Source organism: Misgurnus anguillicaudatus, chromosome 17 (assembly GCF_027580225.2).
Source record: "Misgurnus anguillicaudatus chromosome 17, ASM2758022v2, whole genome shotgun sequence".
Lineage (NCBI taxonomy): Eukaryota > Metazoa > Chordata > Actinopteri > Cypriniformes > Cobitidae > Misgurnus > Misgurnus anguillicaudatus.
This window is the reverse complement of record NC_073353.2, coordinates 4,676,013-4,748,101: the sequence shown is the minus strand read 5'-3', so window position 1 is coordinate 4,748,101 and position 72,089 is coordinate 4,676,013. Positions and strand designations below refer to the sequence as shown.

At 36.9% G+C, this 72,089-nt stretch overlaps 3 long non-coding RNA genes across 3 annotated transcripts; all 3 read left to right on the top strand.

The window, feature by feature from the left end:
- The first annotated feature begins 42,612 nt into the window (after window positions 1-42,612).
- On the top strand, window positions 42,613-44,028 carry LOC141350185 (uncharacterized). The gene is made up of 3 exons (XR_012358165.1): window positions 42,613-43,127; window positions 43,423-43,514; window positions 43,861-44,028. It is a non-coding gene; the product is annotated as an uncharacterized lncRNA (long non-coding RNA).
- A 419-nt stretch (window positions 44,029-44,447) lies between these two features.
- LOC129452412 (uncharacterized) lies at window positions 44,448-46,736 on the top strand. The gene is made up of 6 exons (XR_012358164.1): window positions 44,448-44,945; window positions 45,029-45,207; window positions 45,563-45,688; window positions 45,917-46,030; window positions 46,110-46,195; window positions 46,320-46,736. It is a non-coding gene; the product is annotated as an uncharacterized lncRNA (long non-coding RNA).
- A 272-nt stretch (window positions 46,737-47,008) lies between these two features.
- LOC129451376 (uncharacterized) lies at window positions 47,009-50,213 on the top strand. Its single transcript, XR_008646742.2, has 3 exons — window positions 47,009-47,156; window positions 48,592-48,782; window positions 49,559-50,213. It is a non-coding gene; the product is annotated as an uncharacterized lncRNA (long non-coding RNA).
- Window positions 50,214-72,089: the final 21,876 nt, after the last annotated feature.

Genomic DNA, 72,089 nt, shown 5'->3' with positions numbered 1-72,089 from the left:
CATGTGAAAAATGTGAAAACCAAATCTTTGATTTAGTGTCCAGTAAGTTTGAACGCTGACTGATGGCACATAGTATGCGTCGTACGAGAGGAGGAAAAGATCTGGGAGTAATTAAATGGATAGAGAGGTACTGAGAGCTCCTAAAAGGCCCGTGTGCCGAGGCAGGTGCGGAAGACAGTTTGTCGATGGAGCCTTTTATAATGCAAAGGCTTATAATTATACCGCAGCCCCTCTCTCTTTTCTCTCTTTCTCCCCTCTTCGCTTTGACATATCGCTTTCCTAAATGTCAGGAGGAGTGGTCCGGCACGGCCGAGCCCGTAACGTTCCTCTTTCTCTCTCTCGAGCCGATGATAGCTCAGCTTTAGCCCAGAGATCTCCGCCGGCTCCTCTCCCATCAGGGAATAGCCATTCAGGCCTCAGTGAACGTTGACCTGGCTATTGTTGTTTGTGATACTTACTGGTAAACTTTTGCAATCAATACAACATCAGGCAGAAGAACCCGGGGGAGCGGAGAGCCGAAGCAGTGCACTTAATCTTCCCCGCGGTCGCTGCTCTCTGCTCTGCCGCTAAACTGGGTAGTTGGCCTAGTTGATGCGGTATTATTGCAGCAGAGGTCAGATGAGAGCTGTCTGCGCCGGCTCCTGATGAATGGCTGTTTTTGATAAAGCGCCTCTCCCATCTAACAAGAGACATTTAATAATGATGAACCATAACAGCACACAAAAAAATCCTTGTAGGCTGCAGCAGTGGAAAAAAATCTTCTTCTTATCTCATCTTCTGCTCGTCTCTCCTTCACACTATTTTCCATCTCTCCAGTTCCCTGAACAGATACATGCTATTTTTGTTGGCTTGTGCCTTTAGAAAGACCTTGAAGTGTGGAAAAAACACTACGAGGTTCAAATAAAAATTGAATAGTGTTGGAAGTGTATGTTTTTTTTAATTATTCAGTGTTTTGTCATATACAGTATAATATTAAAAACTATTTTGCATTTCTTTCTTTGTTTGATAAAATTTTTGTACAAAATATTTTCTCATGCTTTGAAAATTATATATATAAAAGTTTAACACATTACAGTAACAGAGAAAACTTGCAGACTGAGGGTACAAATCTTGTGGTACACTGTAAAAAAACCCCGTAGAAATTACATACTTGCAGCTGGTTGCCGGTAACTTACCGTAGATTTAAATGTTTGTTATTTACTGGCAACATTTTGTTCAAAGTTAAATGAACATTAAACATTTACAAGTCTTTGTCTTTACAGAGTAAAACTAAAATAACAGCATCATTGTTAAATAAAGGTCTTCTGAGGGTAATCCGTGCGGTGTTGTTGTAGAAATATCCATATTTAAAACTTTATAAATGAAAATAACTACCTTCCGGAAGTTCCGCCATCTTAGATTTCTCTGTATTTAGGAGAGAGTATTAGCGTAGTGTACGCACTTTTCTTAGTGACGTATGACAAATTCGGAGGGCGGGGGTACAGAGCACCAGCACAGAAACCTTCGTAAACTGCATACGCTCTCATCCTGAATGCGGACGCGACTAAGATGGCGGCATTACCGGAAGCGAGTTATTTTCGTTTATAAAGTTTTAAGTGTGGATATGCGGATTACCCTCAGAAGGACTTTGTTTATCATCGCGGAGCCATTTGGATTTATTTTGTGAAGGATAGATGCAAATTTTTTGCACTTGAAGGTCGTGGACCCCATAACTTCACATTTCATTTCCTGAAAGATCTAAAACATTTTCTAAAACAACTGAAAATGTGTTCGTCTGAAAAATTATGGACATGTGCATCTCGGACGGCTTCGGGGTGAGTAAATCATGGGTTTAATATAATTTTTGGCCAAACTATCCCTTTAATCTTGGTCTCAGGCCATTTGATGGCAGATTCCGCTAAACGGCAACCCGATTTTTCAGTTCAAAGTGCAGGAAAGATGAATGTGACAACCAGGGATTACATTCAAACTTGCGTCCCTTGTGATTACTTAGACTTGAATACAACCCGAATGTGGCAGCCACATGCATCACAGCGCCCACTAATGTGTGTTTAAGTTTCATCATCTTTATATTTTTAACTTTGACTTTCATCATTTGCGATGTTTCTAGCATCTTTAGTGATTTGAAACGGTTTACTATGATTTTTTGTGTTTTTTGCCCAAAAAGCTTGCATACACTTAGAGGGTTTTGCTGCAAAAGACAGTTAAATTTGTTACATATCAATGAAATGAATAAAGTGACATTTGTGAAAATAAGGCATTTAAATAACTGACTAATGCCGTTACAGTAAAATGCTAATTTATAAGAAAACATGTCAGACGCACTTAGAGGGTTTTGAATCTGAACTTTTCATATATTTATTATCCAGTATGACGTTTTTGAATTGACAGATTTCAAAACAGAAAAATAAAACAAGTCAAAATGCACAGTATGTCCACAAGGTCTGTTTAGCAATGTTAATAGTTAAGTGTGATGAATGCACATACAACTGACCTGAGTTCAGATGTGTAATACTTCCCAGATGTCAAGTTTTCACCATTATAGGCCTTCAGTTCTCTCTTTGATAAACTCTACAGTCCTCTCTGTATTTAATATGTGCATTCAGCACTAATCTTTGAGCAATGCAAAGCAAATATTCACATTTCACATTCAGCTAAATGGTCAAATTATGCGTTCATGATGAGCATCAAAACGCATGCTGCACTAAGTGCATTTTAAAGGATATATGATCTCTGAGCCGAGCATTTCATATACATCACACTGATGAGCAATCAAAGCACTGTTTATTTAAGCTGAAAATGCCCTCAGTAAGAAGTAAGAGTTACAGTAGCTACTCTACAGAGAGATGACAGCTTTGACGCATGCGCTGACAGCAAGTACACGTTAATTGGGACAATAACACATCCTCTTCAAAAGGTGAAGTAAACACAGAACACTGTATATTTTTCAAGATCAGTAAAACCTCAATTGGATCTAAAAATAAAGGCGAGGCATTTTAATGGATTTTGACGTGTAAGTATTTTACTGTCACATTGGTATAAATGAATCATAACTTGGTTCTGCATCAACAAATTACCGGCGTTTTGAGAAAATACATCACGCGACAGGCTGTGAATTATGAAGGCGGATGAGAATAAATGTGTGATGACTTTGGAGAAGCTGTAAATAATGTATCGGCAGGACATGCTTCTCACAATGAATAAGAGTGGCGTCAATTCTTACTCTTTGGTGGGGTTACACGGCTTTCCAAATGTCAAACTAACTCCCCTTTTGATCACTGAAGCTCAGAGAATGAAGCTTCTGTAAACATTGCTCAATTTAATCACAGCCGCTCGTGTCAGAATCTTCAGACATCAGAGGAGTTTCACCCATCTGAAGAGGAAACATTACTTTGTCAAGCTGACCCATACGGCAAAAAATATATATTTTAAAATATATTTCATAATATACAAAAAAAATGCCAAAAATATATTTACTAAAATGCATTTTAATCAATATACTTTTGGCCATTTTTTAAAAATATTTTGAAATATATTTTATATTTTTAAAATATATTAATTTAAAATAAAAAATTCAACTGCAAAAATATATATATATATATATATTTTGGGGTTATAATGTATTATTTGTTGCCCACTTGACCATAAAATATATATTTGAACATTGATGTATGAAGGTTAATAGTAAATATATTTTCAAATATATTGCAAATATTCAGCTTTACTTTCGAGATAAAGTATTAAACATATATTTAAAACATATTTTTGGGCAGAGAAATGTTTTTGCCGTATGGGAAAGTTGTTTAAGATCTGTCATAAAATAAGGATTAATAAGGATCATACGTTTTCTGAACATTGTATTCAGAATAAAAAAATACCAATTAGTGTCAAAACTGATTTAGTTTTTTACCAAAATGCTTTTATCATTTTCTATGAATTGTGATTTAAATAAACATTACGTAAAATCAACAGTCCCCTACTGGATTATCCTGAATAAAAAAAATCTCTTACTGTACACGAGCTCACTGTGTACTATATCTTCATTTAACTATGAGAAAATAAATATGCATCAAAGCTTAATTCTAGCTATATTAACTAATGCAGTTACCATAACTATATTAACTATTTTACATGAAATATGTAAAAAAATAACATTTACATATATAAACCTTTATGTTTTATATTTCACACTCCCAGATGCTGATGAAATCAAATCACTTTAAAAGCTTTAAGGTAAAAGTAATTGACTTCATCATTCACTAGTGTTATTTCACTCATCTATTCATGTACCTATATTGTGATAGCAGCATAAAGGTCATCGGTTTGAATTCATTTAAACACACATACTGATAGAAGTGTCTGTCAAGTGTCAAATGCATAAATGTAAATATGACTTTTATTCTGTTAAAGATAAAATGAGATGTTTGGCAAGTTATTGTTGATTAAAAACTCACCATAATCCCATTTCACTTTTTTATTCTTTGGAAATGTTTTCTAGAAAGTGAATGATATAAGGGTTATAGAAATGATGACAGAATTTGTATTTAAGGTGAACTAACCCTAAAGCATCACACTGAAAGCACTGCCAACATCAACACCATCTTAGTAATAGATTAATTGCGTGTAATTGCCCTGGCCAGACATATTTGTCATAAAGAAGCAGATAACATCTGTTCAACATTAATTACTAGATACACACACAACCTTCCATTAACACAACAACATTATCCCACAGCTCATTCTGTGTCCAACATCACCTCTCTTCATTCCCTTGACTCTATACATGACAGAATATAGATAGTGTCATTGTCTTAATGGAGCTTCCCAGCCAGCTTGAATGAGTCTTCGGTGTGATAAAGAATGATGTCATTTATATTTATTCATTTAGCAGACGCTTTTATACAATAATCAGTCCACAAAGCTAAAAGTGCATAGAGGCTAAATTACAATTTCTACTAAATATGCAAAATATACTGCGATGGTAATAAGAAAGCATGTTTTTTAAGGCATATGTAGTAGAATAGTAACACTAGAGGCGGTTTCCCAGACAGGATTTAGATTGATCCAAGACTAGGCCTTAGTTATATTAAGACATTTAGGTAGTTTTTACAAACAGACCTTACAAAAAAAACAGTCCTGATGTGCATCTTGAGACAAAACAATGGCACTGATATATCACTGAAAAAATGTTATGTTGAATTTACTTAATTTTATTATGGCAAGAAGATGCACACAATTAATTTATCTAACTCCATATTTTTAAGTTGAGTGTAGTTATAATTTATCATTTGAGTGTACTTATATTTTACTAATTTCAGATTAATTATATTCATAATTATTTTGAGTAGAATTTACTCAATTTTTTATGTTCAGTACACTAAAATTAATCAATTTAATGGTTTGATTTCTACATACTAAAATGAAGTTTAATCCAATCATTTTTTAATCTCTTATTCTATCTTAACTTTCCACATTTAACTGCCACATTATGTTGAGCAAGTAAACAGAGACTCGATAGGTCTCAGTACTGGCATAAGCACAGTTACTGCTTACATCATGATTTTCATCGTGTCACCTATTGTCTATACACAAGCACCACTCTTTTGAATGATGGTAACCACAAAACTCAAAACAGAAACTCTTCTAAATCTCAAAGATAATTTAACCTGACACTAACAAGTCTTTCATTTTTGTTAAAAACATAAAAAATAGCACAAATGTTACTCTCCAAATGCAGTCCCATGCAAAGCATGCTGGGAAGTACAAGACCACTGCCTAGATAGTTATATTAACTAACATAATTCAAGTAGTTTCAACACAAAATTTCCTTATTACAAATTTGGGGGGATTTTACATGATAAAATTAAGTGAAATTTACTCAATAATTTGTTAATTTATAATTACTTACATTTTTTGTGTTATTTTTACTTCTTACATTTTTTTAATAGAATTTAATAATTTCTTTAAAGGAACAGTATGTAGGATTGTGGCTAAAACTGGTATTGCAATCACACAACTGGTGGCCAATACACAACATAACAACATAAACATCAGTTGAGTGCTGGAACTCCACTTCTTAAATGACAATATCCTGGCCGGGGCACTGTTGTCAGTGATATAAGTATTTGAAATGAAAATCATTTCTTAATGTCTAGTGACATATCAGGGCTATTTTATGATTAATTGATATACATTTCTTACATACTGTTCCTTTAAGTTAAATTTACTAAGGCACAGACTCATTTTTTTTTGTGTGTGTTAAGATAAGCTAGATGTTTTTAAATTAAGGCAGCTCAAACACGCATTTAAGTATGGAACTAGGATAAACCCTGTCCGGGAAACTGACCCTTGTGTAATTACTAGTTACCATTCCCTAACTTAACCAGCCTGGTGTCATGGGAATTAATTAGTACTTTAAAAGTTGACTAATTTGTATGATTTTGTACAAAGTAAATCGTACAAAAACAAGATTATTTAAAAATATACAATAACGAAACCCCAACCCCAACGTCACAGGGGCGAAAATAAATCATACAAAGAATGTGTTCATACGAATTAGTAAAATTCTGTACATATGAATTTCCATGAGATTGTGTAGACCTAACCAGCTATTTTGTAACTAAAATAAAGTGCTACCAAGAGAACTGTACATTAACATTTAGACACATTACCACATCATAAAATCGCATCTTAATATGATTAATCTCTTCATAACAAGTTTATTATAACCAAAAAAAATCATGTATGGATGTGTGCTTAAAAATCCTCCAGAAATACTTCATCATCTGAAAATGTTTGTCGTATTCTACTATGATTTTTAATGCACTAATCTTGACCTGGCATTTTATATAAGATGAATAATATGCGAATTCAGCCAAAGGCTGTCCAAAGTTAAAATCAATTTAATTAACTGTCCTCATTCACTGTATTTTCATTAAATAAGTAACAAAAGTGAATCGAAAATAAGGGTAAGTATGTGTAAAATATACGGCACGTATGGATGATGACCTGGGAACCAACACTGTTCAGGTAAAGCCTTTGTTCTCGCTCTCTCTGCTTTCTGTTTCTGTAAATATTATTCACCCCAACAGCCTCTGGAGAATCAAGCCGCTTTGAATATTTAACACATGCTATTGTCCTCATTCACCCGATATCAAACCCGTCCTTAACCAGGCCGCTGGCACCCGCGCACACGCTGCTCTTTAGCGGCACAGAAGTTAATCCCCAGGCCAGGCGAGCCGCTCTGTTGTTTGGTGCTTGTTTTCAGTGTAGTTCATAAATTATAGATGGGCCATGTTGAGGGCTGTCACTGTTCTGAGGCCTGTCGGCTCTGACAGCTGTATGATATCCACTCAGTGCTGCAGATTGGGAGCTCAGAGTTTCATCAATAAATATCAGGCCCAGCCTTTCCTCCCAGCGCATGTCAGCGGTCAAGGTAATGGCTTTTTATTATGGTGAAGGGCAGCACAGCATGGGGTAGGCTTAAGGTTCGCTCGCCCATCGCTGCATTTCAGACAGGGAGGGAGACGAATGAGACGAGAAAGTGAAAGAGAGAGAGAGAGAGAGAGAGAATAGTGAATGGTGCTCAGAGAAAAGGAAAAGAGGGAAAAGTTTAAAAGGAGGAAGCTTCCACTAAGTGAAGTCTGGGGAAATGTCTGGACATATGTGTATGTGGGAAAGATGATGTATTTTCTGTAATTTTCAAGAAATAAAATGTAGTGTTACATTTTTGCTAGCGCAGACTGGAGATTACTTTGATTACTAAGAATTTATTTATAACCCCCACCTGTTATATAAAGATAACTTTCCATAATCAAATCAATAATGTATGAAGTCCCACCCTACATTAATACCATCCACCGAATATAAGCTGTCATGCAGAAATGTGTCACTTTCAGCATGATCTTACGAGAATTATTTTACAAGTTGGCTAATTCGTATTGTGATTCTTACAAAAACGAAAGATTAGCATGAAAAACAATAACGAAACCTCACCGTTAACTTCTAATGTGGTCGTACGAATTAATACGAATAAGCCACCTCTTAGCATTGTCACTTTACAGAAGTGCCGTATCACGTTAAACGCGTGCGTGTATGTGCGTCTTTTCGCCGGTTCATCTGCAGAATTACAGTTTTTATCTCGAGCGCTCCAGAACAGAACAACATTTTGTGTAAAGTTCATTCATCAGAGAGCGGCATATTTTGAAAAGGGTAAAAGCACTATACAGGTCTGTCAGCGTAGCTCAAAGGCTAGCTGCTATAGATTACACCCATCCCCCTGCCACATCTAAAACGGATAATTACATATTTGTGGCGAAGGCTGACTGCTGAGAAAAATCAATACAGCTTTTTTCTTCTTCTTGGCGATGACACTTCATTAGGGAAGAGAAATCCAGAGCTGAGAGAAACGTTCTGCAATTAAACGCTCCTCCACTGCAGTGACGCTTTATCCAGACACAGGCTGCTGTGCTGGAGCGGTGAACACCAGGCATTGATTATCTTCTTTAATGTGCACACTGTTGCAAATCATTACAGAGAGAAGCGATAGTTAGTTAGCCTTTCTAATGAAGCGCTAATTGCACTAAGTAGGTTAAGATGTTCATCAAACAGCACAGAGTTGAGATCACAGTAAAAACACACTTCAACAAGCTTTAGCTAAATACACACGCACACACAATTATACACACTGTGTCAAAAAGAAAAAAATATATTTATGATTGCACAGATAAAAGAAAGTAAGATTACACTTTAATCTAAGCTATTACTGCTACAGTGAAACAATACGTGTAAGTAGAGAGTAATTATCATGTTTTCTGTAGGGTTAGCTGAATGTACACTTTAAAAATGCTTGATTATTTTAAGTTAGTGTAATAATATTACTTTCCTAGTAAATAGTGTAACTAATTACATTTATTTTGTAATAATTTTATAGTATGTAACTAGTAATGTAACTAGTAGTGTAACTAATTACTTTTGGCTGGGGATAATGAGTAAAGAAATAATATTATTTTTGAAATGAGTAACTAGTAATAAGTAATACTGTATATAACTTTTTTGAGTAACTAGCCCAGCACTGGTTATTTTCAACTAGCGTTGGGTCAAAAATGAACAAATTCAATCTATGCTGGGTTGTTTCAGGCCATTGTTGGGTAAAATATAAACATTTTCTGGGTTAATTTAATCCAATGACTGGGCTCGTCTCTTTTTGACCCAACAATGCACCCGAGTGCATTATGCATTATTCACTGTAATTACTAAGTAGTTACATGTGACAAAAAAGTGCCAGATTATTTTTAACCCATGGCTGGGTCAAAAATGGATCAACCCAACTGTTGGGTTCAAATAACCCAGATAATATGGTAGCACTTTACAGCAAGGTTTTATGTATTTGTTGCCATTAGTAAATGCATTAGCTATATGGACCAATAAGGATGAGTAATGTAGTTTGCCAGCTTTAATTCATCTTTGTTAATGTTAATACATTTAATTGTTCATGTTAGTTCATTGCACATTAACTTACGTTAACAGTTACAGCTTTTAATGTTTGAAAATATATGAGTAAATGTTGAAATGAACATGAACTAATAATAATAAATGCTGTGGAAGTGTTGTTAGTTTAGTTTATGTTAGCTAATGCATTAACTAATGTTAACAAATGCAACCTTATTTGTGCAACCTAAGTGTTACTGAAAAGGTTTACATTTTACCCAACCCTGAAACAACCCAGCAATTTGGGTTTAAACAATTCACCATAGCTTAACTCATTCCCCGCCAGCCATTTTTTTAAAACCTGCCCGCCAGCATTTTTTTGTGGTTTTCACAAAAGTTTCACAAAATGCCTTGCAGGATTTTTTTTTCTAAAAATATATAAACATACATATATATCAAATGAAAGAACAGACCTCTGCTTTCAAACAAACAATAAACAAACAAACAAAAAAAAAAACGTTTGATTTTTTTCTCTACTTATAAACTCTTAAATATGGGTATTTTTCTTTAAAAATACAAATTTATTTACAAAAAGCTGAAATAATTGCATTTTTTGTGAAGGTAATTTGTTAGAGTTCAGATTCAGAACGATTATCAAAACATACACAGAGTTTAAAATTAGTAAATAACGTTTTGGCTTCAGTTTTTTCTTAAATTGGGTAAGTGGATACCATCTACTGGATAATCGCCATATTACAGATTAAGAGAAAAATTCATCAGGAACATTAATTGACGAGATAACTCGCCAATGGCAGGAAAAGAGTTAATTTATAACCCAAGGGTTGGGTTTGTCCCTTTTTGACCCAACCATGGGTTTAAAATAGGCCAGCATTTTTAGAGTGTATATTTTAAGGAATGAATGACTTGAATCTACCTAAATTATGCTAGATCAGAATTGCTATAATTTAGTGACTTTTTTCTCCAGTGAGTGGCTAAATTAATTTACAAATAAAGATACAAGAAAAGTCTAAGAGAAACTAAATTGTATTATCAATGTAGGTGTGAGAGCTGTGCAGTAAGTAAATCTCACTCCCTGATCTTGAGAGGTGCTTTAGCGACAGACACGTCTTTTTTAACCGTCTGTCGGAGTGCCGACTCCCATGCCGGACTGATCGCCGGTCTCATTCCCGCTCTGGGTGGGTTTGAGTAGGGCCGGCTGAAATCTCGGAAATCTCCAAACTATGGTGCTTTTGTTATTGAGGGTGGTTGCTAAGGTGTTGCTATGCATCTGCTTCTTTAGCATGTTGCTCTGTGATTGGTAAGATTTTCTGAGTGGTTGCTATAGGCTGTTTTTGGGTGTTGCTACGTTAAATCCACCCCAGATTCAAAGCTATGTATGTTTTTACATAGTCACCCCATATGCACACCTGTGCAAATTAATTAATAGATTATTCAAATGTATATTCATATATCAATGTGATCATTAAGAGTAAACTATCTACAGTATTGTCCATTATTGGTATATTTTATTATATTGCTTTGGTTTTACACACCTTGCAGTAACAAAACCATAAATTGTCTACTCCATTTATCGTTTTTGATTGTTTTTCCACAAAAGTTAAAGCTCATCAGCTTCTCTTTCCCTGTGACCTCTGCAGTTATTTGACCCCACGACTAGAAATCATTATTACAGTGCGTCTACATTTATCTTCTCAAGCATGTGTGAGTGTAAAGCGTGCTCTCCTGCATTTGGGCAGGTCCTCCATCAGCCGTTAACAGTAATAGACTCGTGTCAGGAAATCTCCTGGCTTTACACAAGCGTCAGGGGAGAAAGCCGAGCCCTGTTAGCTGTCATTGTACATAAAAGGATTAATGTCATCTTCTAAGAGCAGAAAGAAGCCGCCTCAATCTTATTTATTCTGCTCTGTTCTCATTCCTCGAGCTCGCTGGAAGAAGAAGACTAATGTCGGGTCTAATTTGTAGCCTTTTAAATTCCTGCCTGAGAATCTTTACATATCTCTGGAGCTCAGAGTTCCTCTGCTTTCCTCGCCGATCCTTTGCTCCTACTGGGAATCCCTTAAACCCGCCAATTTAAGATGTGTAGCAGACTGAAGATTTACATGAGTTTGTACTTGAATGGCTCCAAGAGCAGAGACTGAATTTTTGTCCACTAAACACTCGCACTATAATTACCAGATCCAGATTTGGGGCTGAAACCTGGCCCATCCACTTACATACAATCAAATCAAAGGGGGGTGTGTGAGAGAGAGAGAGAATACTTATTCCTCGACTCTGATATGGAGCAGTCCTCGTACAGAATGTGTAATTGGCCGGGTGTTTTCCTTCGCCTGCTAATAAGGAGCTTACTTTGGCTCCCACTAGACTTGACCTACCACAATTTTTGTTTTATGAATTTTACAAGGGGATTTTAATAGACGCTTTAGGCTATGCAAAGTGTGGGGCGAGATTGGAGCATAATGCAGCAGGGCTCAATGCGAGAGTGAGAAGCTTCTTATCTTTGTGGACGGGTCTCATAACTTTCATTAAGACTGGCACTGGACGCAAGCAGCGATCTGCTAGGGATGCAAGAGATTGTTTACCCGTGTTCTCTAACTTACGCTGATTGTTAAGCAATGTGCAGGGTTGGCCTTCATTATCTGTACAGGTTTATCATGGGCCTGCTGATACTTGACCTGATGCTTGTTAATGACCCCTGAAGAGATGCTGGATCAGAGCACAGGGTCAGGACATCCTGGACTGTTCTAGTGAGGTTAACCAGCAACTCTGATTTTATGCGAGACACATAACATTGCTTGCTTAGACGTCATTGAAAAGGCTACTTTGTAAAATAATGGCCAGCTACCTTCTAAAGCATTATCACTTTCCTTAGGAACTCTACACAACTTATTCTTTATGTAAAGCCATAAATATGTACACTATGTCGCCTTAGGGGTTCTAAGTATGCGTCAAAACCGCCACCATCTTGAAACAGGGGTCTTGTCATAGGAAGTATCTAGGTAAAGTGTCACGTCCCCGGAACAGGTAGGAGGATGCAAGTGCAAAGTTAGAAATAAATAACATTTATTAACTGAAATAACAAAACAGGCAGGAACAGGGACCAAGACATACACTGTAATACTGACACAAACTGAGGCAACGATCCAGCAACTGAACATACAGATGACCGGGATATATATACACAGACTAATTGGTAACAGGTGTGATGATTGGTAATCAGTGAAAAGTCCAGATGACAACAATCAGAACAGAGACAACAGAAACACGGTTGAAACCGTGACATAAAGCTGCTATCTCCGTCTGTACTTCGAATTCATGGACAATGCCGGACTTTTGTGCTGGCGTGTGGATGTTAGGCCTACTAGCACTATGCATTATAGTTAGAAAAAGTAGATTTTCATAAAATCAAAACTTTTATTTTTTTCTGCACTCAATGCTAAATACATGTTTGACTGTTGAAACGAACCAAAAGAAAACCAAGAAAATCACATTCATGACGATTTATGGTAATTTTATTTCCGTTACACCATTGCCTGCAATGACGCTGATGCGGGCTCCCCTGTTTCAAGATGGCGGCTCTATTTGACGCATTCGGTCCAATGAACTGCCGTAGCCAAGGCAACATCTAGTGTACCTATCTATGATGTAAAGCATGGGAAAGCATGTTAGCATGTTGTTATGCTAACAAAGAGATTATAGACGGTTTCAGCAGCTTTTGTGGACTAAACGCAATTAACAATCAATAACAACAGAGTCCTTTTACAGTTGTTTACAGACAAGTAATTACCTTCATTCATATGCAACGCGTATCAACAATAGGCTAATGTTACTGTGTAAAATTAAACGTGCCATAGAATGTAAAACTGTATTTATCTGGGCATAGATGAATAATAAGAGTTCTGTACATGGTAATGACATATCGGGAGCCTCAAATACAAATATTTCCAATTTCTTTTGTAAACCTCGTTCATGCAAAAGACCGCTGGAAAACAGACCAATCTCAACATAACACCAACTGTGACGTTACAGTCGAGATGAACTTCTTAACATTAAATTACACATTAAATTAAGTACAATGTTGTAACAATACTAAAAACAAAGTTACTGTCGAGTTAGTGCTATATGCTAGTTAATGCTATATGCTAGCGTTTAGGCTGAAGTTCTACTATTGACATTACAGTTTTTCAGGTCCATACTGAAAAAAACACAAACTTACCACTCAGAAACTTTCATTAACAATCTCTAAACAATTCATTATTCCTCAAATTCTGTATCTTCGTCTGATACAGACTTAAACATAATGTTTGTTTACATACACACAGAGCTTCTGAAGGAGCTGTTCTGAGAAACAGCCAATCAGAGCAGAGCTCAGCATTATTATTCATGACCCTTTCAAATAAGGTAATAATAGACCATTTCATTTAAAGTGCATATCCTAGAGTTGTAAATTGACATGTTAAACTATGGATCATTTTTGCACTTAATAAATCCACAAACTTTCTATGTAGATATCAAAAGACAATTTAACAGATGATTTCAATGCATTCTTTGGCACCTTTAATGTATATAAATTCTTGCCTGGGTGCCGAACCTTGTGATCCATGCTAAAGGTATTTGTTTAGAGATCACTTTAGTCACTAACCAGCACATAGCGCACGCATCTATCGGACTCAATAGTACATTTTTATTAGGCAATATTTTCATAGACCTTTAAGTATGAATTAATAATTAAAACATATGTAGAATGTAAACATTTTGATAACAGTATTTTCAATGGATTGCTTTAAGTGTTTGGTGACAAGCCCCATTTAGCCCCATTTATAATTAAATAACATAATGAAATTATAGGACACCACAAAACACATGCACGCACGCACACATACTACATTCATATATACGGCAGTATAAAAAACGTTGTCTCTCTAAATCACATTTCTGTCCCTTACCTTCAGTCTCTAATTGGGAGGTTCCAGTACACTAGACTATCATATGTAAATTTCAATGTCCACTCTCTCTCTTATCTCTCTCTATCTCTTTCCCTCCCTCTCTCTCTCTATTCTCCACCCTTGAGCTCATTTGAAGTGTCGAATGACAGAGTCTCTTATACAGGGTCACTCGGATGAGACGAATGAAAAATTTAAACACGTCCATTGACCCGTGTCCGGCCCACTCTGTCTATTCAATCATTAAAATATTTCCAGTTACTACTTCTCATTCTGCTCAGCATTATGGGAAATCTTCGTCGTGATTTTAGCTGTGACACACTCTTATGGCCCTTTCACCATCAGACCCATTTTCCCCATAATTTCTTACAAAAGAGGAAGTGGAACTCATTTGCTCGCTGGATTTTCTATAGGCTAAGAGCAGTCGCGGTACATGGCGATCACTCCGATCTTGGTCGACCTGAGCTCATTTAATGAGGATTTTAGGCTAAGACCCTAATACACCTCCTAGCTACGAAACAGAACAAACACATCTATAGCAGAATAAAAGTTTTTGTTTACATCATATATGTGTGTGTGTGTGTGTGTTAACTGTGTATAATAATTATGTATATATAAATATGCACAGATGCATGTATAATCTTAAGAAAAAACATATATTTATCGATTAAGTATTTATATATAAAATATAAATTATACAAAAATATAAAAATGTATATACGCATGTAAACATTTCTTAAATATATACATGCATGTGTTATGGTGTGGTGTGAAATGGTTGGACAGAACCCAAATGCAGACAGCAAGTACTAACGAAAAGACTTTTATTATGTAATGAAAACAGAAAACAAAACCCACGAGGGGGAAAAACAACATAAACATGATAACTTTAACAGAAAGTGTGAACACTGAACTGGACAAGATACAAGACTACACAATTTAACACTAAACAGGATGACACTAAACTGAACACTAAATATACAAAAAACTCGACTAGACTAGACTCAACTTGATAGTGTACTCACGGGTATGTATGGAAACAAACAAACAAGCACAGAGTAACAAACACAAGGACCTTAAATAGGGGAGAACTAATGAGGACAACAGGTGACATGGGTTAAACAATAAAGAGGATGACAAGGGAGCGAGGTAAAAGTGACAAGACAGAATATTTGATGTAAACAAAAACTTTTATTCTGGTATAGATTAATCGCGATTAATTGTTATGCATCCCTAATCTAATGCAATGCCTGTACATTATCCCGTTGGTTACGCGGCTATTTACCTCATAAGTAAGGTAAGGAACATTAAATATTGATTTGAAATATTTTATTTGCTAATTTTTAACTAATAAATACCTTTCGTGAGTAAAACATGTTTACTTTCGGTTTTAGACTTTCAAATTTGATTTAATAATTTGTAAATATAATGTCGTATATGTTATTAAAAGACATATTTATATTTAATATAATTTGCAGCATCCGGGTTACTGTGTGTTATTAGTTTTGAGCGGAAGTTATCTGAAAAGAACGAACCTTGTAATGTCATGGCTGGCCAATCAGAATCAAGCATTTTAGAGCGCCGTGTAATAAAAATGTAATTATTTATTTATTTCCTAATGAGACTGGTATAAGACAACACTTAAATATCCTGAGAATATATTGAGAAAATAAAACATTTCTTTAATAAATTTCTTTAAAACATCTCTTTAACATCTCAATCATTTCTCCCTCTTCAGATATAATATTTAGTAAGATAATATTTAATATTTGTTGTAAACATGTGCAATGAAAATTCAGTGATTTCAAAAACATAATATCCGAGCTTTGCTATTCATTGCACTAAACTCAATTATACAATTGTTTTCTATTCCTCCTCAGGAATTTTATGAGAAACATCAGAGCCAAAATTGATACTTAAATAAAAACCATATAACAAATTCTTTTAAAGAGCAATAACACATCGCTCTGTGCATCTCAGTCTCTCTTACACTGAACTACAGCACGAGTTACAGTAGTTCATCACGAAGCTAACACAGCATGCAACTCATCACATTTGTTGTCTCTTCTTCGTTCTGATCTTTTGTATCCATCCCTCCTTCACTTTTTACCGCTCGGAAATTCTCTTATCTGCCGAAGAGAAACAAAGCAACCCTTAAAGGGGTGCAGTGCGCGAGGGCGTCCGGTTGTCAGTAATCTGACAGCTATGGTAACTACCCTGTAATCCGGCCGCCTGAAGCTCGGCTCTCGTCTTGACACTCGGCTCGATGAGTGACAGCTGAGGGGGCCATGCTGCCCGCCCGCTCCAGTGACATCCGATCTATTAAAGCAGACAAGTCCACGGCCCCGAGCCCGTGCCCGAGAGCAGCCTGCCCCTATCGCCCGGCCTTCCTCCCTCTCAACCAGAACCTCGCGCCTGAGCCCGGCTACGCCAGACGGGGTCACAACTCTGCTATCATATCATAACCAGATAGTGATGATGCTGCTGGTCTGTGAAGGTCCATGATTGCTCTGCCTGACAGATGGAGAGAGATGACGTCTGTATATTTTACATTCTCTCTCCATCCATCCTTCACTCTCTCTCTTTTATTCATTCTCTCTATCTGAAAGTCTCTCGGTCCCAGATGCCAGTCAAACCTGGATCCACAGCACCCGTCCATTTCAACACACACTCGTCCAGAATGGACTGAGCCGTAGCAAAGACAGACAGAGAGTTATGGGCCAGGAAAGAGCAAAAAAGTTTTTCTCAACACACTATTGGACCCTCTCATACAGCGGACATGTATGCGTCACAGTCCTATAAGTCAAAGATGGCATTAATGTGTCCTGAATACACAATCATACCGAAGTATAAAGGAGGCCATGCTCATTCATGAAGACGTTACAGTTTAAAATAGTGCTCATCTGTAAAGGACTAATATAAAATCGTGTCATCTGCTTTGCTACATAGTTTAGCACATTCAGATATACATGGTTGATTTCGGAGGTCTTTCGGCGGCTATTAGAGAGCCTCTTTGTTTTGTTTTGACTTTGGGGTAATAATTTGCCCTGGCAGGCCGTGTTGTTGTTAGGGGCTTCATTAGAATACACATCTAGCGCACGGAGCAAATGAGCAGGCGAACTGCTGTTTGTGTAGAGTAAAGGCCCAAAGCCAGCCAGAGCAGTAATGACACTCTCAGCAGACTACATAATGGAACAAGTTTACATAAATTAGCTTCCAGTGCTGCTACGCTAATAGACGGATACTGAATGTGTGTGTGTCTGTGTGTGAATGAGCCTAATTAAAAGCACTGGAGACCATTATTTGTGTAAATCTCCTTTCTTTTTCTTTGAGTTTTACCCTCTGGTTACACAACAGTGCCGCTTATGAGCTGACCTGCTTGCAGCTTTTCCTAAATTAACGGCAAGGCGAACTTTTCTGCACACGTTGATGCTTTCAGACATCTCAGGTTTTGTTGTGGGTGTATGATGTTATTTATTTATTTCGGGAGGGGATTATAATGGCGTGTGACGGAGAAAAGCAGATTTCCTCTTGAGCGCACGGTAAATCCTTTCAGTGAGTTTAGAGGCGACGTCTTACTGCATGAATGATAAAATCATCTCCTCTCGTCTCTTTACCAGGGCTGACAATGGGATTGATGGGGTGTTAAAGGTTGCACTGGCCTTTATTCACAGTTACTTTACTCAATGCAGAGATCGCTGAGGACACCTGGATTGCAAGTTCTTGATTAAACTTGAATGTAAAGTCCACACTAGAGGTTTAGTAACTACTAGATTGTAACTAATTCTGTACTTAATTCAGTTGCACCACCTCTTAAGGCAGAACGCAGCTACTCTCCGTAAAGTAATGCAGTTGCAGTAACACTGAAACCAAGAAAAATGCCCTTAAAGTTTTTAACACCAGCCAGTCAAACATGTTACTGCAATTTTGACACACACATTTCTCTGAAATGCGACAAAATTGAACCAGGAGACTTTGTCACGAGACACAACAGATCTCACAAAGCCCCTTTCAACCATTTTCCACTCAATTTTGACCAAATGCGTAGTTACTGTGCTTTGGCTTTGTAGGGCAGCATAGTAGCATATGACATTTACCTTCAATTATCCAATAGCAGCATTTAAAGCGATACTCCAGCCAAATATTAAAATTACCCCATGATCTGAGATGCATATGCCCATTACCTTTCATCATTATCTTTTATAAAAAAAAATCCATATTTAAACTCCCAAAAAGTGCATTCATCTTTCACAGAGGTATTCCACATGGCTCCAATGGGTTAATAAAGGTCCTTTGCTGGTTACCGATGTGGTTCTGTAAGAAAAATATCCATATTTCAAACTTTATAAACTATAAAAACTAGCTTCCAGTAATGACGGCATCTTGGACTCACGAGAGTCACTGTGCAACGTACCCATGGCCATGAAAGCTCACTACGCTAAACTCCAAGATGGCGTTATTACTGTACCAAAAAAGCTAGATATTATAGTTTATAAAGTTAGAAATATGGATATTATTTTTTCTTGCTCAACCACATCGATTATCTGCAAAAGCCCTTTAGAAACCCACTGGAGCTGTGTGGATTACCTCTGTGAAGGATGAATGCACTTTTTGGGGTTTAAAGTCAGAAGTTGTTCCCTGATCCCTGTTTTCAACTATTATGAAGCTTGGAAGACGAAGGACATTTACTAAAATATCTCTAAATGTGTTTGTCTTGCTTAAATGGGTAATTTGATATTTTGAAATAAGTCACACTAAAATTGAAATGAAAAACTATATATTTTTTAGTATTGTGGTATTTTTTTTTTTTTAATTTCTTATCTGTGAGCTTCATTGTTTAAAAAAAGTGCCCTCATAATCTTAAATCAAAAACACAAATCTTCTCTCCCTCTTGAAAAGATCTCTCTTTACTTCTGGTAATAAGGTATGGTAGGGGGGCGGGGCCTCAGGAAAAGATCGAAGCGATAAGCAAATAGCAACACGACCCAATTTTCAACAAACCAATCGATTCTAAATGGACAAATTCAAGTCCCACCATACCTTTTATTCATTTCAGAAGCCATTTGCACTTGGATATACGTCACCATGGGGAATATAAGACAAATTTATTAAATTACACACCGTAAAAAGTGTTTCTGTCCTTAGTAGATTTAACAAAGATAAAATAAGTAAACTGTATTAAAAAATGTAATTCTCATTTTTTTAATCAAAATATGAGTTAAAATAGCATAAAAACTAAAATAATTTGAGTAATTCTAAATGAACACAATATTAAGTAAATTCAGCTTCATTTTACCATGAATACGCCACTTAAACTTGTAATAAGGAAATTAACTTAATAATTTTGTGTTGAAACTACATGAATGAGTTCCCAGCATGCTTTGCATGGGACTGCATTTGGAGAGTAAAATTGTAATTTAAATGCTTTGTTATGTGTTTTTAACTAAAAAGAAAGATTTGTTAGTGTTTAATGTTCATTTATCTCCAAGATTTAGAAGAGTTTCTGTTTCATCTTTGCGTTTTGTAGTTACCATTGTTCAGAAGACTGGTGCTTGTGCATAGACTGCATACAGAAGTATGTTGTGCTTTACAGCTGCCCAAAACATTAATTGAATAAATAATTCGTGCCCTCATCTCACAGAAAGATGAAGTCTAAATGAATGTTTATGGAAACAACAACAAACCATAAAAAAGTTACCTGTACCTAGAAAATTAAATAAAGCTGAGTAATACTAGAACTATTAGTTAACACAACTTATTTTTGTTGCGTTTGTATTAAGTAATATTACAGTGTTTATTATACTTAAAAAAGGCTGCAAGTTGACTCGTCTTAAAACATGTAATGCAGCCACTTGCCTCAATTTTTATAATATATTAGATTTCGGTATTACTTTTACATTGCAGTTTATCTTTGAGTCAAACTTATTTTCTTTATGCAGCAACTGTTAAAATACATTTACATTTAATGCTACTCTACTTTGTCATAAATATATATTTAGATATAAATATATAGAGTTAAATGGCTGTATGATAAAGAATGCTTTATTCTGATTGGCTGAGAAATGTTCCATGGGATGATTATTATTCTTTAAACCGCACACCTAACTTGTCAAAAGTCTTAAAAATAGAGCAAAGTTTGTGGTAACCGTGGTATAAGAGGAATAATTGACTCTGGTCCTTTGAATTATTTGAAAATATTTTCTTATAATTTAACGGCCCGTCGTTAATTATTCCTTACTAAAACAAGAGCTTATTGATTTAGTTCAGTCGGTCTGCCATTTTATTTCCTAAACATTTAGTTTGTTACACTCTAAGTAAGTTTAATTGCATACGTTGTAACTTGGTGTCTCTTTACGTCGCAACTTGGCTAAGATGTAATTTAGGCACAGCTGGTGCAACATCATCATGACGTGAGAGAGATTGAACCTACAGAGAAACATTTACTATATGGATTCTGTTGATGAGGTTTCCTCCGTGACCTTCTGATGTTTTTTAAAGGTTGTGATAGAGGCATCATGATGAAGTATTGTGAGATTTCAGTGACTTTACAGTTTCTCTGTTCGACAATATAAGGATTTCGAGTGACTTTAATCAGTTGAATAGCCATTTAGATGTCTTTAAAAGCCACACGCTCTGTTCTGTTTCCTCTCAAGCACACACACACACACACACACATGAGCCGATACAGCAGTAATGAGACTGATAATTAGGGATGTTTTTTATTCAATGGCCAGTTAATTGGTTGCCACCAGTGTCTCAGAAAAGGTTAAACTTAAAGTTGCGTGTCACCAATTACAATCTCAGCCGGATCAGTTCATCTGAAAACATTCCCGGCAAAAAGTCAATGCTGGAGGACATATGACGGCGGCAGACGTGAATGCTGTGCAGATTTATGCTTAATATTTCACACTTGTCTTTTTTTTGCTTTTTGTGCATAATCCTTTTATGGAAAAGCAGAATCGATGCGAGCATAATCAAACATATCGACAACGTTCATATTCTCTCTTCTTTGTGGCAGGAAAAAAGAGAAAAATTATAAAGAAAAAAGAGAGGGAGGGAGAGGATCAGAGAACAGACAGTGAAGAGATGAATGAATTACCATGTGCTCAGTCTGTCTGACACATAACAAAAATCAAAGTGTGTGTGTGTTTGTGTGTGTGTGTGTGTGTGTTAACAGTGAAGATTAGGTCAACTTTTTACGTCCTCTGAGCTCTCTGCCTGTAAATGACGAGTTTTGATGTGAAACAAGCAACATGTCAGAATGAGTTGAGGGCTGTAGGCATCCTGCACCTCGTCCGTGTGACAGGGCTGCGAATATCTGGCCCATTAGGGGCTTATTAGCGAGTAAATGGCCAGATGGTTCAGCCATGCGCGAGAGATGGACAGAACTGCCTGCTACTAATCAGCACTGCCCGTACACTCGCTGTCAAACCTCAGCACGCTGTAACCCATAGCAACCGAATAAAAGTTAACATTAGCAAGTCAATTTGAGCTGAGGAGCCCGTAAACAGGCATGTGAAAGAGAGAGAGAGAAGTGATAAAGAGAGTTATACAACAACGTTTCTGTCTAAGTAAACCTTTTTAAGTTACTTTGACAAAAAGCCTAAAAAAAACGTGTCTGCCTGCCTGTCTGTCTGTCTGTTAATATTTATGTTAAATTTAGTGAGGTACAAATAAATAATTTCTCAGTCTGTTTATTACATCAGCAGGTTCATTGGGCTTCATATTGCAAACTATATTTAAAAAAAAATGAGTGATGCTTGCCAGTGTAAAACTTGCCATTAGGTGTTGTGTGGGTTATTGTCAAGGTATTGCTACATAGTTAGTTACAGTGTGGTTACCCTGATCTGTGTTCTGGGTGGTTTGTGCCTTAGGATAACATACTACAACCTCATGATTTGAGTAATGAAGCTGTATGCACCCCGACAAGCAATGGTGGATCGATGCAATCTTATTCATTTTAATGGAAGCTTGGCAATTTCCGGCGACACAAGTGTCAGCGACAGGAAGTTGGCGTGTCCAGCTACACTACAAAGTTGAGAACAGAGGCACGTTCAAGTTCAAAACAGTCCACAACGTTTTGCTACAGTTTCCGGGTTGAGATTCGTTTTCTCTTGTTTGGTGGGTGTGTCAGAACTGCAGTCCAATCAGCAGCAACATGTAAATAAACACGCGGTACTAAAGAGACAGCTCACACAATAGGTTTAAGTTGGAATGTAGTCTTTCATTCTGGACTGCAAGGTCAGTGACTGTAATATCGAGGGTATTTTATAGTATTAAACACGTATTTATAACGATTTCATCAAGCTCTGGAAATATTTAAAAAGAACACAAAAAATGACCTTCTCAGCTGCCGTAGTTGCAACTCTTGCGTCATTAGAACAGTGTGTTCAACGCATCACCGTTTCCAGGGGCGGAGTGGGACCAAAAAAATCTACCGGGAAATTTCGTATACCACCGGCCCTCCGTGGTAAAAAAAAGTCTTGTTTTATTTATAAAACTACGGTAATACAAATCGTAATCTATCTGAAAAAAAACATTTTCATAATAATAATTCCTAAATGAGTAACTATACAAAATGATACCTGTTTGAAAGACGGAGATGCGCACCTGTCAATCAGCTATTACATAACAGAGCGAGACCAGAGATGAACGTGCTCATAAATGGGAGTAATATGGAATACTTTCTTTACATCTTTGAAAAACTGTAAGAATTTTTCCTTTAAATATCATTTTTGTCATATAAAGTTTTGAGAGATAATAATGTTTTTTTCCACTGCTATTGCTCATTTATTTTAACGTGTTTGGCGCATTTACCTCAAAGTTTATTTCAGTTATTTTGCTGTTTTTCTGGTAATAGTAATACAATTTACATGCCAATCCTACCTCCTTGTCTTTTTATTCATTTCATTATACTGTTATATGTAATATGAAAATCACATAGTAGGAAATATATAATGTGATACTGCAAAGTTACCCTTCTTATTTTTATTTATTATATAGCCATATGGAGACAAACATTTGCAAATGTGCTGATTTGATCCATTCATGTACTGACCACCAAGCTAGATATTTTAAACATCTTTAATCCACACTTACTATAAAAAGTCTATCTGCTTGATGGATCAATCCGACCGCATATGTACTCCAATAAACAGTCATTCAGCGGAGTGGCTTTTTACATCAAATGCCGACAGGCTATGCCATTTGGGGAGAGCCGTTCAATGATCCCCCTATATTTTTAAGAATCCTAAACATGGTTGGACCTGCATGCACAGTTATTCATGCAAAAAATGGTACATGGGTGAGTTTGGCACTTGAGTTTACAATGCAGGTTTAGTTGTTTGTTGCATTGTTGTAGGTGACATAAAACTTAAGTATAGACAAGGGGTGTCCAATCCTGCTCCTGGAGGGCTGGTAATCCTGCAAAGTCTTATTCCAAACCCCCTTATCAAACACACCTGATCCAGCTAATCAAAGTCTTACTAGGCAGACTAGGGCTGCGTCCGAAACCGCATACTGTTCGGTAGGTACTGTATAGTATGAATCCTAGTAGTATGAATGCGATTCGGACATACTACATCCGCCATGATGACATACGTCGTCTTCAAGTCCTGTCATACCAGATCGAAAACGGCCGCATCGCTGCTTTCCATATCTATGGCTGTCTTCTTCGCTGCATAACTCCGCTCCTGGGCCATCATGGGATAGTGAAGTGTCCATCGTATGCATGCTTCGGAAATCTAACCAGAAGTAGTATGTCATCCGGGTACTTTTCGCATACTGTTTTTGGAATACTACGTATTCGGACATGCTATCAATCTTTCCAAAACATAATGCACTTTTCATCTTCCTAAAAAATTGTTCTCTTCAGAAATGGATTTCTAAATGTGCATTTATTCATCTGTGTATTTATTTTCATTGCCCCATATATCAGCACAGCTTACAGTGAGCTATTTCAATTTCAACATAAAGAAGTTTGTGTGTTTCTGAGGTTGCATCTGTTTTGATGGAAATGTAGTTTAGAGGTGTTCGTGTCTAACACAACTGCATATAAATATAAGAAAAATACACCGGTGTTGTCTATAATTGTGTGCCTTAGCTGTCAGCAGCGCTCAGATCTCTTTGCTGTGATTGGACAGCCCACTGTTCGCTAACTGATCATTTCTCTGCAGTTTTGATCAAATAAACAGCACCGTTAGCTTGTTACAATGTTTTGTGAATGCCAACTTCTATTTTGATTTACAATTATGAATAATTCAGAGGAGAAATGCACAGGACATGCTTAATTAGCGTAGCCCATTTCCATTATTATTATAATCTTGTGATTCATTGATTAAATTAACCCTCCATAAGTTACAGTGACTTATGGATGCCATTGTACTGTCTTACACGTAACATAACATTTGAATAATTTATGAATGTAGATGCTCTTTAGCTTTTCCCCTCTCGCAGCGGCATATTTAGAGGCAGACTTATAGTATCTGTTGTGTAGTGTGTGTGTGTGCGTGTGTGTGTGTGTTTGTGTGTGTGTGTGTGTGTGTGTGTGTGTTTGAGGGGGGTTTGGCTGGGTGGTGGGTAACAGTAGGATACCATGTTATTTCTGCAGTCTCCATTACACCTAATACTGCTCACTCCTATTATTTGTCATCATATGCTAATTATGCATCATTAATGTGAGGCCTTAATGGCCCCAAGAGTGGGTAATAGGCTGAGCGTGTGTGTGTGTGTGTGTGTGTGTGTGTGTGTGTGTGTAGAGAGAGAGAGAGAGAGAGAGGGATGGACTCTGCAGGGAGATGCAGAAACACATGCTAATGAAGCAGGCCTCTTTAATCTTCTAGATTAAAAGCAGAAAAGATCATAACCCGCACTATTCACCCTGTGACATCACTTACTGCACAAACTACACACTTCTGGGCACTGCAGGTGACAATGTGGCGTTGTTACCTTAAGGAGCTGTTTCTGCCTGATCTCACCATTAAAATTACTGTCACAGTGTTACCTAATAAAGTTTGCTTGATTTAGTCATATTTAATAATGTTCTGATTTCAGGATAATCAGGCCATTTAGATGTCACCACCTGAGGCCGATTGTTTAGTTACCTGACAAAACAGTACAGTATAGTATAGTAAAGTATACTGTAGGGATGCTCCGATCGATCAGCCAATAGTGCTTGCTATGTTTCTCAATGAATTTATGGTGAAATGCCGCTATATCCAAAAACCAGAAGAGGGCGCTCTCGTGCAGAAACTCAATATGCGCTGCAGACGAAGAACCATACACACGCAGCTATGACATGCAGCTCCAAGAAATGGCTTAAGGATATATTTATATTGCTGTTCTTCAAGCTTTTTCAGGTATTTTCATGATAATAAAGAATATGTGTAATAATTATGCTTGACGAGTGGTGCTTTTCAAATGCATGTTATAATCGATTTAAAATAACAGCAATTAAGGACTTACTGATCAAAAACCATAGTACATGAAATAGCTGTGAATAAGATTGGCCGTCCGATTCAGAAAAGTGATTGGTCACGTATTTTTAGTGGAGATCGGCATTGATCGGAGCACTCCTAGTATACTGTTATTGGTTAAATGACAGCTTATTGCCCATAAACATTCACGGACCACAATGCATATTATGCACAACCAGTGTTGGGAAAAGTTACTTTTAAAAGTAATGCATTGCAATATAAAGTTACTTCCAAAAATAGTAACTAATTGCGTTTCTTAGTTACTTTTCAGAGAAAGTAATGCTTACGTTACTTTTTAGTTACTTTTGCATTACTTTTTCTTGGCTGAGGCTTGATCTCTTTCAGGCCTTGCAGGTGTTTTTATGACTGAGATGTTCTGCATTCAGAAATTGCATATTTCATCACAAAAATGTCGAGCTCTGACCTGCCATCTCAGTTTCTGACTGTTATTATTTTTTTTAATCGAATTAATTAAACTGAAAAAGTAACTTGCATTACTTTTTTAAAAAAGTAACTCAAATGTGAATATGTACATTTAAAAAGTAATGCATTACTTTACGTGTTACTTCAGAAAAGTAATATTATTACGTAATGCATGTTACGCGTTAATGCGTTACCCCCAACACTGTGGACAACGATAACAAAAGCGTTTTTAAAGTAGTGAGCTTCGTACTGACTGACTCTCTCTTAATCTGTGCATGTTTTTATCATTCTGCCATGTATATAAGACACAGGGGCGGAGTGGGACCAAAAAATCTACCGGGAAATTTCGTATACCACCGGCCCTCAGTGGTAAAAAAAAATGTCTCGTAGCCTATTTGTAGTAAAACTAGGGTAATACAAATCGTAATCAATTTGCCCAAAAAAAAAAAACATTTTCATAATATTAATAAAATCATTAAATCATCATGGCTAATTTCCATAAACGAGTAACTATACAAAATGATACCTGGTTGAAAGTCGGAGATGCGCACCGCAAACAACTATTACATAACAGAGCGAGACCAGAGATGAATGTGCTCATAAACGGAGTAATATGGAATAATTTGTGCATCTTTGAATAACTGTAAGAATATTTCCTTTAAATATAATTTTTGTCATAAAGTTTTGAGAGATAATAATGTTTTTCCACGGTTATTGCTTATTTGTTTTAACGTGTTTGGGGCGCATTACCTCAGAGTTTATTTCAATAATATTGTTTTTTTCCGCTAATAATAATACAATTTACATGCCAATCCTGCTTCCTTGTCTTTTTAATAATTTCATTATGCTGTAATGTTAATTTATATGTGGATATTTAATGGCATATGAGACGTTCATTGCCGTTATATAATCTCGTCTAATATTCAAATCATATCCGGAATAATGTGTGCATCTTTGAATAACTGTAAGAATACAGTTCATTTGAAAATTATTTTTGTCAAAGTTTTGAGAAATAATAATGTTGTGAGGATATTTATATATTTCAGTTGAATACTCTCGTCTATTAATATGAAAAACTAATAGAAATCTAATAGTAGGAAATATAAAATGTGATACTGCAAACTTACCCTTCTAAATTTTATTTATTATATTGCCATATGGAGATAAACCTTTGCAAATGTGCTGATTTTATCCATTCAAGTACTGACCATCAGGCTAGAAATTTTAAACATCCTTAAATCCACACTTTTTATCAAATAGTCTCCGCTTGATGGATCAATCCGACCGCATATGTACTGAAATAAACAGGCATTCGGCGATGCGGCTTTTCACATCAAAGGCCGACAGGCTATGCAATTTTGAGAGGGGCCGTTCAATAATCCCCCTATATTTTTTAAAAATCCTAAATATGGTTGGACCTGCTGAACAGGTTGAGCACTTTTATATAGCCTACTGTGTTGAGCAAAGAGGCTGCACAGTTTGACCAGCGGGAAGCGGCCGCACATCAGGGTTGCTATATAACTTGCAATGTACACTGTCAAAAATAAAGGTACGAAGCTGTCACTGGGGCAGTACCCTTTAAAAAAGGTCCTAATATGTACCATTTAGGTACAAATATGTACATTTAAAGGTACATTTTGGCAGTTCAAAGTACTAATATGCCCTCTTTGGGTACAAAGGTGTACCTTTTTAAAAGGGTTCTGTCCCAGTGACAACTTTTGTACCTTTCTTTCTGAGAGTGTATAACTATTATCCATTATCAGACCGGCCCTCGCAGCCTCAAAACACTACCGGCCCACCGGGAAATGTCCCGACTCTCCCGATGGCCACTCCGCTACTGATAAGACACCAGGCTCTTTAAATAAGTACTGCCAAAACTAAACTAGTCTAAAGTTTGTAAAATTTCACAGCAATAAATGTTTTTAATAGGCCTATATTTAAGATTTGTGTTTGACATGTTTACTGGCCCGTACAGAGCATACATGAACATCCTGCTTTTTCTCCGAATTTAATCAATTGTAAGGGTATTGCTTTGCAGTTCTGGTCTGATATTGATCAATTATAGTCCCAAAAATTTGTCAGACACATTTACTTGTATGTATTATGTATCATCTAGCATTTGGTAAGTGTATTTAAGCTTGGTGTTGCTCAGTGGACATTTTTTTCCTTGCATAGACATTTTGTTTGCAGGGGTGGACCCTAAAATGCCCTTTTTATTGAATTCCCATATTGTTGTGACAGTCTTTATTGTGTGTATTTGGCTTAGAGAGAGAGAGAGAGAGAGAGAGAGAGAGAGAGAGCATCTGTCCTGTTGAAAGGGTTCTGGTCTCCAAGCCTTGAGGAACAGTAAGATGCCAGCTGGTCCGGCACACCTCTGTGTTTGACCCGTGGCTGTGTAAGTGTGTGTGTCTCCCTAGCGGTTGAAGGTACAATAGAGCCTGGAAGACACACTTTCAACTCACTACACCTGGCAGACCTCACACACATACACAACATAAGCATTTGCAACACACACACACACAGTGTGTTGCTACACTAATCCTAGCCACAGGGGATCAAAGTGAGCTGTCCGGGGTCACCCTGGTTTGCGAGCACTTTAGCAGACCACCTAGACAGAGGCTATACTCCAGACACATCTAGAGCCTTGATCTAAGATCTCAGAACCAAACATCTGTTGTAGGATCATACAGACACTTACCTGGACTAAATGACAGAAGGTACTTTTACTTAGAAAAGTTTGGTGTTATGAATTAGAAAGATGTTATGAATTATGAATTACACTGAGAAAAGTACAGACGGTTATTCTTTTAAAACATGTGAATACAGGCCACACCCCCTACTGTACTTAAAGCGTAACTAAACCCCTGGTCAGAGCCTGACTCCACCCACTGGCAATATTTGAAACATGCAAGAAAAGTGGGCAGATCCCAACGGAGATAGAGGGGAGAAGGAGAAGTGTGTGGTGAGATCGTAACAAGGGCGTGGTGAGCTTGAACCTGCTTACCTCACGAGTCATTTTTTGGACCCAACATCCAATAGGAAAATTCAACTGCAGTAGCCACCGTTCAACCTGAAGAGGGCAGCACTCAGACGTTTTTACACCATATATTGTTGTATTGAAACACTTTTGTCAAAAAACTTACTAAAATCAATGAACAGCACTAATAATGCCCCATTCTTACAGATCATTAAATAAAAAAAGTTGGTTTAGGGTTTAGTTACGCATTAAGGACCACATGAGAAGCAATAGCAATATACAGCAATATGCAGTGGTGTGCAAAAGTGTTGCCCCCCTTCAGATTTCTTATGTTTTTGCACACTTTAATGTTTCAGATCACCAAACAAATTGAAATATTAGTCAAAGATAACACAAGGGGCAAACACTTTTTCACACAAGGCCATGTAGTTTTGGATTTTGTTTTCCCTTAATAATAAAAAACCTTTAAAAACTGCATGTTGTCTTCACTTGTATTATCTTTAAAATAAATATAAAAATTAGTTTGGTGATCTGAAACATTAAAGGGGACATATCATGAAAATCTGACCATGTTTTAGTGTTATAATTGGGTCCCCAGTGCTTCTATCAACCTAAAAAATATAAAAAAAAGATCAACCTTGGTAAACCATTCTCTGCAAGCATGTGAAAAAATAGCTCATTGAAATTTGGCTCCCCTTGTGATGTCAGAAGGGGATAATACCGCCCCTTAATCTGCACTTTCCAACCACGGCACTGTTATTTAGTGCAGAGATCAGCTTATTTGCATGTTAAAAGACACACCCCACAGCACATTTTTGCACACACCTATAAAGTGTCAATTTTAACATGCTATAATAAATTATCTATAAGGTATTTTGAGCTAGAGCTTCACATGCGTACTCTGGGGACACCAAAGATTTATCTTGAAAAAGTCTTGTCCCCTTTAAATTGTGAAAAATATGCAAAAACATACAAATCAGAAGAGCGGCCACTTTTATATTCAAACCAAGATATATAATTATTAACTATAATTACTTATAAATAATAAATGTGTCCAAAATATTTTACTATAAAATAACAATGAAAGAAAACATGATTTTTGTTTGATATAATTTATGCTTTTTAAATATTAAATATTAATATTAATAATATTTTTAAATATTTTTAAATATTTTTCCATGGAAAGACTAGAAAAGGTCTATAAGTTTATTTCATTATATTTCATACACTTGCCTATATTTACTGAGTTAAAAACTACACCACTTTTCATCACTTAGATTAATTTTGAGGTATGGCAAATCATATAGTAATCTACTAGCAAAAAATGCAGATCTACATTACACATAGGCTACAATAATACAGTATATCCATCTTAAAGAAATCTTGTTAAACTTCTTAATTTGAAATGAAAACTGAAAACTAAGAAAACTAAAACTAAGAAAACAATCTAGACTTTTTGGAAAGTAGCAAAAATAAATTCAAAAGGCATTGCACAGTTTTAACAATTTGACTGTTCAAAAAGAAATCAATATTTCAATATTTTACTACACATCAAATAAAAATCCTGAGATCTTATAGCACCTGTAGTTGAAAATCGTCACAGGCCGTATATCATCACACACGAGAACATTAATGTTAAAGCGAGAAGGACACGGAGCTCACGGCGATCTCCGGCGGTCGGCATGTTTAATTACAGCCGCTTATCATGTTTAGCTCCTCCTGGACTCAAACACGTATGTAATAAGCGCGGTGGTACAAGTGCAGGAGAAGTGTGAAAGGTCAGCCGTCACTTTCGGTACGAGTCCTGCACTTCTAATGAAATGCTGGTTGCAATATGTGTTGAATATGAATGCATTAATTCCTTAAATGCCTCTCAGATTTATGTGCCTCTGCCTCTTATAAGAGGGATAATTTGACAGCGGCCCCCGGCCCGGCTTTGACAGCTCGGAGCAGAGCGGACCAACACCTGCGTCCAGCCAAGCATCACCGGCCCATCCTCCACTTCTCCTCCCCTCGCCTCCTCTCTTCCTCATACACGCTCACAAATGAACTGTCACCTCATTACTGTGCCTGATGCAAAATAATCAGCTTCCAAATTAGCATGGGCCACTCCGCTCAGCCTCTCTCTCTCTCTCTCTTCCTTTCTCTCTCTCTCTGCCTCCCTCTTCACTGTCTGCATGCGGCTCGCTCCAGCGATGGTGCTGTTTGAATATGCATCTCAAATCATTTCCATGCGGCGTTCCGCAGGGACGGCACACGGCGGGCGAGCGGCTTGCTGCATTAGCATGGTTGGGAGTGTGGAATGGGGTCCTGGTGGGTTTGGGGTCCCTGTGCAGATGCTCCAGCCCACTTGTTCATTACAACTGCATTTCATCAGCTTGATGATGTCCACATGTCAATTGAGTGAAAGGATTTTACACACAAAAGAGCCGGTGGGAGAAGGACTACAGCAACTAATCAGCTGATTATCATAACTCAGTCTCCTACTGAGACAAGGGAGGGAGAGACACAGAGACAGAGAGAGAGAGAGAGAGAGAGAGAGAGCGATGGAGAATAGAGAGAGGACAGTCAGATGGATCCCCCCGCCTTCCACTTATTTGTGAGAGGCAAAGCATGAACTGAGATTCAGAACTCATGAACTAAAAGCAAAGGTTTTTAAACTCCAGATTGGTCAGTGATAAAGTTCAGTCCATTCTTTTTGTCTGCAACAGCCACATCTTGCCAACGGATGTGGGATGATTGTTTTAATTGTGTCACTTAAAAACCTGTGAAATTTCTTGGCAGTGTTACTTATATGATATATTTCCAAAAATAGGTAGTTGAGGCAGGACATGTCAGGACATTTTTAACAGCCAATAGCATTACTGTATGTTTACACAATTTGCTTTTGTTAGTCTGACATTCACTTACAGAGCAAGTTACTGGTCGAAAATATTTAAGGGGCCATGTCACAAGAATTTTTTAAGGTGTCCTCGGAGTACACATGTGAAGTTGTAGCTCAAAATACACTGTTAGACTTAACTGTAATTTCTACAGTTACTTACCACAAAATGCCCAGTAAAATACCATTATTTTATTTTCCAGTTCATTACTGTAATATGCATTATGGGTATTAACATTTAATTTTGAGTGATTTGCTGTATGTTTTGAATTTGCGGTGCTGTAAAACAACAGCAGTAGTGCTACTGTAGTTGAATAAAATAGTGTTATAAAAGCATATAAAATGGAAAAATAAAATATATAGCAGACCAGTCTCACGAAATTTCGTTATATAGTCATGTTTTTTTTTATTCTTTTTTCGTGCTATTATCACAAAATTTCGTGTTTTTTCGCGATCGTATATCGAATTCCTGTTTTCGTGTGATTATCACATATTGGTTTCTCGACTGTTTTGTAATATTTTCTTACCATTGTCGCTTCGGTTTAGGGTTAGATTTACATAAAATGACATCCCTTACCAAGCCCAACTCTAACCCTAACGCCAGGCGACATATAAAAAAATAAATCAGAAAAATAGTATCGATTAATACATAAAGTGACATTCTAATGCAAGCACCAAATCTAACCCTAAACCGAAGCGACAATGGTTTAAAAATAAGAAAAAACAGTCGAGTAACCAATACGTGATTATCACACGAAAACAGGAATTCGTTATACGATCACGAAAAAAACACAAAATTTCGCACGAAAAAAGAATAAAAAAAATAAGTGACTATATCACGAAACTTTGTGAGACTGGGTAGAATATATCTATGAAATGAAATACATTTTATTGTTATGCTTTTAGAAGTGAAGCAAATTTCAAAATGTGAATTGTTTTTCAGCAGTAGAAAATAATTTATTGAGAATTGTAGATAGAAACAAGAAAGGGATTATGGATAAATGCTTGACCGTCAGATTTGAATTTGACCTCAAGACTTCAAAACACATTGCCAGTGAGTTACCGCATATATACAATAAAAAGTCTAACAGTATAGATAATTTATTATATCATGTTAAAATGATATAATAAATTTCATGCCATGGCCCCTTTAATAAACGAATTTTTCATGGATCTAGGGTAAGTCATCAATTTATTTGGCCTCTTCTTCTGAAAGTACACTACAAGATGACCACAAGCTAAAGTCATCACAGAGTCATTCCGTCTGACACACAAACACACACAAATGAATGTCTTGTATTAGTCCTGATTATAGATAATAACAAATGGACAAAATTTTATTCTCCTTTCAAGTAATTTTGTCATTTTAATAAAATAATTGTATGCCCTCTTACCACCCTCCAACAGACCCAATCCATGAGTGTGTTTACATGCCCGATCTTACTCCGATTATGCTTAATAACTGATAATGGCTTAAGCAAGGATAGATTTACCCATATTTCACGCTGTATGTAAAGACCTTAACTAATGCAGTTAATGGAGAAATTGCAAAATTAAAAACTTGTGTTACAGGTTCTGCAGACATGCGAAGAGATACAACAGTATGGCTTCCCACACTCTAAAAACAAACGGTGCTAAATAGCACTAAAAGTAGTTCTTTGCTCGTAATCATAGAAGAACCATTTTTAGTGCCATATAGCACCAGTGAAGCACCTGTGTAGAACCATATGTGGTGCTATAGTGGTGCAATATGGCCCCTGTATGGTTCTTCATACTGTAGAGCCCAGGGACGTGCACAGACATTTTGAGGGGCAGGGGCTCAAGTGAAATAAAGGGCACTTCTCATAATTATGTATATTTTTTCTTTTTTTTTAAACAAAAAGTATATATATTAACGCAATTCTGACTTCCTTTTTAAAACATATTAAAAAGTTAATTAATTTTATCTTCCTCAAACTCACGCAATTGTTTAATTTTCAAAAGATGTCTACAAAATCATCAGTTGTTCACACAGACACCATGGTCTCCTTAGTAGTCTAGGTTTATAGAGCAGGAAAGAAAGCCATTACACAATGTGCATGTTTTGAAAACATTAAATTACACATTAATTACAAATTTGTTAAAATGCTAAAAACAAAGTTGTGACTGCTGAGTTAGCGCTACATGCCAATAAATGCTATATCATATGCTAGCGTTTAGCTGATTAGTTCTTACTCAAAATGTATTTTTGTCTGATAAGGGCTCAAAATATAAGGTCTGTTTACTAATATGAGCTTCTGGCATGAGCCTCAGAGCAGAGCAATCAGAGCAGAGCTCAACATTATTATTCATGACCCTTTCAAATAGGGCACAAATAGACCATTTAATTAAAATGACAAATTCTAGGGTTGTAAATAGACATGTAAAAACGTTTCTGGATAATTTTTGCACTAAATAAAGCAACATACCTTCTATGTAATTGTCAAAGAACAATTTAACATATTATGACAACACATCCTATGGCACCTTTAATCTTAGGTTTCATATTTATTAGGGTTACACATGTCAGAAACAGCAAATACAGATTAGGCCTATTTTATTTGTATTTTATATTTTTCTTTTTTGTGATGTCAGTGAAAATTCTGACTGGGCAAGTAAAATAATGAACCATCAGATTTCTTCCCAATCTACTACATCACTCCAGTATAACACATACTTATTTAACAGCCATTACAAAAAACGCAAACAAAAAAGCTTACTACTGCAGTTAGCAATTATTTTATTGTTTGTGCTTTATTATTTTATGAGCAGTCTGTTTACATAATGTTACACTACACTGTTACAAGTTTGCAACTCTTCAGGTTAATATGGGATTGCCATGGAAAACAATGTCCCATATTTTGTGCATAAAACTGTTAATATAAGAATGCTTTCTTCCTCACACACTTACCGGTAGCTGCCTGCATAATCATGCACATGATCGCGTCTCGTTCAGGGCAGGCTGAGGTTTGGCGCTTGAAGCGCGAATGATGCAGCACGAGTGTAGACAGACCAATCATAACGCGAAGTAAGTTAGAGAGGCGGGACTAAGGAAAGGTAAAGCCAATCATATTAGCGATTTGAATTTTGGAGGCGGGACTCGTCTGTTAACCGTTTGTGTGCCACAAATAGCGCTATTTTTCTTTATGTAAGAGTTTAAATCCCATTTAAATGATTTCTGAATAAATTCATGTTAAATTAAATAAGCAACAAGTAAAAAACACAAGAAACAGACATACATCAGTTGTTATATGAATAAAGATCATATTATTATTATTTTTTAAAAAGCACCCCAGAAAAAAGGGCACTTTCTGTCCAGGAATAAAAAGGGCAGGTGCTCAAGCCCCCTTTGATGTCTATGTGTGCACGTGCCTGGTAGAGCCCTTTTCACACACAAATTCCGTAAAATACACGGGATATGCATCCTGGATTTTTCCGGAATAGTTAGATTTTTTTTCATTCACACTGCCAAGTTTATCCGGCATGTGGCAGTCCCGGAAAGACACGTGGCCTATTGAAAGTCCCGCCCTCTCTTCTACGCAGCGTCTGAAGTTTGCATATTATATATTATTTCTCCCTCCAAGAACCACTCGCGTGCATTTTTGTTGATGATAAGATTATTAAGGAGCGCGTGACGCACCGTTCTAATGCTGGTGAATGATCTCAGCTTCTGAGTGGATATTTGACGAGCTCCCTGATTTCTGCTTTGATACAGTTTTCAGACATTTCTCATCGTGATTGTTTATATGCATTTAAAACCCGCATTTTGAGGAGCTGAACGACTTGTTGGGATGACGCGCGGGTATTTTCGTTATAGCTCAAATGAGCACGTGACGCGATATTCTTTTATGCTGCTGAATGATCTCCGTTTCAACGCAGTAAGTAATGAGCTAACTTACCTGATATCTGCTTTAGTCCAGTTTGCTGACATTTCTCGTTGTGAATGTTGTAAATCCCTCATTTTAAAGAGTTGAACCAACTTCATGTTGCCATGACACGCGCGTCCTCACTACGGCACGTGCGTCATTGTTTATGCGTCTCATTTATCATTTCCTGATTACTGCGTCAATCTAGTTTGCAACATTTCTCGTGGTGAATGTTTATATGCATGTTATCTCGTTGTAAGGAGCTGAACCATAACTTGTGTTGTGATGATGACGCGCGCGTCCTGACTTCGACACGCCCATTACGGCATTCTTGCGGCTTCTTGTTCACACAGAGGGTTACCCGCGTATCTTACTAGGTCCTCTTTCCGGCAACGATCCCAGAAGATTAACGGAACGAGTTTTTGTTCACACAGACGCTTGTCTGGCAATTTTACGGGTATTTTCTGGGACCAGAGGTCTGTGTGAATGAGGTTTAGGTGTTTCACTGGTGCTATGGCACTAAAAATGGTTCTTCTATGATTAAGCTCAAAGAACCACTTTTAGTGCTATTTAGCTCCGTTTGTTTTTAGAGTGCACCGCTTTTTGAATAACTAGACAGGCAGCGACATCTTTGCCTGCCAAAACCCAACAAATCTCCAAATCCTGTGTAAATGCAGTTTTCTATAACTCCTTCATTAATTTGCATGTAAACGCATGAAAACAGCTTTTCATAATAAGCTGATGTCTGCAGGGGCGTAACGGGCATCTAAAAAGTAAGGGGTAAAATCAAAGGGCCCAGTGAGGGCACCTATGAAGAACCATATGGGGGCCATAAAGCACCACTATAGCATCACATATGGTGCAACATAGGTGCTATATGGCACTTAAAATGGTTCTTCTATGATTAAGAGCAAACTTTTAGTGCTATTTAGCACCGTTTGTTTTTATAGTGTGGGACATGTATAATTAGGGGTGCGCGGGGCAACATGGACTGTTTACATTGTTTCACAAGGTTTAGTGTTTTGTTTTTCCAGAATTTTTTTCACGCTGCCAAAAGACGATCTCCCTCAAATTACTGGAATGTATAATGTGTTTCGTTATTGATGAACGAGTGTTTTGGTGGCATGTAAGTACATTTTTTCATCATATGTGGGTTTTTTTGGGGGGGGGGGGGTTCTGAGTTGGGTGTGTAAGATACCCAATCCAATGCTATGTCATATTAATCAGTGTCTTGTTGACTAACACATGGCATTGTTTTGAAATATGTCTGCAGCTCTTAGCAAATTTTTGGGGGGTTTGTAAATATTTTGACCCCACGGGGTTAATTGTAACGCTGTGTTACAACTAACCCCTCAGCACTTATGATATGAAAACTGCTAACGTTGTGCTCGTCTTATCAAAAATTGTGTGTCAAATGTATTTATGTTCATATCTTTAGTATTGATTAAATAGGGTCACGTCAAAGATTGAAATCAAAATGAAATGAATGGCTAAAATCAGACTTTGATGCTCATTATCTCAGAATTTGATTTTGAAACTGTAGTATGGTTATTACAGACTGGGTCACATATAAAAACATTTTTTTTTGTTATGATTGTGCAGCTTTTTCTCACATATTTAGACATTTGTATCCATTTATAATTGAACTATTATTAGAAAAGGGCCGGATGAATGAATACAGTCTAGATACCTGTCTATTATAGACAGATATATAAACAATATCCACTTCAGGTATATAGACACTTCAGTATTGAAATATTTCCCTGCAAACTTAATTTTTAGCAAGTGTTACAACTAACCCCTGCCTGTTACCATTAACCCCACCTATGGGGTAAGTTGTAACGTTTGCACTTCTGTCACGTTTGTTGTAATTGTCCAAGAATGGTAAGTACTAGAAACAAACTTCAAATGTTCATTTGTAGTAGAGATGTGCGTGTTGCTTGTGTAAAAATATAATTAATCACATATTTTTTGAATGATTGAGCCAAAACCAAAGAGCGTACGGTTGTGCCCCGCTCTCCCCTACATAGTAAAGCAAAATAAAGTAAACAAAACAACTCTTCAAACAGTGGTCTACCAGTAAAACTGATAAAAAAAATTTGGACCAAAAATTATCCAGACACCATGTTTTGCTTAAGTGTTTTTTCTTTAATTCAATAAACTGTGAAAATGTGTGAAATGTTGAAGGTTACAGAATTTTTTGATAAAGTGAAAACATATAAGCTAAAATAACATCACAAACTGTCAGATGACCTCATGACTTCAGAGAAGACACACATTTAAGAGAGATTTCTCCTTTTATTAGTATGTCATAAATGTCCAGAGGCCCTTCACAAAATCAAGTGTTTGACCTGGCATTTATATGCATCGTGTGTGTATGATTGTTAGTCAATGTGGGAATCGTCATGGCATAATTCATGTAAAATCACCAACCCACTCTTTCCAATCAGGCAAAGGGCACGTCTGTCTGAACTCTCTCTCTCTCATACACGCACACAAAATAGCAAAGCATAGACATTCTCCTGTACATACACACACCCAACTAAATGCATGCCCACATAAACATCTCAACCACACACACACAATGCAACACAACACAACACAACACAAGTCATCTGAGAGTCACAGGCCCAATTATAAAGTCTGCAATCTGCATTGTTCCTGGAGCCTCTGGATCAATGCACCGCAGGCATGTGCACATCACCACCTCTAATGATCCCTTACTGGGGCACACACTCGCACACTGCATAGTAATCTCCAGCTAATTAACTCTATAATGCTCAAGCAAGCTTTCTCAGCCCTGCGGTCCCACAGAGAGCACACCGCTCCTATTTGTTTCAATGTTCCGGTCCGTTCTTACCTCTCACATAATTACACACAGATGATCGGGGCAGGATGAAGGGCTCTATATCGGGATTTACAATACGAGGTCAATTAACTGTTTGATCAGAAACTGGCTCCTATTGATTTCTGACTGTAGATTCAAGCTCATTACTGGAGTGCAGAAAAAAAAATTTCGCAAACAAACGGAATTAATAGAGCTGGTGACTGCTTAAAATGCAACTTTTTGGCCTGATTTTATGGCCCATTTTTTTTTGGGAGAGTGAAAGAGGAACAGGGATTTTTTTAATGCCAAAATGTTAAGGTCCTCTAAGTGGTTGCCAAGGTGTGGCTGCATGGTTGCTAAGGTGATCTGACTGATATGTGTACCGTATTATGTACAGAAATGTATACATTTGGTATCAGTATGAGATACTAATATGAACTCCTTAGGTGTAAATCTGTACTTTTTTAAAGGGTACTGCCCCAGTGACAGCTGAGGTACCTGCCTTTAGATCAATGTAAATTGACGCAAATAACAATCCCAAACTGTGAAAAACATTGAAGGTTTAAACTAAATATTTAATATTGGAGGACACCAATGCCAAAATGTTAAAAATCTGACACTTAAAATCAATAATGATGCACATTAATAATCTTCAAGTGTGTACGTTTGATTTTGACATCGTGGAGACATAAATAAAATTGGTCTGCAGGGCCGCATTGTCACAAAAGTTTATTGCCGGTTACTTCACTTGAATAATATTTTTAAAATATATATTTTTTGATGTCATAACTTTATTTATTAAAGTTACACAGGTCAAAAACAACAAATATACAATAGTTCTATTTTATTGTACTTGTTTTTAATTTTATATTTTTTTGTTATGCCAGTGACAATTCTGACAGGGTAAGTTTTCATTTAAATAATTCCTGAATAAATAAATGTTAACTAAAATAAGTAATACATAAAAAACAAAGGACACAGACAGACATCAGTGGTTATAGGAATACAATGATTTGGTAGAAATTAGAGACAATACACCTGGTATTAAAGTGCATCTATCTAATGGTTCAAAACACATTTTCCACATACCGTACATTTTTGTAGCTCCAGATTTCACTCTCTTCCTGAAAAGCACGGATCTGAAAAGCTCTGTGTACCTGATTGGCCAGCTAATCTGTACGTTGTGATTGGTCTGAATACCTCGGATGTGAAAATGTGACGCTCTTTACCATGTTTGAAAGATTCACTCACAATGCAATGCAGCCCAGTCTTACGCAATTTCGTTATTTAGCTACGTAACTTTTTGATTCTTTTTTCACGATTTTATCACAAATTTCCGCGCTTTTTCATGACCGTATAACGAATTCCTGTTTTCGTGTGATTATCACGTATTGGTATACTCAACTGTTTTGTCCTATTTTCTTACCATTGTCGATTCGGTTTAGGCGACATAAAAAACATCTGAAAAAAATGGTATAAACCAATCCATAAAGTGACAATCTAATGCAAGCACCAAATCTAACCATAAACCGAAGCAACAATGGTTTGAAAATAGGAAAAAGCAATTGAGTAACCAATACGTGATAATCACACGAAAACACGAAAAACACGGAAATTTGTGATAATATCACGAAACAAAAATAAAAAAATTATGTGACTATATCACGAAACCTCGTGAGACTGAGTAATGCAATGCTAACAGGAGTTAACTTACAGGCTGAGTCCGAAACGGGAGAAATTATAATAATGTCAGTCTTGTCTACATCACCAATCCCAGGAAGTAAACTGTTGCCTACAATCCTTGTGTTTGTTGTAGTTCAAGAAAAGAGATTTACGTTGGACACGATAACTCGCATCATTGTTTACTTTGGGGTTTGTACCTTTTGCCAACACAGTCTCACACCCTATTCGTCACATACTGCCGTTTGGTCATGACCCCCTCACGTTCATAGCCGACGTTGAGGGTACCCCCTATTCGTCGCTTGAAAACGTAGAGGGTCGCCCTGTAGATTTGAATGCAAACCCCTCATCTTTGAATTTTGACGAAATGGGTTTATCGGTTTGCCTGCGCAATATGGTTTTAGGCGATTGATTATATGCTGCAAATGTGCATTTTGCACAAGCGTGCGGCGCATAAACGGTTACAATCATTATTAATGCGGTGACCAAACATTTTCGTGGAGCGGAAAGCCTTGTCTGAATCGGTGTATCACGACTTTTCTCTCTCTTTTTATATAGATATATTTGGTATACAATAAAATGACATATTTACAGGGCTGTATTTGCTGTGTGTTTAAAACATGCCTTAATTAACGTAGATATTTTATTATTTTCGATCACGCACAGTTGGTCATTCCCCCTCACGTCTATAAGCTGACGTTGAGGGTACCCCCCAATTCGTCGCTTGACAACGTAGAAGGGTCGTCCGATATTTGAATCCAAATCCCTCATCTTTGGATTTTGACGAAATGGGGGTATTCATGCCTGCGCTGCAAGTATGTTTTAGGCGATTGATTTTATGGTTCAAATGTGTATTTTGCAGTAGCGTGCGGCTGTTACATTCATTGGTGCGGTGACTACATTTTCGTGGGGCAGAATCCCTTGTCTGAAGCGGTATCACGACTTTCTCTCTCTTTAAGTTATATATATATATATTGTTCTACATTAAAATGACATGTTTACAGGACTGTATATTTGCTGTATGTTTAATTAAGATAGGACCCAGTCTCAAGGCAGTTCGTGTAATTTAATCTATTGATTCGTGTCCATGGACACGATTTTCCCCTTTTTTCGTGCCAGTCAGAACGACTTTCAATCTAATGTATTTCAATAGGAAGTATTTTTCGTGCCTGCACCACGTTTTTTTCCTATTTTTTTCGTGTTTATAAGCACGAATTTAATCTAATGTATTGCAATAGTGTATACCAGGGAGCTGTATTGTTTTACTTTATTTGTCATTAATTGATTACACTTTAAGCGCTACTTTACTCAACATTTAATCAGGAACATGTTTATCCTATAATATTGATTTTTCGATCGGGTTCGAGTGTCAAATACAAGAGTAAATACTACAGTACCCATGAGCCTTATCGACATCTACTATGGTGAAGGCACCAGCTAAAACTACATGTGGGCCCGCTGCAGATCACAATATTTTCTCAACACATGAACACTAACGTGTGCTTGATAATTCAACAATACGATGTTATGGCCATCAATTTTGATTGTTTCTACTTTGATTGTAAAAAAAATAAGTCAGTTTCGGACGCCTGCATTTCCCAGAATCCTCTCTGCCTCCGTTGCTATGGAATCTGAGCCAGTCCTCTTTGCTATTGGGTGATTTCTTCTTCGGTACTCGTAATTGACAGGGATTCTCTCATTATGCGAAAATCACTGTCCTGGTAAGTGATGCTTTCGTTTAAAGTTCACTATTTGTTTAAATGTTATAATTCACGCCTTTCTTTTGGCATTAGGCTGACATTGCCATACCCGTACGAAAATTAACCATGTTTTTGTGGTAAAAGTGTAGTAACTACGGTTTGTGTATCGATTATTTGCAAAATGGTTTTACTAAACCAAACATGGTTTAACTTTCTTAACTTGCAACCTATCTCTATATACTGCATCTGTTGTACCTGTCTGTCCAGCTGTGTGTTTGTCTTTCTGTCTTTGTCTGCTTTGCAATGGCCACCAGATATACCCCTCACAAACAGGATCCGCACTACCAAGAAGGGAGGCTCATGGCTCTTGAGCAGAACCATGACCACATTCTAGCTGAAGCCAAGGTTAGAGTTTTTATTTACCTGTTAGTTTATACTTAAACATAATGGATGTGGGACAACTTAAAATAAAAATGATAAATATGGAAAAGAGATGAGTGTTGAAGATTTAATACGGTATATTGTAATAGCAACTTATTTAGCAACTAACATCCTATAATGTTCCGTGGCATGTTTTAATAAGGTAATATATTTTGGAAAAGAGAGGTTTCATCCTCTGAGTTTCAGAGACTTGGAGAATCTATGCCAAGGCTCATTTAGGTGTTTCAATACTTACACTATGCTGTGTTTCCTTTTAGTTGTTGCATGTCTTTCACGTCCTGTACCTTTATTAGTCTTACAAGAAATATTCACTTCAACACACAGAGCAGCTGTGGAGACGAAACGTTTATGCCCTAGAAGAGACCCTTCACAGACCTCTAAAAGGATCTTTGTTGGCTGGGGCAAGCCGAGGGGGAGGCAAGGAGGGTGACGCCAAGCCTCAGCTACAGGGTATATCTGAATTATTTCAGATTCGTAGGAATTGAAATGTAAATGGTGGACCAAATCAAATTACGGAATAACATTGTAATTGTATTTGAGTATTAACAGTTTAAAACATTTAAATATGACAAAACACATAAGAAATAGAGTATAACACTTAAGTATACTATCATGTCAAGTACTTCGTTATGTCTTTACCAAATGCTTAACAGAAATACATCTGATTTCATAAACAGTTCTGTATATATGTTGAAAAATATCATGTATGTAGTGATAGCCTAACCTGTTCTGTGTACTGTTGCAGTCACTTTTACAGGTTGAGTGCTTCCTGTCATCCAGTGTGGAGTTTCCACTTAACTGTACCCTCAGCAAAACTAAATCCTCATGAGGAATTTGGTAAATCGCATTGATTAATTTGAGTTTAATTTTATTTAGTCAATAATATTAAACTTTAATTACTTAAAGTATGCTTGCTAAGAATTAATGCACAGTGCCCTGCTTTATGGTTTAAGATGCATGTTTTTGGGGGGATTTGAGAAACCAGATAAAAACACATTTAAGAGAAAATGAAATCTAGGACCTTCTTGCTGTGAGGTGATAGTGCTAAACATTGAGCCACTTTGCAATCCTATACAAAAAAATCAAACCTAGAATCCAACTAAATCTTGAATAGTCTGGTTTAGTGTATTATTTTTATATGAGTTATTCACCTAGAATAATGTTAATTTATTTTTCTCCCTAGGTGCAGAGAGTGGTTCTGGGGGGACCGTGATGTATTACGTCACAAAAAACAGCCACTCCCCAATAGGGAATGTGTAATTAATAGGTTTTTTGTAGCCATCCGTCCAACCAAATGCATCATTAAAGGGGAAGATGGATATTGCACTTAACACAAGGTATGTTCTCAAAAAAGCCCTAATTTTGATGTTTTTATGTGTCTGCAGCCAGTAACAGGTAATCTAAACTAGTGGTTTTCTTTCTTTTTGGCAGTCAGCAAGATGTAAACGCACAAACGTAATAATGCTTTCAGGCAAACCAATCATTTTAATTACCATCAATGGTAAAACCAATTCACAGTTTAGATTTCCATTTTAGATTTGATGTTTTTCACAGTATGTTTTGATGTTTTCAATGCTGTGGCATTGTACTTTGCAGTAGAGTCAAAGTGCATTGTATAGCACATTACAATCCAAGTAGGGCATCGTGAGCAAGGCCTGTTGTGGGAGTCTAAACGGGGGTCAACTGCATGCAATTTATGTTTAGTTATTATTTATTTACTTTGTGATTTTAGATATGTTCAACATTCTTCAGTTCTCACTTCCTTGGACTTCAACCTTGCTACACACATGGTATCGTTATTAATCGAAACAAAGACAGATATCTTTATATTTTTGTTCTCTGCAGACAAACAAAAAATGTTAGCTGTTGCAAAGCAATTTGGTGAGTTAGCAAATGATACTACTCGAGAAGTTAGGCAGAAGGAGTGCTATACTGGGATTATAGAAACTTATAAGATGTCTCTTAAACATTCACAATGTGCAGAATTAACTAACTGTTTTAAAATATAGTATGTGGTAAATGTTTTTTTTCCAAGGGCGTTTTGACTTGCCTCAGCCACTATATGTCTGTTAAACATGCAAACAGCAAAGGACCCCAGACCTGAAAGACCTTCTGAAGAGTGGATATTGGCCAGCTTCAATAAACAACACCACACTTTACACACTGGACCTCCTGATCTCCTATCAAGAACTCAAGGTCATTTCTCCAAGATTTTCCAGACAAGCCTTCGCAAAGCTGCTGGAGCATCGCACGAAGTGTGGAGGAAGAGTAAGTGTAAATGTTATAATTTTATTCAAAACTCCATAAGCAGACAATATCACAATTACTATTTCATTCTATATATCTTCCAGTTTGGATATATCAATGGCGATGCACTGCAACGCAGCTTCTTGGAGTTTTCATACGCTTCATTTGAAGCAGACCAGCTCTGCTGTGGTGCTCCTTTCACCTGCCCAGCCTGAACGCTAGAATTGTTGGCTGCTTCAGCAGATCGAAACAGAAAGCTATATCGCTTTTGCCCAAACAGAAGGTGGTCTTTATTCCAGTATTTTTATTGGTTTATTTATTTACTTTAATTGATGGATTTCCTATTTTTCTTTCTTAGCTCTGGTGATCCTGTTTTTTGTTTTCTTTTTTGAGGGGCCTTTTGTGGCTGAAGACAGTACGGTGTCTAGATTTGTCAACACCATCCAAAAAGCACTGAAAATGCAATTTTAATCATAACTTGACAAAATAGTTGTTACACAAAAAAATCTTGTTCGGAGTTGATTTCTACTTTTGCCTACCAATTACTCCTAAATCAAATTAGGAATAAATGTCATATACTGTATTGTATGACACCATCACTTTAATTTGATTTGTTGTGTTTGTTGTGTGTTTCATAGACTGTGGCTTGCAAATATTGGCCATTTGAAGAAAGTTGCTAGTGTCCTTCCTGATCTTCAGGAGCTGACCTCAATGAAACCTTTCCTTAATGTTATGCATGCTTGAGCCACACAAAAAAGTTTGAGGTATGTATAATATTTTTGCTTCATATGTACATGTGTAATGTACATTCATAAGAAATAAAGTGATATTGGCTTGACTACACTATTTAGATTCTTTTTGGCATAACCATTTCTTGTACAGGTTGTAAAAGCCTTTTGAGGACAAATGTGATATTGGGCTATATAAATTAAATTTATTTGAATTGAATTAGTCTTGAATTCTTAAATTAGTCTTCCACCATTTATTCACAGATTAAATGAAGTGGTAGGAACCAGGAAGGAACAGGGACAACCACCGGTGAGTGGAGCAAGTGAACAGCTACCTATCACGTTGTGCCCGTACAACCAAATATATGTCCAAAGCAGGTGATCAGAGTGTTTGTAATATTTTTGTATACTTTTTTATTTTGAGCATCATACCCGCATTATTTTCTTTCAACGGCAGGGGTGGACATGCTTACATTGCATGCAATGGGCTGGAACCATAAAAAAGTATCTCTACATCAGGCACTTTCCACAATATATGTGAAAGTAAGTTTTTATTTTTATTTTTTTATAAATGTTTTGTGTGTCTTTTAGTTGTTGTGTGCATTTTGCCTGTTGTTAATTGTACAATGTACAACAATCCTGATTATTGAATAACACTGTTTATCAGACATCCAGCACGAGACTGCAAGGCTAGCAGAACTAAAAACAAAGCTACATCGCACAGATAAAGGAACGTCACAATGGCTTTCTGATGTGAAAGAATGGGTAGCTCGTGGTACTACTATGTAACATTTTTAGTTTGATATTAAACAAGTGCCAAAGATGGTAGGCTTATCATCTATTTCTTAACCTCCTAAGACCTGGTGTGTCCATATACATGGACATCACATTTTTTGTTGTTTGCATCATAATACTTTATTCTGTGTAACTGGAACCTGGTACACAAACATGAACAATTACACTGCTTCATTTTCAAAAAAAATATATTTGGTTAATATATTTGTTGATTTTTCCTGACCCCAAATAGCTGGAAGAAATCTAAAATGCAAGCCAAACCAAAGCTCGGGTCTTAGGAGGTTAAACAGTTGGTGACATCTCCTGCCACCAAAAACAAGCCAACTTCATCTCACCATCAGATGTTATTGCACATTTATGTTGTGGTATGTCAAGAATTTATTTACAGTTTTGCTTTATAGAGTATTCTGAACAAAAGCATGCAAAATAGTCAGTGTTAAAATATTCATTTAATTTATTGGTGTTTGCTTATTATGTATCAGTTTGTAACAAGTATGCATAATGCTATTATGCAATATGGTCTTAAATTAACATATAACTGTTGATTGATTCTTAGCAAACATTTCAGTCAAGAAACGATTGAATGACCAAGTGATGTTGACAATGCGACTGCAAGAGGAAAGGGGCATTGTGGTGTTGGAGATGGCTCAACAATACACATGGTTGCAGAGCCTGGCAGTGGCTCTCAAGAACAAGATGGCTGAGGAGGGTAAGTTAAATAAAAATCCTGTCAATTCAAAGTTTGAATAAAGAAGTCACCCTCAGTCTCCGAACTTATATGGAGTAGAACGGTTATTGCTCTGTTTACCATGGTCATTTGGCTTGTACATAATAAAATAGGCATTATTGTTGTTTTCAACAAATACGGCTTTGCTAGACTGTGATTTAGGTAGTACTAGTTTAACACAGGACAGAGTTAAATATTTAACACAATGCCAGTTTCTTTAACTCACGAAAGTTTTAAAGGGGTCATATTATGACATGTTTTATTGTGTTAAATAAATGTTTGGTGTCCCCAGAATGCATATGTGAAGTTTTAGCTTAAAGTACACCACAGATAATTTATTATAGCATGTTAAAATTGCCACTTTGTAAGTGCGAGCAAAAACATGCCATTTTGGAGTGTGTGCTTTAAAGGAAACAGCCAACATCTAAACCTGGGTTAATAAAATAACACATAACACAGAGATGGTGATAGAGAGAATAAAGTAAAAGATTGCAGATCTTCATCAGTGTTACTTTTTAACACACTTTAATATTGGAACTATATATATATATATATATATATATATATATAAGCCAGCAGTGTTCGTTTAACTAGGGTTGAAGGACAACAAACACAAAAAGTTTATAAAAGTTCATTACAGTTAAAATCGAAGCATTAAAAATGAGTTTAAATAATTTAGTTTCACTAAATGACAGGCGACCAGCCCAAACGGAAGACTGAAATGTGTGGGTGGACTGTAATTGCATCTCTAACTGTACGTTCACAACGCTGATGGAGACTGCTAAAAAAACACTCTGGCTGCCCTGCAAACAACGCTATAGAAAAAGAGTAGCGGACACTCGAATACGTTCTACAGAATCCTTTTCCACCTTCTGATTGGTTGCCGCCGAATGTTTTCTCTGACTTCCGGCCACATTAACGCTCTCGTCGGTGACGGTGTGAACGTATAGTAAGGAAACTGGTATTATTAACTCTGTCAATTAACTCCAACTCTGAACAACAATTTACTCTGAATATGTTAAATTTACTCTTTAGGTGTTCAATTCAACTCAGAAATGTTTAACACTGAAATTTTTACTGTCCAATTTTGCTGTGTACTTAAGCACAACTATATTAAAGAAGAAAACGGTTAACCAAAAGGACCTATCAGACATTGGCTGAAACACAAAATGCTTTTTTCTGGTTTTGGTCTTTCTGCATTAAATTACCTCAGTGATCCATCATGTTGCCTCGGTTTATACAGAGTCATCTAGCCGGGTACCATTGCAACAATGCACAGAAAAATGACAGCCATTCTTGTACTGTATGTAGATTTAAATGGGTGAAATTGTTTTATTCTATTGAAGTTTTTTGGCCTCAAAAAGCAAAATTAATATCAAGTTAGTTTACATTAAAGACAATCTCTTTTGTATTTTAGACAAGGGAAATGAAGGACTTTGCTGTCTCTTAAGAAGAAGATCGTCAGTGGTGTCAGAAGGGTTGCAAGTTGTCCTTCAACAATACAAGACTGTATTAGGTCTTGAGGTCTCTGTCCTTCTACATGTTGAAGAAGAAGATCAAAGTGACCTCAGCAGTCCAGATACCAGCGAGGATGAAAACATAATTTAGGTATTTTATTTATTTATTTATTTATTTGTATGTATGTTTGTTCTCAAAAATTGACCAGAGGCTATTCCATCAAAGTGGATAAAGGAAAAGATTTTTGATAAGTCTCACAAATTTAAGTGGGAGTTCTGTTCCATTACTGTGGCTTAAGCCCAGTTCAGATCAAAGATTCACAACAAGACAAAGCTGTTTTAAAAGTTACAGGGGGAGGTTTCAGCAACATGAACTGGCTCGTCTCAGCTCTACTCAAGCCAGCTTTTGGGGTTGCTGCATCACAGCTTGTCAATTTGCCAGCTGCTGGTTTTAGAAGGTTTCAACACACAGTCAGCTTGTAACAGAGTCAACTGGTCAAGTCACTATTCAACTAAGTCAACTATTGGCTGGTTCAAGTTTTGGACGAAAGAAAGTGGGGAACAATTCATTTATTTGTTTGAGGAACAGCTGTGTCTGTTTGCCTAAAAACGTTAAATGTACTTAACTCTTCAGGGCACCTTATGTGCACTGTGCACGAGCACACTATATACCTATTCTGGCTTGGTTAAAGTCAACATGGATTTGTTATTGCTATATTACACTGACTTTCACTGTAGGCTCAAGCCATTTCACTGACAATGTTAATTTAAGCAAGGCTTTTTCAAGTGAGCACAGCTTTCCTTAGCTGCATTGATGGAATTTCCCCATTATTTTTACATGAAATCACATTTTTGTGTAATTAATAATGCTTTACACACCTAAAACAGCTGAACTTAACATTCTTTTCCTACCTCTTGCTTTCCCAGATAGAAACTGCACAAAGGACTGCGTTTAAGGAAATGGACTTGGCATATATCTGTGTAGTGTTAGTATGATAACTACATTAAAATCTGTATGCATCCTATATTGTTGAAATGTTCAACCTGTGTCTAGATTATCAAGCATGTTATTTAGCACGTTGATGCTCCTTAAATATGCACAAACATCTCAATATAGGTGTAACAATCGTATGATATTATCAGATGTAATAATTGAACTGATGTTATATTTGGCTAGTGTATTCATAATTTGTGTATTTAAAGTTGCTAATGGGCATTGTTAGCCACATCACAAACTCAATGTTAAAACACTGCTTATTGTGCTTTATTGTGTTTATGTACTTGCATTGGTGCAGTAATATTGATGTAATGCAGTAAGGTCATTGGTGTGTTTTACAATGGCTTTGAACAGAGCTCAACCAATCAGAATAATCATTGATAATAAAGTAAAAGTTTTATAACGGGTAAGTTGGTATGAAATATTGTAAGCACATTCATCAGGATGACTTTGCTGACCTTTTGACCTTTATTACCACATTTAGGCCAAACTGTGAAAACTCTACTTGATTGAGTGTATTATAGGATATAACTGTTGTGCACCATTGAAGATAAACATCATAAATTCTTTCTTAAAGATGGATAATTTGTTGGCCATGTGTCTGTCACTATCAGTTCTGTTCTTATAAGCACATTGAACATTAAGCACTATAGTATGCAAAAGAAAAATACACTATGATTATACTTATATTGTGTATTACTACATTTGATAGATTACTTTATTCCCCTGTTCTGCTGGTTGTTTTCAAGTGAACTTCACAGTTTAGTGTTATTAAATTCAGCCTTATGGCTTGATTGACAAATTTGCATTTCATGTATTTTCACTGCTTTTATTGTGAAAGACAAAAAATAAAGTGTTTCTAAACATGAACATATTATGTTTTTACTTGTTCATACATTGTAAGTTAAAAACAAAATGTGATTATGCGTATTTATATGGGCGATCTTGGTTAATTTGACAACAGACTGCATTATACAATAAATGCAATACTTTAAAGCAGGGGTGGGCATTCCTGGTCCTGGAGGGCTACTGTCCTGCAAAGTTTAGCGCCAACCTTAATCAAACCTTTGATTGCAGCCTTTGATTAGGGTTTTTCAGGTGTGTTTGATTATGGTTGGAGCTAAACTTTGCAGGACAGTAGCCCTCCAGGACCAGGAATGCCCACTCCTGCTTTAATGCATGCATTGGTCTCCAACAAGGTTGCCTTGTGAATTGTCAAAGCACACTCTACTAATAGCCTTAATTTAATTTTATTTATTAAACAGGACTATTTATTTATTACATATTTTTATATTAGCTTGGCTTCTTTTATGTACATTAACATTTTAAACTATTATAAAACATTAACAAGTAAAATAAAATAAAAATCAAGTAAAACAAAAAAGTTTTTAGTAGACTATTTTAAAAAAAAGTGGCCCTGCAGAATTGTTTTATCCATTGTGGTAGCCCTTGCTCACAAAAAGGTTGGGGACCCATGCTTTAAGGCAGGGGTCAACAATCCTGCTCCTGATGGCTCGGTGTCTCTGCAGAGTTTAGCCCCAACCCTAATCAAACACACCTGAAGGGCTGGAGCTAAACTCTGCAGAGACACCAGCCCTCCAGGAGCAAGACTGGTGACCCTTCCTTTAAGGCATATATTTTACTTATCTTCAAACCGCTTGCTTTTGCTTATATTTGATGATGTAATGATTCTAGCAGAAAGTGTTCTAGCAGTGGTAGAGCTCAAACTAGATCAGTAGGACCCACAGCTCTGCATATTTTGTATGTTTTCCTTAACTGACACACCCAGAACCCAGATTTGTAAATGGATCTCTCCCTTAATGAGCTGATGATCTAAATCAGATAAGGGAGACATGCAAAATGTGCAGAGCAGTGGATCACATGGGTTTCAGATCATCAGCTCTGAGATTATGGAGAGATCCATAAACAGAAATTGGTTTGTCAGTTAAGGTAGACCTAGAAATTATGCATAGCCGTGGGTCACCTGGGACAAGATTGAAAACCACTGGTTATGGCAGACAACACAGATCTTGGATGTCATTATCCAAATAAGGTAATAATTCAGGCCATGTCAAATAGTTTCTTTTCAAAGGGTTCTTTGAAGCTATGCATGCAAAGTCATGTCCAAGAAATTATGAGAATTAAAACCAAACTAATTTGGGCACTATTTCTACATAAAATAACAAAATAAAAATGAAGCTTTGTGTTTATTTGTGTATATAATAGGCCTTCGAAGTGCTCTCTGAAACTAGGCCAGGGACAGCTTGAATCAGTGAAATGAGGAAAAAAAAACATTTTATCATAGAGCTATACCAAATGCATCCTTGGAAAGGTCTTGACCTGGGGAGTAACATATGTGAGTGTAAAGATTCTACATGGCTCATGCTTTCTAAATTCTGACCCTTAAACCTTAACATTTTACCATTGTTGAAAGCTTATAATCCAGCAACAAGAATGTCTACAGATGTGAGACCAATAGTTATACACAGTTCTGGACCTCACTTATCACATGAGTATAGTCACTAATGGACACCATCCAAAAGTGCAGTACAAATAGCCCATAAGCAATTTTCACCCATTTAACAATTAGACACTTAAAATCTGACAACACTAATGTTTTCCCCACCCCTTAAAACCCCTAGAAGTACCATCAGTTTTATATTACCACTTTCTAATTATGGTGAATATACCAATGTATTTAAAGACTACAATTCCCAGCAGAGACACGCCCTTGAACTTTTTACTAAGCATGCAAATCGGTGTCCATATTTGAAGTTCTTCAGACTTGAATTAGGGTTAGGGCTATAAAATGTATTTATACTATGCGTTTCAATAACCTACTACAGGTAAAACATACATATACTATATAGCGAGGACGACAGTTTATTGGTGATATTGTAGAGCGTTCAGCCTTCTCCAATGTGCTTATAAACTACAACATCCAGAGTAACGCGCCATAGAGCTTCGTACAAAGCGTACAAATCAGCCATAATACTTGTAGTTCTTCCGGTTTTCAAAGCGTGAATATGGTGATACAGATTTACATCGATATTTTAGTTTGAACAGCCGAAACATAAATTATTATTTTGTATTAACATGTTCATGTTGAAAAACACGGCAGTATGTCAGTTCATTCGGGGTAGTTTAGCTAGTAAGTTAGCCTACGAACTGAATTCAAGGTCAATGTCGGCGGGTGTTACTGTACACTTCAAATAGCGATCTTATATTAAACATTAAATACTTTCAAAAGGTATGTCTACTCTCCAGACAAAGACTTTCAGTTTACAATAGTTGTTAACTATAGTGACAAAAACGGTTTAATGCTAGTATATAATAGTGATCCAGATAAGTAGCCTATATTTATAAGTATTATCTCTAATTGGCATTTCAAAACCATCCACTTAAAACAACCTAAGGCAAAGTTATTTCTTTGTTCTACTTTTTCATAACCACGTCACCGTCATATTGTGTTTGGAATTAATATGATGTATGGAATAGTAAAAACAAAAAGGATTATCTTTGGCAATATTTGTGGTTCTTCACAAAGATACAGGTAAAAGAGACCAAACGCTTATTTATTGCTTAGTTATTCACTAGAAGCTTAAAGAGTGATCAAACAAATGCATTACTGAGATGCACAACAAATTTAAATGATGCAGCCTTTGGCAAATTGACCACATGTAGGTGCAGAGAAATTCATGATATATAAAGGAATCCTCAATTGGAGTCTAAACACTGGTGGTGGTGGTGATGAAGAGGTGAATAGCAATGCTCAAGCTCCTGGTGAATAAAGAATAAAGAAACTCCATGCGTCACATTTCTTGAATTTCTTGAACATTTCCACCTTTTACCACTACAGAAGGAAAATATGACTTCAAATGCAGCACAGAAAAATGTAATAAATAGTCAGAAACCAAAATGGAATTTTAGTGTAATACAATTTTTATTTAATTATTTTAATTAATTTGGAGAGAATCCTTTGGCTGCCAGGGATGGGTCCAAATCTCATCACTAAAACAGAAGAGAAAGTGTGGAGCACAAATTATAACATGTCTTTTATAAATATAAGTTTCTTTTTTGTCATTTGTGAAACAGTTCAGATAAGAAAATTATTGTAGCCAAATAAAAAAACAAACAAAGTCAAAGTCAAAGTGAATAAATAAATAAATAATGCATGCATTAATTGATAAAGCAAGCAAACAGAAGATTACATACCATACTGGACAGGGCTCCCAGTCCACCAAAATGTCTGCTTTGCCCTATTAAGGAAACAACAAAACAAAAAAGCAAACAGATGAATTTCATTTTTAGCATGATGTTTAGATTATGTTTGGCTACAGGCATTAAGTTTAACTAACACAGTGGGTCACTGTTGATATTTACAGCATCTGATCATGGATTTTTCTGTTCCTTCTAAGCCTGCAATTCAAAAAGACTAAAAACAGAAAGTATCTACCTAACAATTATGATGTCAATGTTATTTATTACCCACAAGGAAGTATTTGAATCCTATATTAGACTCTGCATATGGTCTACACTATGCATTTCTTTTATGACTGTCTAACCTTTGTGACTGTTGTAAGTAGTTAGAGAAATAAGCAATAGAACTATAACAAATAACCAGGGGTAAAATAGCAATGTCAACACACTGATAAAAGCATCAATGTTTACGTACACTTACTCCTTTTAAGCTTTTTCTTATCAGGCATAAGCTTTGGTCCACCTGTAGGATAGAAGATTAAAGTCCAGCCATATATCCACTAAGAAAAAACTCATTAATAAAAAGACGACAAAATGCTTAGTTGTAATGTGTGTCTGGTACTAAACATGGGCATCAGAAACAAAAAAATGTGGGTGGTTCTAAAATATTTACTGGGGTAGATACCATTTTCTTGTATTCTGGTGCATTTTAATATTAAAAAAATGCTTTTATAACCTAAAAGCTTTGTTTAGCGTGTTGTGGAAGTGCATCATGCAAAGTAGTAAAAACAAAAACAAAATGGAGTTTAATTTATAGGGACTCTAAATTAGACAAGCGAAACGGATTTGAGGAAGCAGCAACTAAAATGTGGAACAGAGTTGAATTTATTAAGGCATTACTCTAGTGCAGTGTTCTTCAACCCTGCTCCTGGAGGACCTCCTTCCAGAATGTTTTAGATGTCTCCTTAATCAACACACCTGTTTTAAAGTATCAGCTTGTTAGGAAGACATTCTGGAAGGAGGCTGATGAGTTGGTTCAGGTGTTTTAAATAAGGAGACATCTAAAACTTTCTGAAAGGGGGTCCTCCAGGAGCAGGGTTGAAGAACACTGCTCTAGTGGAATAGACTTGATTGCCGGTGCCCTGACAAGTGAAAAGACTAAAGGTACATTCACATAAGCGATTTTGTCGCTCGTCTCTTGAAGAGGTCGTCTGGGGGTGCCTCTAAATCCGGTTGTCACAAACAAATGAGTAACGTCCACCCCAGCAACCGATAAGAGACGGACGACATGAACTCCACCGCTTCGCCCTCACCGGCAGCCGCTCCAGAAAATCACCCATCATTTGCACAAGGTTAAGCTGCATTCAGGCTAGCAGTAGCAGTGCGACGCGATTTCATTTATTTCAATGGAGGCTTGGTGACTTCTGGCGACACGACTGACAATGACCGTTGGCTTCTGAATGGGTGTGTCAAATTTGAGACAAGGTTGAGAAAAGTTTAACTTTATACAAATGATGAGCTACTCCCTGAAGCGACCACCAATGAGAGCAAAGCAGTCGAGCCACTGTCATCCATCTGTAGTAAGCCACTGGAGTGGACGTTAATCATTTGTTTATGACAACTAGATTTAGACACTCCCCTAACGACCTATTTGAAAGAGACGAGCGGCACAGTAACAAAGTCACACGTAATATGTATGAGGCTTTAAACTTTTCTTAAATTTGTCGTTCGGCTGGACATCCCCAATCCGGTCCCCAAAGGTCATTGTCGCTCGTGTCATCGAGCTGGCATTGAAATTAATGAGATTGCGTCGCTCTGCGCTAGTCACTGCTAGTCTGAATGCAGCTATATGCACTAAGATTAAGATGCATTCTGGTCGATCGGATTACAAGTGGACTACACTAAACACAGGTTTAAACAGTGTTCAAAACGTTTTGGGCTCATCCACTTTCGACCACATTCAGAGGTAGGCTTTCATTTTGTGAGCATGTAAAAGTTGTGCAAGCTTATTTCATCAATGGCTCTGAAAAATCAGAAAAAGCTCTTACATAAACGTGTACAAAACACTGTGCAGCATGTTTACTAACACCACAAGCAGCAGACTTTGACATAATATTAGTTTGCGTCAATTTAAACCCGCCAATTCTCCCGCTCACTTTTAAACGAAAGCAGAGGGTCTCGCTCAGTTTCTCACAGTAATTAGGATGAAGTGGTCGAAAGGGGACAAAACAGATCAAGTCAACTCAAGGTTTATTTATATAGCACAGATTTAACACAAGTGTAGTGTGTTAATCCATCTGTAAAACAGATCAATTTAAATACCACCAATAATTACTCTACAAACATTATTTACATACCTGGCTTTTTCTTTTTGCCACAGAGTGCAAGATGTGTGACTGTGGCTGACCATGTGTAGACACCTGTGGGTTTGAATAAAGAAAATTACTCATTAACCAAATAAACCTTTAACTTCTTATTTCAAATACTGGACAATCACAACATCACTGTGCAGCAGTACATGTATAAGTGTGAAGTACATGTATAGTTATTGTGATTTAAAGTTTTAAGTTAAGTGTTTATAAACAAGGACATTAAGGATCTACTGTATATATGATACTTAACATCTTCTGTTACTGGATTTTAAAAAAAAATAGCCTTTTGTTATGGGTGATCTATAAGCAATGTGGTGTATAAGCTGTGTTTCAGCTGGTGCCAAGAGTTTGCTTAACTTTTAAAAATGTCTATAGTGTATTGCATGTACAAAAAATGAAGCATGACCAAAATCAAATCTACTTTATGGTTGATCTGAGTGGCAAAATATTCTGGTGCGGCTGAACAGATTTATACAAAGTTACATGTCATCTTGTAAATACAGATTAGTGCTTTCAATCTTCCTCTGTTATCCCATTCAAAGTACATTTCATAGTATTTTTAATATTCAAATTATCCCAATATATTGAAATCTTAAAATGTAGCCTAGTCACAGGCCTGTAATAAGCACATCTAATCATTCAATTGTGTCTTTATGAAACAAGAAAAACTATGACCATATTTAACACCTACAGCTACAAGTATAAGTGTAATAATTGACTCCAGTCCTTTGAATTATTTGAAAATAATGTACACCTGCGGTGTTATACTTCACTTTGCATCATGCCACATTACCACCTTGAATGTGCATTATTTTTGAATATTCAACTGCCCATCATCAATTATTCCTAACGCAAAACACATATAAATAGTAATTTTGCACTTAAAAATGACAATCCACATTGTGTGTTTTTTGATGTCTTGATGACACATGACAAAGACACCTATTTTAATGTCAGAAAACCCTATAACATGACATGTTTGAGTTCATTTTCGCAACTTGATTTCATGCGTCCTGCAATGTGACCATTTCACATGCACACAATGCAATGTTGATGCTAAAAATACATCAGCCTTAACCTGAATAAAGCTCTATGGGAAAAACACTGGACAACAGGTAGCGTTAAGGTAACCCATAGGTTAAATACTTGAAACCCAGATATAAATGGCAACTCTTAAAATCTGTCTTAATTACCTTGGCCCTTCGTAGTGCTCGCCTGCTCCAGCTGCCCTTCCATAGTGTTCGCTGCCTCCACCTGTCCCTCTGTAGTGGTCGCCTGCTCCACCATGTTTGTCATCTCTTCCAGTTGTTTGGATTCTCCAGTGGGTCACAGGGTGTGAGGTGCAGTGTAACCAGCTGATCATAATGGCACTGGAATCCTGGGTCCAACCTGTGCAGGTTAAATCATATGGATGTTTTAAAACATAAGACTTTAAAGGGATAGTTGACAAAAAAATGAAAATTCTGTTATAATTTTTGATCCTCATGTTGTTCTTAACCTGTATGTATTTGATTTCTTCTGTTAAACACAAACAGATATTTTTACAAAATATTTTCTTTGTGTTCATTTGAAAAAAAAGAATCCCTTTAACCATGGGATTGGGCTGTACCTCTTAAGTGTTTTAATCATATGGTCTAATTTTTCCAAATCAGATTTATTGGCCCTTTAGATTAGAGCTGAGGTAATGATAGACTATTGGATGTAATAGATATGTGCAAATCTATATTTGATTGATTCTATAGGACTATAACAAATACAATATATCTTTTGATCAGGAAAAAACAGAGTGTTTATATTATCAATTCAAAGAATAACACCAAGTGTGATGTTTGTTTAAAGAAAAAATTATGCTTTATGCTCTCAAGTTAGCAGCAGTGTAAGTGTATGATGTCTCCAGCCAACATTTGATGGTTTCCTTTTTTGTGTTATTTCTGCTAATGGTCCATCTGCATTGTAAGCTCTACATTTCATATACAAGAGTATAATGAGATTCATTTTCATTTGATTCAGTAACTGAGTGACCTAAAAAAGGACTTTACAATTTTATGGGTCTAATTGATGTGTGTCCCTACAAAAATGTTTAAGTCAGTGTGCCTAAACATTAAAAATAATGTTGTATGTAGGCTGAAAACAAATAAAATATGGCTTCTACAAAAAAAAAACATTCCAAACATAATAATTCCAAAGTTAACATAGTATGTATTCAGGTATATGCTTGAACCAAGTTAACTATGGGTACCAAATCCCATCCGCTTGTTTGTCTGACATCACACAGCACCGCCTCCGGGTCCAAAAGCTCTATCAGATGCTGAGGAAACAAAAAAATACTGATATACAATCACAATTCTAACTTCTCTCTCTCTATGTGGACATCCCAGATGATCGTTCAGTCATTACAATGGTAGTGCTGCGAGCCTGGAGAATGTAGTGCACAGTGTGAGTTTATAAAAGCTTAGCTTAAATGCGTGAAATCAATAAACTACTTTGTTGTAAATGTCTGTTTAGATTTCACTCAAAATAAGTTACCGGGTTTTTTTTTTTTTAACATTTTCTAGGTTGATAGAAGCACGGGGGACCCAATTATAGCACTTACACATGGAAAAAGTCAGATTTTCATGATATGTCCCCTTTAAGATTTTAATATTGATCAAATCTTTTGCCTACTCAACACAAGCTGTGAACTGTGACTTTAAAAATACAGTGCATGCATCTCACCTTCACAAAGGTGTTCATAAAAAGAACCGATCTTCTGAAGGTAGTCCTGGGCATAGGCGATAATCTCTCACACTTAATATTTTGCTTCTTGGTCTCCTTTTCACGAAGCAGAACTGGCTTGTATCCAGTAGCATGGAGTTTTTCAAGCTGCAATGACAACATTGTGTATTTACTGAATGGAATATTGGTTAATGTCATTCAGGATATTTTTTACTTCATGGTGAGTTTAGCTTTTGCATAACCAAGTATGTGAAAACAGGAAAGAGTAATACATAAAAAAACCCAGCAAAAACATAAATGACATCATAAGGTTATAATAGAACTTTCTGTAACATTAGTAGGTTTGGCTGGTACTATGGTAACTATTGTGCAATTGGACAGTGACAATCTACTGTATAGATTTATTCAAAATAAAGGCCAAACGTTAATCATTAAATGGGTTGCTTTGGATGAACTACAGAATCTACAATAGTAGTATGAATGCAGTCTATTTGTTAATTGTCATTCACAGAATTCCCAAGTGTCACTTATATTTTGTTGTGGTAGATAATTTAGGACTGTGATGTGTTAAAGTGAAAATGTGGTTACTGAAGAGAATTGCCACTAAAAAAAACAATATATTAAAAGAGATATATAAGAATATGTAAGAAATTCTACTTACTAGGGCTGCACGATAAATCACATGTGATTTTCATGCGCATCTCGTCAGTAAAGCCGGTTCTTTGATTAGTAGTACACCAACATCACCTACTTTCAGATGGAGCAGCATTTACTACACAAAGCCATAGTTCACTGACAACCAGGGCAATTTCGCATTAATTATCGCCTGCGTTATGGCCCAGCTTGTCAGAGAACTATGGCTTTGTGTAGTAAATGATGGCTCTTAAAAGTGCCTTTGGGTTTATAAAATAAGCAACGTTAAATCTAAGTTGTGACAGGTGATTCAAATGACAGGATCTGCAGGGAGAACAGAAAATGTTTATTATGTAGTGTAAATTAGCTTAAATAGTGTACCCCAATAGTGGGGATTCCTATTTTCTTACAAATATTATAAGACCAATATTAAAACTTTAGACTATATTAAGCTCACACAATAAAGCAATGACCACGTTAAGTTACTCTAAAGGTTGATAACTTAAACTAGGTTAACGTTAGCTTATTAATGGGACTTTAATTAGACTTCCCTTGCAAAAATTAGCCATTGTTTTACTACAGTTAAGAAAGAACCATGAATTTGAAAAAAAAAGTTAAACCATGTTTGGTTTAGTAAAACCATTTTGCAAATAATCGATACACAAACCGTAGTTACTACACTTTTACCACAAAAACATGGTTAATGTTCGTACGGGTATGGCAATGTCAGCCTAATGCCAAAAGAAAGGCGTGAATTATAACATTTAAACAAATAGTGAACTTTAAACGAAAGCATCGTGACTTACCTAGAGTGATTTTCGCGTAATGAGAGAATCCCTGTCACGAGTACCGAAGAAGAAATCACCCAATAGCAAAGAGGACTGGCTCAGATTCCATAGCAACGGAGGCAGAGAGGATTCTGGGAAATGCAGGCGTCCGAAACTGACTTATTTTTTTTTTACAATCAAAGTAGAAACAATCAAAATTGATGGCCATAACATCGTATTGTTGAATTATCAAGCACACGTTAGTGTTCATGTGTTGAGAAAATATTGTGATCTGCAGCGGGCCCACATGTAGTTTTAGCTGGTGCCTTCACCATAGTAGATGTCGATAAGGCTCATGGGAACTGTAGTATTTACTCTTGTATTTGACACACGAAACCGATCGAAAAATCTATATTTCTCAAAAAAAACGGCAACATTTGGAAACGATTACAGTAGCAAAACTCTGCAGTCTCTTAAATTAACAATTTTGTACCGCTGACGATGGTTTAAAATGGCGATCATCATGCAGAATATTAAACAAATAAAAAAGGATAAACATCTCCTGATTAAATGTTGAGTAAAGTAGCGCTTAAAGTGTAATCAATTAATGACAAATAAAGTAAAACAATACAGCTCCCTGGTATACACTATTGCAATACATTAGATTAAATTCGTGCTTATAAACACGAAAAAAATAATAGGACAAAAAAACGTGGTGCAGGCACGAAAAAAACTTCCTATTGAAATACATTAGATTGAAAGTCGTTCTGACTGGCACGAAAACAGGGGAAAATCGTGTCTATGGACACGAATCAATAGATTAAATTACAGAACTGCCTTGAGACTGGGTCCTACCTTAATTAAACATACAGCAAATATACAGTCCTGTAAACATGTCATTTTAATGTAGACCGATATATATATATAACTTAAAGAGAGAGAAAGTCGTGATACCGCTTCAGACAAGGGATTCTGCCCCACGAGAATGTAACGTTAGTCATCGCACCAATGAATGTAACAGCCGCGCACGCTACTGCAAAATACACATTTGAACCATAAAATAAATCGCCTAAAACATACTTTGCGGCGCAGGCATGAATACCCCCATTTCGTCAAAATCCAAAGATGAGGGATTTGGATTCAAATATCGGACGACCCTTACGTTGTCAAGCGACGAATTGGGGGGTACCCTCAACGTCAGCTTATAGACGTGAGGGGGAATGACCAACTGTGCGTGATCGAAAATAATAAAATATCCTACGTTAATTAAGGCATGTTTTAAACACACAGCAAATACAGCCAAATATGTTATTTTATTGTAGACCAAATATATCTATATAAAAGAGAGAGAGAAAAGTCGTGATACACCGATTTAGACAAGGGTTTCCGCTCCACGAAAATGTTTGGTCACCGCATCAATAATGATTGTAACCGTTTATGCGCCGCACGCTTGTGCAAAATGGTCATTTGCAGCATAAAATCAATCGTCTAAAACCATATTGCGCAGGCAAACCGATAAACCCATTTCGTCAAAATTCAAAGATGAGGGGTTTGCATTCAAATCTATAGGGCGACCCTCTACGTTTTCAAGCGACGAATAGGGGGTACCCTCAACGTCGGCTATGAACGTGAGGGGGTCATGACCAAACGGCAGTATGTGACGAATAGGGTGTGAGACTGTGTTGCTTTTGCATATGGTTACCATTGGTGCTCTTTAAGATGCGTTTTCTAAGTGTCGTCCACTTGTGATCTAAGATCAGATCACACGACACTAAAGACAGATGTAAATAGTGATCAAAGCGTTTTGAGCTCATCCACTTTCCACTAAATTCAGAGGTATTGCAGATTGCTTTTGTGATGTAAACGCGCATGTGGTCGAATGTATTGAAGCAGCCACAAAAGACTGCCTACTCTCCGCCTGTATATCTAATGTGATGTGCCAGGCACAATGTTTTACATCGTTTCTGAATTTTAGCGCAAACACACATTGTACAGCGCTATCTTTAGGCCTTTATTGATAAAACTAAAGCTGCTGATCTCTGCGTCTTTCATTGGTTTCATTTTGCGAGCTTGTGAAAGTTGCGCAAGCTTATTGCTCTGAAATATCTGAGAAAGCTCATACATACACATTTACAAAACACTGTGCCGCATGTTTACTAACAACACAAGCAGCGGACGTTAACTTAATATTAGTTTGCATTAACTTAAACCCGTCATTTCTTCCCCTCGCATTTAAACGAAAGCAGAGGGACTTGCCCACACCCTCCATAGACCATCCCCTCAAAGTAATCAGGACAGAAGCGGTCAAAAGTGGACATAAGAGACGGATTAAAATACCAGGTGTAAACATGAATGTGTCTCTCGTTCACTTGTGATCCGATCGACGAAAACGCATCTTGTAAACAGCCTCTTAGTGTTCCCGTAAAATTGGTGTCCCCATAGTATCCCTACCCAAATCGGTCTTTGTGGTCTTTTCATATTTTTGCTTGTACATTTTCTTAGATGTGTGTTAGTGTGAATAAAGTCCACAGGGGTTCACACACAGCTCATTTCTCTTGGGAAGAGTTACTGTAGGCTTGTGTGAATCTCACAGGTGCAGGAACGCTCACCTCTGCAAAGCCTAAATCATTATCTTACCCCCCGAAAGAAAGGAAAAGTTGAAACCTTCCTAATCAGAGAGGTTGGATCTTTGGCTTGCTCTGGTGGAAATCATATGTCTTTTTCATCTTTTCTGTTTGATAATTCCCATGTTCGGTGTGCTTCAGAAGATCTACCGTACCTGGGTGTCCTCCCCTGTAACGTCTCTCTCGTGTTTAACGTGCATTCGTTTGGTCTTGGTCTGGCTTTGGGAGAGGCTAATACCCGTCTGCTACCTGACAGCACATCTACCTGAGGCGAGATCTCACATACCTGCCTGACAGAATGATGGACTGCCAAAGCAGACTTTCTCTTCTTCTCTCGTTTCCTCGCTTCTCCCTGACCGTACATTCAGAGACGGTGAGTGAATGATGTTTATGCCTCTGTCAGTTCTTCTAGCGTTCCCTCCTTTTATTCGTTCCTCCTCTCGTAAGTATATCTCCTGGTGGGAGCACTCAGATAACAGATCTTTTGGGAATCGTGGCCTGGGTGTGAATTACAGAAGAGGTTGTGGTGGCTCTGACCTACCAATTAAGGTTTGAACTCCCCAAAAGAAGTCAAAGCAAGAGAACAAAGGTTGAGGGGTCTAAGAAACACTTCTAATAAACACTTTTACCTCTAAATATTATTAAAGAGAATGTTTCAAAAGCATTTTTTGCAAATTTAGTAACCACAACTGTCCAGAATTATACATGGAGCCAAAACATCATTTAATGAAGTATGGCTTCTTACTTGTTATATGTTTCTCAATAGCCTATGCGGTAGTTTGCCTTTGATTTGAGGTGTAGATAATTGTTATCTTTTTGGGTAGTTTTATGACAGAGATTTTGTTCCAGTACCAACAAACATTTTGAAGGATTGCGTCTTTCTTGGCAGAGACTCCAACTCAATCGTACATTATTGAGTGATTTGCTTTCTCCCTGAGTGATATTGGGTTTAGAGACGTGGTTTAGCAATCTTATTTTGTTTTCTTCTAATAATCGTACATTTTCCAACTTGTAAAATACGTACAAACAACCATGAGATCAGGTTGGATGTGACCTTCGACGCATGCACCTTCAATGGTCTGGTGGGAGTCATGTGATGTTTGAGGACCTTTCATGTTTGAGCAGATTCACGTAGATCTTTAAACTGTACTTTTACCTCATCAGTCAAGCTTGAGCTGTGCTTTTGATAGCAGGAGGTTTCGTGAATCCATTTAAGCAGTGCTAACAGATCACAGAGTGAGAGATAAACCCCTGACATCCCCGCGACCTGCCACTCACCGTGACCCCCTCCACCCGTGACAGCGATGTCAAAGGAGCCAGACGGCTCGATATCCTCACACACTCCATAATTAGCCATTATAGTGTGTTTGTGCGAGGAACAAGTTCATGAGAGCCTCTCTAAATTGAGGAACCGCTGGGATTATGAGGGGAGGAGAACAGCAGGGTACCATCAAAGATGGCTACCCAAGCAATTTAGGCTGTGACTTATTTGCCACAAATCCCAGCTTCTACGGGCTTTGTAAGTGTGGTTGTGTGTGCGTGGGTGTCCTTTACTCAAAGTATGGTGCAACATTTCCCCTTAATAATATGCAGGGTGAGTGTAATGATTAGGGGATGTTGGGATAATAGGACGCCCCTCTCTGCTGTGATACTCACTCATGGACAACCACACAGGATTGAGTCCTGTTAAATGACACAAATATACACAAGTCCTGACCCTCATCCTATAACTATGTCATTTCTGTGCCTTTAGTGGCAAAAAAGAAAAATAAATGTTAAAACTAATTCATTTTTTACAGTCACATCTTTCTGTCCCAAACTCACTGAACTAGTTGTGCAAATGCAATATACTTCACCTTTAATGCATTACATAAGTAACTACAACCACAGCTATAACACAAAACAATACTTATCTATACACACTGAAAAAAAAACTTCTGGACATCGGTTGCCCATGATAAAATTTGGTTTTCTTAAAATGAAATTAACATTAATTAAAATAAATTTAATTTTAAGAAAACTTTATTCAATCATGTGTACATAATTAAATTACACAGATCCAAAAAAATTAAGAAAAATAATTTTAGGAAAACTTAATTCAATCGTGGGCAACAGGAGATTTTATTTCACTTTACGATTGCAGAGTATAATGCATTATATCACATATATGACCCTGCCTGTGAAAAAACAAGCTAAAGTTATTTTTTTGTGTTTTTATTGTTTTCTACATAAAATCCTCCTACATAATGTAAAGAACATTAAGTGAAAGTATAACTTTATAATATTGGCTGAGTAAGATTATGTCAAAGTTTAAATGCGATGGTTTCACGTGAGCACACAGTAGTTTCACGTGCGCATGCGTTAGTTTCATGTGAACGCAGTAGTTTCACGTGAGCACGCGATAGTTTCACGTGAGCACGCGATAGTTTCACGTGAGCACGCAGTAGTTTCATGTGAGCACGCAAAACTAAACTTTATTTAATTTTTGCTCTATGTCCCCTTAGGGGGTCCGTAGATTTCATAGACAGCATCAAATATTTTTTTATGTATGCATCAATATCAGTATTTCTGATGTTGCTGAATATATATAAAAACAACAACTAAACAACAATAATAAACAGCCCTAAAATGATCATTACAGGTAAATAAATCGAGATCATTTATAAACTGAGAAATTAAGTAAGCGTATAGTTTTTCACTACAGTGATTTTGCATTAATAATATTTATTTTTCCAACATCTGTCTTGGCTCTCGGCGAAACCAAAGAGCACATTTGTTTTTTAATTGTTGAGACAGTAAACGACGTCTGGAGCAGATCAGGATCACTGATTGTAAAGAGCTCAGCTGGAGTTGATCTTCCAGAAGTAGAACAAGCAGCAGTCGGGTTTAAAGGGTGTGGCAGCTCAACACTGGCACAGGTCCCAATCTTCATAAATGCAACTATAAATATAAAGATGTGCAACATCTTAGTGAAGGAGAAAACTGAGATTTTCGCACAAAGCTCCATGTCTCTCTCTCTCTCTTTCTTTCTCTCTGTCAGCAGTATTTCCATTTGGGAAGAGAGGGCCGTTCTGCTAGTACTGTACTGTACTCTGTAAATAAGGTGCCCTCATTCTGTCGTGAGAAGGAAAAGGAGCGTTTGACTACAATGGGCTATTATTGGCCATCATAGAGATGAGACAGACTCTCAGGGGACCACAGAGCACTTTTATGAACTGGAAACGTCGACTGCTTTTCACTCCTCTCTCTCTCTCTCTCTCTCTCTCTCTCTATCTCTCTCTCTCTATACTGCGACTGTGTTTTTCTTTGGGTTTACGGTGATGTGTGAAGCACTAAGACTCCTCGAAGATTCTCACTTCACTTTTTTAGAGAGATTACCTCCACCCTACTCCTCCAAACCTTCTAAGCTTTGCTGACATTTGTTAGAATTTTAATTAAAAAAAATGTAAAAGCACTTTAAATACACAGAAACACCAGACACACATAACTGCAAAACTCTTTTCTCACAAATCTTTCTTACATATGTATTTTTTTATATAATAATAAAACAATATTTACATGAAAAGAACAATGATTATTAAATGACAATTTTATATGAACTAAAAATGTAAATAATTATTTATAAACTGTTATTTATTTTAATACTTGTTATTTTAAAAAAATTTACTTAGTTATTTTAAGCTGAGGTAACTCCCTGTCCCAATTTTCATTTTCACTTATTGGATGTATTAACACACTTCTGTCTTATAAAGTGGAGTTTACACCAGACAGTAAGCATAGTGATTTTAGTACTGTTTAAGGGAAGTGCAACTCATAACGTAAAAGAAATCACATTTGTTTCTCTTCCACATCAGTATAAAGGGGGAGCAACTGGAAACTTCAGCCACCTTGAACTTTTTTTTGGAAAAAGTTGATAGTTGAAGATGTGTAACTTATGTTAAAATACATTATAAAACAGTTCTTTCTGATTCTCGAATCTGATTGGCTAAGAGCCCTTCCCAGCCGTGAGATATTTTACTGATAACATGACAGTAACCGTTTCACCAATTGTATCATTCCACCAACTACTGGTCATTTTAGTATTAGTGAGTGGGGCTACGCGTGAGTCATTCGCTCATCTCTGACTGGAAAAGCTGCACAGAAACACACGGACGCGCTGTTTTTAAATTTAAAATAGTTTTAATCTAAATTAAGTCTTATTAAGTTCCCTAGCTCGTGAATCAATCTGTGAATCCCAATCGGAAGGGATTATCCCGTTGAAGATCAGCACTCTTGGATGTAAACTTAAGTGCAATGATGTCACATCGAGTGGATGAGTAACATACATTTGGAATAAAGCTATAAAAACAAAAATTTTTCTGGAGCGATCTCCCTCCTGCTATTAATAGTACGCGAAACCACCGTGGAACTGCAGTTAAGCACTGCAGCTTTTACATTTGGACACTTGATCATTTATTTTCACGTGACGTCACTATACATGAATATCAGCTGACGTCACTCACATCTCAAACTTGTCTTCAGCCATTTTGAGTACCTGAAGTGGTCGCAAAAGACCTAGAAGCTATGCCTTCAATATGTTGTGAGCATCAACATTTTTACAACACTAATAAGGCTCAACACAACATGATACTTGCTTGAAGTATCACCTGGATCTCTACACATGAACTCGATCATTGAGAACATTGTTTGTGTACACAGAGTTTACCAAAAAGAAAGATTTTGAACAATTGACTTTGGTTGTTTGCTTGCGTTCATGTGTAGAGATCCAGGTGATACTTTGAGCAAAGTTTCATGTTGTGTCGAGCCTTCTTAGTGTTGTAAAAATAGTGGTAGTTCGGTAGCAGCGGACAGCGGCTGGAAGAACACATCAGGGATCGAGTAGGCATCACACCCTAACCAAAATATATTTTTTAAAGTAGTGTTTCTTTTCATGACAGTCGAGTTGTGAAATGTTGTCTTTCGTAGCCATTTCCTGTATCCGTAAGAATCATAGACAGTAAAAGATAAGAAATCCGTAAATCGTAGCAAGCTAGCCAATGCTTGTCAGTACCCTACTGGTACTCGGTAGGTACTCAAGATGGCAGCATGCACCTGGAATAACGTAAAAGGTCACATGACTGGTATTCATCAATTAAAACACGTTGTGAGATATCGCTACTGATATATTTATAAGCAGCATGCAAAAAACATCTCTCTGACTTATAAAAAACTGTTTTATGTAGTACTGACAAGAACGAAGTCCAGTAATAAAGCGAGTGCTCGTACAGCATTAAAATTAAATGGAAAAGCAATAGTATATAAATATAGTTTTATTAACTTTTAACAATAACAACACAAAAGACACTAAATATAAATAAAAAGCAAGTAATCGTTTCATGACACCAAATACTGCTGATTGGATCTCATTTTTGAACACAGATAAACTTACATCATAGCCAGGTAATCTCTCCCTGATAGCAATAGGCTCCGGAACGGATCCGCAACGGATCTGCTCCGAAGCCGACAGCTCCGGTCTGGATCCGTTGCGGATTCGTCCCGGAGCTTATTGCTAGCTGTCAGAGATGTAGCCCAGATAGGGCAATGATCTGCAGGGTGAGCGAACACTGATGTCCGCTGGTGTGTCTGGGTCTCTGGGTCCAAATCTTTCTAAGCAACTGTTCAAATAGGCACTATCTTTACTAATTGACTGCAGATTTGGATATTATACATTTAGGGGTGGTTTCCTGGACAGGGATTAGCTTAAGTCAGGACAAGGCCTTAGTTTAATTATGAAGTATAACTAGTTTAAAAAAACATGTCCTATCAAAAACATTACTTGTGTGCATTTTGAGGCAAAATTAACCGCAATGATGTATTTTAAGATATGTCAGTGCAAGTTGTTTTCAGTTTGGACAGCTGTTATTTATTTTAGTCTAGGACTAGTCTAATCCCTGTCCGGGGAAACCGCCCCATGTATTCTCAACTGAACTAATCTTATAACTACACTTTGTGACCAAAAACGGTAATATTAAGAAATAGCTATTCAGTCTATTGAGTTGTTATGAGATTCAAAGCAGCCGAAAGTGTTACCTGTCATTCTGGCCTTCAAATCCTTGGCGGAAGAAAGTAGTCCCCAAACAAAGAGGCTTTTAAAATCACTTTGTTGTTGTTTTCTAGTTTTCCTTTTTCAAACGTGTGCCATTGAGCTGTTTGCACCCAGAAACATCTCTTTGACAAAAAAAACTGATTACAATATAAAACACTTCTGTTTTATGTAGTACTGACAATAACAAAGTACAGTAATAAAGCAAGTGATCGTACCTCATTAAGATTAAATGGAAAATCAATAGTACATAAATATAGTTTTATTTATTTATAGTTTCTTTTATACTTTTACCTCGCGCCAAAAAATAACAAACACTAAACTATGAATAAAAGAAACAAGTTATAGATTCAACTACCAACTACTGCTGGTTTGATCAACCCAAAACAAATAAATTTGATGGTCAACATTTTTTTGACTATCAAACACAGATACATCAGAGCCAGTGGCAAATTATAAGTGTCCAAGATTAAGCTGTGGTCAGCGGGGTAGTTTGAATCTCACGTCCGAATCTTTCTTAGCAAATGTTCAAATGGGCGCTATCTTTACTAATCGACTACAGATTTGAATATTATACATGTATATTCTCGCTAATACATATGAACTAATCTTAAAACTACACTTTGTGAACAGTAATATTAAGAAACAGATATTTCGTCTATTGAGTTAGTATGCAGTATTGAATGAAAGCTCATGAACTCGTTCATATTTTGGGGCGAACGTGAACTGAACGTACTGTATTACTGCCTGATGAACGTTACTGTGAACTCGTTCATTCTGTTTGTGAACGTCACGCTCTCTCAGTTTAATGTTGTTCAATAGGGTGCCAGATTTCTAAATAGTCTTCCAGGCGAAAACCCGACGAAAACACACTGTAAACCGGCCTTAATGTGTAGCGGAAAAAAACCCAATTTGGCAACACATGCTGCTGAAATCCCTGCCGCACCACTCACATTAACATTAAATATCATCATATTTGTCCTAAATTGTTAAAGATTAACATAGGCTGCTAACGCATATTCTGGATCTTAAAGTAGACTCTGACTAAGCTCACGCTATTTAAAGTGCACGTGCAGTGTGCGATACCTGCGAGTTGTCCTACACGCGTGCCACACAAATACAAAAATTAAAAGACAGTCAATGCTAATGTAAACCCTGGTTGGATAAGGATTTAAAGTTGGATATGAAGATGAAATCTGACGCATTTAGCTTCAGTGTTAAAACTGATAAAATAATTGCTGTCTGTAGTTCTATATGGACTATAATGGCAATAATTTAAAAAAATATATGGGAAAAAAGAACTATACATTAGTTCATTTTTGGAACTGTGAACTAGTTCAAAATTTTGATTATAAATTGAACTAGTTCATTTTAAAATTTGTGAACTGTGAACTGAACTAGTTTATGTAGAAAGTGAACTTTCCCAACACTGTTAGTATGACATTTCAAAGAAATGGCTAAAAGGGTTACCTGTCACTCTGGCCTTCAAATCCGTGGTGGAAGAAAGTAGTTCCCCACAAAAGAGTCTTTTAAAATCACATTGTTTTCTCGTTTTTGTTTATCAAACTTGTGCCATTGAACTGTTGTATAAAAGCAATATCCCTAATGCCATGTGATATTCTGTAGGTCTATATAATCACTGCTGTAGGTCTATATAATCTATATAATCACAACATTGGAGCAACCAGGAGTTGGGATTTGACTGACCAATGTCACACTTCTCAGGAAACATGTTCAAAAACAGAAAACTGTAATGATGAAATTTCTCCCATCAGATAACTTTATGATGTTCTTGAGTCATTCTTCCGTGGATCACAAAATGAAAATGTTAGACATGAAATGGTAATGATGGAAAAATTGTTCAACATTTTTTTTCGTGTTCCACGCAAGCACAAGTAATACAATAAAATTTTCATTTTGAAGTAAAAGTGTACTTTTACTCTTATAAAGTCCAAAATGAAGCAGAAATAGCCCACTTCAATCGAATGCATGCACACTAAACTCTTCTGTCTGCAGTGTGCGAGTGAACAGCAGTGTTTGCAGTGGGTAATTAGCATAACATTAGTGGATCAGTGGAAGACAGTCAGAGAAGGAGGGGAAAATCTGTCCATCATGCCCCACTCTGACTCTCTCTGCCACTCCTCTGGGGTCTTCCCTCTGTTCTGAATGTTTGAAAGTTTTCCTGTTATTCCCACGAGTGAAGCTGCTATCAAATCAAAGACTGGCGTTGCAGCAGTGACCAGTCAGTCTCTCTCTCTCTCTCTCTCTCTCTCTCTCTCTCTCTCTCTCTCTACTCTATTCTTCCATCAGAAGAAAGTCAGTCTCACAGATGCACTGGTTAACAATGCCATCTCACGCACACACACACACACATCTCGCCCGTCAGAAGTGGGGGGAGGGTTCCGAACGGCGGCCTGACGAATGAGGGGAGCAGGTCCCCTGTGATTGGCGCGCTCTGAACATTGATGCCAGCTTCCATCTGTCATGATAGCCCCAGTGCTGAACCTTCAATCTGTCAGCCACTGCAGCAGCCCGGCTCTCACAGTGATCTGGCCTGCTAAACACAGCTGACAACAGGCATTATCACAGCCAGAGAGAGAGAGAGAGAGAGAGAGAGAGGGACAGAGGGAGGAAGGGGAGGAAGGAGAGACTTGTTAATTGTGGGCGGGGATGTAAACTGTCACCTCTCATTGGATTGAACAGCACATCCTCAGATTTTTTTAGACCCCTCGATGGGTTTCAGAGCTGCTGTTTGGATAAACCGATGGAAATGTTTAGGTTCCTGGCTTAGAGGTGCTAATGCTTACAATGTGTGAAGAATGACACAGATCGCTCCCATGTTATACAAACAAGTGTTAAGAGACGATAATGTTTGTTTTTGTAGCCTGAAAGTGGCTTAGCAGAAATAGATATTTACTCTCTGATTTTTGTGTGAAACACAAAGATAATTTACAAAAAAATATTTTATACACCAATTCATGCACTGCTTTGACACCATGTGATATCATTTGACATTCAATTTGAAGTGCAAATGATATTTGAGAGCCACGTAGATGGGCAGTATTGTG